We start from the raw sequence: 60,948 nt of genomic DNA on the forward strand, positions 1-60,948 counted from the left end.
GGCTTCTGAAATAAAATTTGCCTATAAGAGGTCTTTTACAACTTTTTCTGCAGCCTCTAACTTTTCAGGAGACTACTTTCTACGTCGCTGGGCTACAACGCTAACTCTGGGATCTACTGTCAGCTAGTGACAAGCCACGCTAGGGTCAATTCCGGGCATGTCGGCCGCACTCCAAGTGAATAGGTATGCATTCTCCCTTAGGCAAGCGACCAGCTGTGCTCTGACAGTTCGGGAAGATCCTTGTCGATCTTAAAGTTTTTCGATGGGTCATCTTCGAAAGGGAACAACTTGAATTCACCGTCAGGAACATGTCTAAGAAGTTTCGCGTTGAGCGGATCCTTCTTTTCCCGTTTTTGTTCCTTAAGGTCTTCCTTTGTGAACCCACCAAGTTGGCGTCCAGAGTGCTCGCAGCGGCTTTCTCTTTGTCTTCAACAAGTTTGCTGGATTGGGAAACCGAGCTATAGGTTTTGTTAGCCTGGAGGAAACATCTTCTTGCAGCTTCGATGTGTCCGTTGAGAGATGCAATGATGCCATCTTTTGCATGGTATTTCAACTTCAGATGAGCGGTTGAACATGCAGCCCCTAGTTGTGCAAGTCCGGTTCGCCCTATAATGCAATTGTAAAGAGAAGGGTAGTCGATTACTAGAAATGAGATCTTTATTGTTCTCTTGGCCTCCTTTTCCCCGAAGGTGAACTTGTTGAGCGGATCCTTCTTTTCCCGTTTTTGTTCCTTAAGGTCTTCCTTTGTGAACCCACCAAGTTGGCGTCCAGAGTGCTCGCAGCGGCTTTCTCTTTGTCTTCAACAAGTTTGCTGGATTGGGAAACCGAGCTATAGGTTTTGTTAGCCTGGAGGAAACATCTTCTTGCAGCTTCGATGTGTCCGTTGAGAGATGCAATGATGCCATCTTTTGCATGGTATTTCAACTTCAGATGAGCGGTTGAACATGCAGCCCCTAGTTGTGCAAGTCCGGTTCTCCCTATAATGCAATTGTAAAGAGAAGGGTAGTCGATTACTAGAAATGAGATCTTTATTGTTCTCTTGGCCTCCTTTTCCCCGAAGGTGAACAATAGCTCTATGTATCCCCATGTCTAGGTAGATAAGCCGTTGAAGCCGTAGAGTTCATTTCCAGCGTAGGGAGAAATAATGTTTTTCTCCGTCAGTTGAAGAGTTTTGAATAGGCTGGTGTACATGATGTCACACGAGGCCCCTGTGTCAATTAGGACTCGTCGGACGTTTCCATTGGCCATCGATGCTCGTACGAGCAAAGGAATGGCTGAATTTGAAGCTCTACAAGGAAGTTCTGAATCATAGAACGCCAAAGGTGGCCTTCCTCCGTGGTTGGAGGGGGCTAGCAAGTTGACACTCATGAGTTCTTCAAAATTTCTCTTCATGCTCCCCATGGAGACGTTTAGCGTTCCTCCCGTGATAACGTTGGCGGAGGGAAACTGTTCCCACGTGCATGAGTAAGGGGTGGTTTCCAAGTTGTCCGGGAAATCACCGAGATGTTTCACGGACATGGAAACTGCCTTACCAGGCTCGGAGCCGTCTACGACGAGCTCGACGGTCTTTCTTTCTGCTTTTGGGTTTTTTACGAACTGTTTGAGTCGTCCTCTTTGGATGAGGAGCTCAATAGCATCTTTCAGATGGATGTAGTCGTCAGTGGTGTGTCCATGGCATTTGTGGAATCGATAGTATTTTCTTTTGTCGACTCCCTTCCTCTCTTGAGATGGGGCCTTTGGTGGCTTGATGTCAGCTTCTGTCAGATCGGCTACCACAATCTCAGCGAGGATTTTCTTTCTTGACATGGCTAAGGGAGTGTACTCGGTGAAGTAATCGTTGGGTCTTTTGCCTTCCCGAGTAGCCTTGCCTTCCTTTTTCTTCTCGTGGAAGGGCATTTTGGAGGACTCAGCAGCAGACTCCTCCTTCCTGGATTTGTTGACGTTGTCCGCATACAGCTCTTCTTCATAAGCGATGTAGATCTTGGCGATCACTAGGAACTTGTTAAGAGTCCTTGGGCGATCTAAGAAGACAACCTTCTTGACGTTTGTGCCTTCGCACAGACCTTTGGCGATGAGGTACTGTTTCATTCTTTCATCAGCACCCTGTACTTGGACAACTTATTTGTTGAACCTCTCGATGTAGTCTCGGAGGGGTTCACTTCTTCCTTGAACAATGGCTTCAAGGGATGCTACCATCTTTGGCTACGTCCTTATAGTAGTGAAATGGGTCGTGAATTCGTAGCAGAGGTCGCTCCATGAATCGATGGAGTTTCTCTTTAAGTTCTTGAACCAGGTGATAGCTCCTCGCCTCAGAGTAGTGACGAAAAGCTTGCATTTGACGGTGCAAGTGCACCGATCTGTAAGTGTGAACTGCCTCGATGTGCTCGTCCATGCCAGTTGTCCCGTCGTATGATTCCATATGTGGAGGCTTCTCCAGCCCGAGGGGGAAAGGAGCTTCTCGGATGCCCCATGTGAAAGGACCGTATGCATTTCGGTCATTTCGGGCATCGCAAGTGTCCTTGGAGCCAGAGGGAGACCAAGAGCGTTCGTTGCGTCTTGGTGGAGATCTCCTCGGGGGAGACCGTCTTGGAGGGGACCGCCTTGGAGGAAGAGGTGCGTCGCGAGTAATTTTACCAAACGTGGTGTTTGGGCTTTGGATGATATTGGGCCTAAGTAAATGGGCCAAAGATCCTTTTGGCTGGTCCAAAACAATAAGGGAGAGATTTTTTTTTTTTAATTATCTCCTCTCTTTTTTCCCTTATAAAAAAACTTCGAAATCATCATCACCACACCTTCAATTCCTTATTAAATCCAGAAATTCGAAAAATTTGAAGGAGGTACAACAACAATGGCAACAACAATAGCATAAATTCGAATTTGAATCTTAGTTTCAAAGAGGAGGAACAACCTCTTCCTTTTCATTCATAGCACAATAAAACAACAACAACCATACCAATAAATCTTTAAACTTCTTCCCTTTTTTGTACAACTTCTGCCCTTCTCATTCTTTTACTAACTGTTGTTGAGTTTTAGATCTATGATGGCTCAGAAATTTTCTCGTGATCTATGCTTGCTCGCTGAACCCATTTCTTCTTCAAATTGCACAGAAATAAAAAGTGGAATTTATGTTAATATTTGGTGTTGAATCTTAAAATTGGTGTTGCTGGAAATGGAGAATGGAACGGAAGAAGCAAATTAGATATTTATTAAAATTGAAATCATAGAAATTATTCAATTTAATTTATGGAAGTTTTTTAGAAAGATGAATGATGAAGAAGTTCCAAGTTGAAGTTGTGGTTGATTGTTGTTTTTGGATTTTTTTTTATATGGGAAAAAAGAGAGGATATAAAAAAAAAAGGGTTTTAATTTATTTTTTGGTTATTTTTTCTTTTTCTGGGTTTTCCAGAGAGAGAGAGAGAGAGAGATGAGCAGAGCTGTCAAAACGGGCTACCCGGTCCGTTCCGGGCCAGCCCGAACGGGCAGCGGGCTTTTTTGGGCCGGGCTAAAAAGCCCGGTTTAAATACGGGCTGGAATATTAGAGCCCGAGCACGGCCCTATATGGGCTCCCGGGCTATCGGACCAGTCCACACGTATTTTTTTATTTTTTTATTCTTTAAGGACTTGCATAAGCCAAAAAAAATAAATTAAGAAAGCAGTCACTGGAAAATTGAAATAACCAGTTGCTGCACAAATAATAACCATATAATCACTTGCTACTGTCATGGTAGGCCGCTGCTATATGGCCTGGTGATTGTATCACTACTACAAAATATACATATAACATCAAGGGGGTTTTAGTTTTCACATCAGCAGGAAAAAATCTGAAGGGAAAGATACACACTTAGAGCTTTTATATCAGTTGACATCAGCGGGAAAAAGCCTGATGTGGAAATATAGCTATCTCATCAGTTCGTACATGATGTGAAATGGTGTGCACATTCCACATCATATCACCTTACATCGGTTGCCACCTGATGTGAAAAGTAGTTTTCAACTGATGTGAAAACTTATTTCTGTAGTAGTGTATAGTTCCTGGACGGTGTGATGTTGGTTTAGGGAGCATGTGTTTTTTGCTACTGCCATAGGCTTCTTTGTTATATGTATACTTATCTTGTTTAATGTCTTTTGGTGAATTGATGCCAACATTAATTTGGTGGATGTGCACTAAGCTTCTTATGTTAGATTGCTATTGCTATATCAGAGGCATGTGCAGTAAGCTTCTTATGTTAGATTGCTACTGCTATATCAGAGGCTTTTGTGTTGCTCAGCTTGAGTGGATTGAGGCCATTAATAATATTAGTTGTTAAAAAAAATTGTAAAAATGATAGAACTTTAAAAGTCATGCCTTCAAAACCACACCAAACTTAACCCACTTGTATTTTTTTTCCGGGCTGCCGGGCTAGCATGGACGGGTAATGGGCTTTTATGGGCCGGGCTAAAAAGCCCTGGAAAAATTTGGGCTGCAATTATTAGGCCCAAGCCCTACATTTTACTCGGGCTTTCGGGCCGGCCCACACGGTCCGACCCGTTTTGACAGCTCTAGAGATGAGGCGTTGAAGATGAGGAAACAGTGTTTCTAAAAAAATTTGTCCTTTCCCTCAAATTTTTTTTTGTCCTTTCACTAAAAATAATAAATTGTCCTTTTATACTAGCCACTTAGGAACTGCCATGTGCTCAAACTAACGAGAAACCAATTTTTTTGACGGATGAGATTTTTTTGGCAAACGTAGGAAAAATTAAAGGATCAAAATGTATGTTCTATTAATTGTGGGATCAAAATGAAAACTAGGAATTATTTGGGGGACCATTGGATCAAATAAGTCTTCTTTCTTTCACCTTGGCTTTTCATGTTGAAAAAATGGTTGAGTAGAAGTGGTTTTTTGTATTGTATTGTGTTGTATTTATTTTGTGCCTCATGATACATTGCATGTTTTCTATTTGATAAAATGCTTCAACCAAACTCTTAGCTGAATGTAAAGTTAAACTAAAACACATTTGAAGTAATTTGGAAATTTTATGTTAAAAAGAACACACAACACATCAGGAACACTCCCATTGCATCAAGATGTGTTTCAGAATATCCAATTGGAATTTTGAGTTCTAGCTTCATCGTTTTATTTTGGGTTAATGGTGCTTTACCCCCTGTAATATAGGTCATCTTTTGTTTTCCCCCTGTAAAATATTTTTTTTGATTTACCCCCCTGTAAAATATTTTTTTTTTTTTTGGAATATCCCCCTAATAGGTCATAAAAAAACGACTTTATTTTTTTTCTTTAGAATTTTTTCGTTTTTTTATGACCTATTAGGGGATTCCAAAAAAAATATATTTTACAGGGGTAAATCAAAAAAATATTTTACAGGGGGAAAACAAAAAATGATCTATATTACAGGGGCTAAAGCACCATTAACCATTTTATTTTTAAGCTAAAATTAGCGATGCTTGTAGAATTATTTTGGTTTATGGTTTTGATGTGCCTAGCTGGGGTTTTCTCCCTTTTTATGAATCAACATCAAACATTGAAATTGAAATGTTAGCTTAGCCTACATAGTTAACTACATAATTTAATAATTAATGATGCTACAAATATCAATTGAAATTGAAATGTTAGTTTAGCCTACACTATCAATATTGTTAGAAACTAACTTATTAGAAAAGTAGTCGTGAGGTTCATAAGAGTGCATGGCTTACACATTTTAGTGGCGCTATAGCATAGCAGAGTGTTATCAAACTATTATTGTTCCATGATATGTTATTTAGTACAAAGTTTTGTGAAATAGTGGCGCCATAACACTTTAGCATATCGAAATTTGAGCAAACTGCTATTTCCCCCAATCCGCGATTGACAACATTGCTTTACTTCCGTTTTTTGTTTTTGTGCTGCAAACGTTGTTGCTTTTTACCAACTTATAGCTCATGATTAATAATGTTGAAATCCTATATTTTTATATGTACAATTTTTCTACATTGCTACTTGGAAGCTGCTTGTTTATCAGATGTAGTTGCACAATTTTGTTCTTAACTACTTGGCACCATAATCGCATAGAGAAATTAATGACTCTACCAATACTTGAATGTTATTCATGTGACACCTTAAGAAAGGTGGCCACTAGGAAGACTTCTTCCACCGAATCTATGACAGCCACCAAGTTTCTTCAAATGTGTTCCCAGTTCCATATATACTTTTCATATTTTTAGCATAAAATTTGTATGATTACTTTCTAATTCAAAGGATCTGAATTAGGAAATATTTTTATGTTATCAGTTTATGTAGTAAGTAAGAATATTTGTATCTTTATTTGAAAAGCTTATGTAAGTCTATGTTTCAATAATTTCTACATTCATAAGAATGTTGTTGGGGTGTGTATTTATTTTAACTTCGAGGAAGTAGTACCAAGTACAATGGCAGGTTCCACAAGTAAGAACTAAGAAGATCAGTTTTGGAAATCAAACAAGTATGAGGTGAGATTCTTATTATGACATTTATAGGTATGTAGTGAGAGGAATAAAAAATGTAGATTCAAAATTTCTAGTATACACACCACTTGAAAAAAACTCATGCAGAAATATGTGATGAAGAGGTGATGTTGTTGTGTTCTGCAGTTTTTCTCTTGTTGTCTATGTCTTGATCTTGCTAACTTCTGTAGAAGAGCAACATTTTTTTTTATGCTACTTTTTCTTGGTTCTGACTATTTAAATTTAATACCTTCTCTTGCTGTTTGATTTCTACAGAAAATAGTTTATTTTGATTCTCTAGATAAACTGTAGAATGATTGGGTAGCTAAGATCCATTTTATTTTAAATCGTGTCGATTTAGTTAAAGGTTGTTTGTTGTGATTGTATTTAGAGAATTAGGTAGAACAGAGAGAAATATAATTAGAGAAAATCATATTTTAAAGTGATGACAATCATATTTGTAACTTGTGAGTGAACTGATTTGTTCTATTAATTCTAAGTGATGACAGTCATAATTTTTAACTTGCAGGAACAACAAATGGTAACGCCTTTGACCATCATAAATCAAACAAGTAATTTCTTATTGACGTTTTTCTTTTGTCTTCAGCTTCAATAATATTTTTCAGTAACATTTCTCGTAACATCTGTTTTTGTTGCTGCTGTGTTGCTATTGGTGTTTCACTTAGTGTTGCTCAATCATGTTTGCAGTGTTTAAGGACAATTACAAGGTTCTGTCATGGTGTTTCAACTAGCAAGCTTGACAAACAATTGAAAAGTGAACAACCAACAAATTTTCTTAGTGTTTCTCAATAATTGCGGTGGATAATTGCACTAGTAATGTTAACAGAATATGTGATAAATGAACAATGTTATGTGAAGGCTTAAACTTTGGTTGATATTTTCAAGTTTTATTAGGCAAATGCGGTGGATTAACTACAAAAACTCAATAGCTAATCAACTTTTGTATACAAAATAGTAACATACTTTGCATGCTACAAGAAACATAAAGTGGTAACATTTATTTCATGCTACTAATGATAATCGCAAGTGTTATAAATAAATATAGACATGTAACAGTTAACAAATGTTATTGATAATATGCAAAAATGTTGTTGAAGTCTTTTAGTAACATAGACTTTACCTAACATTTGTTGAAATGTTGCTAAATTGAAATAGTAACATATTTCTTGCTTTGGTTACAATTTTCAAATGTTACTAAACCTCAAAGATGTTGTGTTAATGAACAAAACAACATATATTTCATGTAATTTTAACAAGTATGCAATGTAATTTTCCTTTTGAAAAAGTATAAAATTTATACAATAATAATATAAAATAGTAAATTCAAAATTACAATATAGATGTAATGTATACAATATGATTTGGCACCCTTCCCTTTCTCTGCCCTCTCATCAAATATAACAATGGGGCTCCTCACTTGAAACCTACCATCATCCCAAATCAAATAAGCTGACTCAAGATAATTTTTCATTCTTCCATTTACAGCGAGAACAAATGTTTGTTTTTCTCCTAGTGAAGTGAATGTCAGAACACTAGGATTCACTGAAATGTTGAGACCTTCATGAGATGTCACAATTGATCTGTATGTTGACATTGCCAATCCAACATTTGTAACGGTCCTTTTGAAGCTTCCACTTAAATAATGTTTGGGGTGTGGGGCTTTGAGAGCAAATGAAGGGTAATTTAAGTCCCTTGCAGTCGCATATCCGATCTCAGAGCAACTGATTGTTTCCTCTGTGATTAGTTGTAAAACTGTCTCATTGAAACCTTGACCACATAAAAGACGTATGTAGTCTCCTTCATTTGTCTCGTATATTAAGCCAGGATTCACTGCCTTTACAGGGTCAATTTGACCGGCTCCATAAGCGAATTCAGCACAATGGTTATTTTTTGGAGACATTTGTTTGGCTGCAACAAATGTGACACACAAAATTGTTTATATTAATTTAAAACATACTAAGTTAATTATATAAAGACATGATGGTTGAGTTGTGAACTACTCATTTTTATTACCTGTTGTCATTAGAGCTGAACGGAGAGCTGCAGGTGACCATGTAGGATGAAATGATTTAAGGTATGCTGCTGCACCTGACACATGTGGGCAGGACATTGATGTTCCAGACATAATGTTGAACTCCAACTTTCTATTTTCACCAAGATTTTCAGAAATAGGAGATCTTGCGGGCCAACTTGCTATAATGTCTACTCCAGGCGCAATTAAATCCGGCTACAACATTAAACAAAAAAATGTTATTAAATGTCGTTGCAATGATAAATATGTATTTAATTTGTTATTCATAACAAAGGAACCTTAAGAATCTCAAGTGTGGCATTGCTTGGACCCCTTGATGAGAAAGAAGCAACAACAGGTGCCAAAGTATCTAATAACTCATTGCTCTTGAATATAGTTGCAATTGGATTCCTGTAAATTGATTAATATAATAATTATTAGATAATTGTGGGTCTCCATATTATTGTTAATGTATGTGAAACTTTATCTCGATACCTTGTAGAACGTATGTATTTATGTATATCAACGGCATCCTTCGTTTAAAGGTAACATTCAAGCAAAGGATAAGAGTATGCGGTATCGATAGAAGTTTGGCCTTGTGTTAAGATACCAACAGCACCAACTCTTAAGGCCTCGGGGTCTCCTTCGACTCCTTCACATAGAACGATTTTACCTTTCACTAGCTTATCATCCAAAGAGTTGGTTCCACAAAGCCTATAATTATGAAAAATGTGTATTTTTAGTCTTTGCGAAGAGGGACGCAATTTCTTTTATAAAAGGTAAGGCCTACAGTTAAACACATTTTTGTACAACTAAATCCAAATGGTAGTGATTTATATCGACTCGAAACATTTTTCCTCTATTACTTTTCATAATGTTAATGGATTACATTGTTTGTTAATTTTAATGATACGATGCTTGGCTACCTGGATTGGTGACGATTGTAGCCTGCTAGTTTATTTGGTGCATCTCCACCATAGATAATTGGATATAGTTTCCCCTCGAGGTCAAATGTGTTCAAAGAGACACCCTAAACATATAAAACAAAGACATTGAGATTATTATCAAAATTATATTATTATTGTGTCTGTGTAAACATATTATCTATGATTCACGTTATCAACTTATAAAATGAATTAGCTCATGTTGAATTCAAGAAATAAGACATTGTTTGAAATTATTATTTAGAGTTAATTAACCATAAGAAGAAATTAGGAATGCTATAAAATAGGAAGAAAAAGAGTTATTTACCTCATAAGTTCTATTGTCACCTAATTTGATCTTGGTAACAAACTTCCTATCTAACGTACTAGCAGCCACAACAACGGCCCAGGGTGAAAAATTTCGTAGGGATGAAGGATGTGGGCCCGCGTTCCCTGCTGCGAATATTGTCAGCACTCCATGTTTCATAGCATGGAATGATCCAATGGACAATCCATCTCTGAAATAGATAGAATCTTCGTTTTCATTTGATGAAAGTGAGACTGATAATATATCAACCCCATCTGCAATTGCATCATCAAATGCGGCGAGAATATTTGCATCGTAGCAGTGTTTAGACCAACACACTTTATACACAGCAACGCGTGCAGATGGAACTCCTCCTCTTATTGTTCCTTGTGCAAGACCTAGCATGCTCACCATGCTAACAAGGTTCCCATCTGCAATTGATGCTGTGTGAGTTCCATGGCCATTTGAATCCCTTGGTGAATCAAGATATTCTTCACTCGAGGGTTCATCATAAAAAGATATATAATACTTAGCTCCGATTAATTTACTGCAAAATATGTTAACTTATATTAGCATTTTACTTTTTTTTATCTCTCTGTCATATTTATAATAAGGCATCTTCTTACTGCAAATTACATGGAAGTGGATTTCCTGCAATTGGCGTTACCAACAAATTTGATATCGGTCATATAGTGAAGATCAAATGGACAAATTTAAATTTTATTTTAAATCAATTTTCATAATGTTATAATACAAGGTATTACATCCAAGAACCAACATTTATTTACTGAAGCAAATACATTTTTATGCAACTGCATGTAATTTGGGTCATAAAGTCATATAATAGTATTACTTATTGCAGGGAACATCAGAAGTCTGGCACGTGCCCTTCCATTTGGATGGTGGTGGACTGAAACCTTTATCGTTGAAACTTTCGGACTCTGGCCAAATTCCAGAATCAATTACACCAACGATAACATCACTTTCATAGTTTTCTCTTTGCACATTCTGCGGAAAGCCAATAAAATCCCATGATTTGGTTGTAAGGAGTTTTCGCTTTTTATTCGGGAAAACAGACACCACCCCATCAAGTCCTACATTACACATTTTAATGGTTAACAAAATGAGGAATGTTCAAAAAGTAGACTAGTAATTTTTCAATAAAAAAGAAAATCAGTTTCATCACACACACCAGCCATTCTATCAGCTTCTTTCTTTGTTAGATTTGCGACAAATCCATTGAAACTCCTCTTGTAGTGTTGAAGTATTGGCTTTGGCATTTGATTGCTAAAAGTTGTAAATAGAAAAAATGAGCAAGGTAAATAAGTCAAGTGTTCCTTATTAAATATTTTCTTTTCAAAATGTTACTAAATTTTCACGCAACTTCATTGAGACGTTGACCCATAATAAATAAATATTTTTTGTCACTAGTTTCTAGTCCGATTTTTGAAGGAATTTTAGTTACATTTACATTCAACTTTGATTTACGACTTGCCATGATATTAACGGCACACGTCCCACATCCCTAAATTAAAGTTGAATGCGAATGTAACTAAATGTGAACTGGCATATTCGCAAGCAAACCCGATGATGTTCATTTCCAATCAAGCTTAGGAAAAAATGAGATGGGGCTGGATTGACCCGAAATACAAACAAAATAAAACTTAAGAATTAATTATCATAATATGTCTAAAGGAAACAATTTCTTGTAATTAATAAATATAGCATATACACTAAAAAAAATTCTTAATACATGACACTTTCTTAATGCAACCTGTCAACAACTTGTTGTAGCAAATTTTCGTAGTGTAGCAGCAATGAAGAAGATTCATCTTTGATGCTATTTCCAGTGTATACAATATAAGTCTGCATTAGATCATCTTCAGAAGCCGAATAACAACATGTCACTGAAAATGAAGTAATGCTGACGAGGAGAAGTAAAAGACCAATAGATGATCTATCCATTGTCAAGCTAACAATGCATGAAGAAAAAAGAGATGGTTAATATATATACCAATAGACTATTAAAATGTTATGAAAATTATAAAGAAAGAAAACAAAATGATTTACACAAAAATGTAAAATTGATCAATTATATTATTTTTTTTTTTGTTTTAAATAAGTTTTTTGTCCTATAAATATATGAAACTTTTCTTTTAATCCTCATAAAAAAAATGGCATGTGTTTACAACCCTATAAAAATGTTCAACATGAAGTTTTAGTCCTTGTAAAATTTGAATTTGGTTAATTTTCCTTAAGTTTTTAAATTTTTTCATGACTTTGTTCAGGCTTGTTTAGAACCTTGCAAAATGTTCTTTCACAATTTTTTTTTAACACTAAATGAATTAAATATAAACTTTCAAAAGTTCAAGATAAAACTATTGGAATAAAAAAAAACTATTGGAATCAGGAGCTTGAAATCATATTTTGAGTGTGTCTTTTACAGAGAAATTTTTAATAATGTTCTAAACATGTTAGAAAGAAAAAAAATCATTGAAAAATTTAAAATTTTATGGATAATTCAACAAATTTTAATTTAGAAGAGACTGAAACTTCATGCTGAAATTTTGTATTTACTCACACATGCTACTCTTTTTTAATGAGGACTAAAAATAAAATTTTAATTTTATATAGAAAAATTTAAATTGTTAATTTATTATTAAGTGTCTTTTGGCCGATGTATAGAAAAACAAATTTTATCATTATGAATTTGCTTGAGGATTGAAAATAATTGTTCCCAAAATCTTGAGTGAGTATATTTGGCTAATTCTTTTAGAAACTCAGTGAAATCAATCAGAATAATCATGGAACCGCATTTAGACAAGGAAAATAAGATTTTCATTGAACATTAAACAATATAATTTTCAATACATCACTTAATCAACAATCTCCTTTGTTCATTTTCTTTTTCATCTCCTCATATTTAGCAGATTGCTCACTCAATTGTCTCTTAAGAGTCTTCAAATGCTTCTTCATTTCTAGTTGGGCTGCCTTTAATTGTTGATTCTCTCTAACAACTTTATTTTTCTCTGCATTTCTAAGTCCCAGCTCTTTGTTTGCTGCCCTCAAACAGACCTTAGTCCTACACAAATATTTGTTTTCAATCCTTCCTCTTTTATGTGTTTGCTCCATTGAACGTGCCATCTCTCCATTCTCAAATTGTAATGCTTTATAATCCGAACGAACATCGATCAATTCATCTTCTAGTGAACTTTTTTCTGCTTCAACCTTTGCTAGCTTCAACTTAATTTCTTTGACTTCTAAATTTTCCGTTGGGTCAATAGAAGCTGCCTCTCCTAGGTTGCTTGGCATTTGAAATGGAAGTTTGATAAGAGCCACTCTATCTTGAACCCATTTCTTATATCCCCTCCCTTCCCCGCAACTTCTTGGCCCTAACTCTTTTCCTATGTAGACTACTTCGTCCCATGCTCGATGGATTCTCTTTAGCATTGCAAAATCTGTCGGTTCCGCGGTGAAAGGAGTATATGATTCCTTAGGTGGTGGTCCTATCATCGGATAAGCAAACTGACGTAACGCTAAAGATGGATTGTAGTTGACACAGCCCCTTGTTCCTACAAGCGGTACATTAGTGAACTCGCCACACCGATACAACACTTTGTCTACTTCTCCCCAGTTTGGGTACCAACGCACTTTTCCATCTTTTAGTTCGACCAAGATCTTAGCCCATTCTCTAGCATTGTAGCTCTTTAAGCCTAGCAACTTTAAGTCAACAATAGGGCAATACTTAAGATCGCTAGGCTTAAAGAGCCACATATAGAATGGGTCAATATATTTGTATTCTCTTTGAAAAATATGACCACACATCCAGACATAGAGAACAGACAGACAACATAACATTCGCTTACCCGTCTTCTTACGACAAACGTTCAAGGTATAAAACACATCCGCCAACACTGCATGCACTGGGTTTTGACGTTCGCACTTATAATTGATGAAGACTCCTATTGCAGCTAAACTAACCATATCATCAACACTAGGAAAAAGCACCACACCATAAATCATCAATGCCAACACATCCATGAATAATTCCCATTCTTTATTCTCGGCTAGGGTTTTCATCCGATTTTCTAAATACTTTATAGGGATACCAATAGTGGTGTTCTTATTTTGCTTTAAACTTTTAAGATCATTTGGTTCAACTTGCAATACACTAGCAATGGTATCAAATGAGTGAGGATGCCCTAGATAAAATGGTATGGTTTCCCTTTACTCAAAGGATATCCCATAATTTCTGCAAACTCTTCTAAAGTGGGCACTAATTGAAAATCCTTAAACGTAAAACATCTCAAAGGTGGGTCATAGAATTGAGATAGAGCTGAAATTCCTTCTACTTGAATATTCACATTTAACAAATCAATTATTTTCCCGTATTTTTTCTTGAAATCTTGACGCTGCTCACTAGTTAATTGTTGGGAAAAGATTCTCAAACAGTCCACATTTGGCTTCTTGACTATCACTTGATTGGTCTTCCTTGGTATTGCTTTTTCAAATGATGGTTCCATGTTTCACTTCTTTTACTTGTTTTTATAGGCCAAAGATACTCACTTTTCAATTTTAGAAAACTCGATCCTGTAACAAATTCAACCTACGTAAATAAAAGACAGGAACTGAGGTATGTGACTAGAAAATATGTTTATGGAAAATATTGTGAGAAAAAAAAAATTAAACATCCTAAGGAGAAAGTAGTATACATTGGTTATAATGATTTTTTTTTATAAGGTTACAATGATCTATTAAGAGTTGTTGACGATTTTTTTTTATTTTTTATTTTTTATGAAATGAATTATAGTTCCATGACCGTAAAAAAAGGGTAACTAATGATTGATGATAATCTTTTTTATCTTAAAACAAGATCAAAATGTATATGGAATGCTCCATTTTTTAAGTAAAAATAAAATAATAATAAAATATATCAAACGAGGGTTGTGGCTGATATATATATATTCTTTTTTTTTTCTTTCAAAAAAAAAAATATATTCGTTTTTTGAAGAGTATATATTCTTTGTTTCATAATAAATGTCGTATTCTTCTTCCAAAAAAAAAAACTGTCATATTTGCACACAATTTATTTCAAAATAATTGTCATTTTTAATTTTCAATTTACTTTTAATCATTTTTGCAATTTTACCCTCTAATTTTTTTTTTTTTGGTTACAAAAAAGGAATCTTTGTACCCTCTAATCTATATCATTCACAAATTATTATCCTCCTGTTATTGATAATGAAACTTCGCCAATACAACTAATACTTAATAAGGATAAATAAATAGAATCATCTTTCTCTCTCACTATCATTTCTTTTTTAATTTGTATAAAATAGTCAAACACAAAAGTTATTGTGGAAGGAGTAATAAATGTTTCATAAAAAAATTACAATAATTATTTTTGCATGAAAATAAATCTATTTATATATAAAAAAAAATTGTTTGGCCTAAATGAATTTTTGATACCCCTATTTTAAAATAAAATATGAACTTACGATTTAAAAAAATAATAAAGTTTTAACCCCCCTATTTTAAATATCAACTTTTTGGTCCCTGATTTTAATATTTCTTGAGCTTTGGTCTCCATCCCATCTTAAAGTCAATGTTACTGATGTGTCATAGTCTTTAATGACGTAGAGTTACCTATGTGGCATATAAAATATACATGTCATTAACCTTAATTTACTTCATTTATTAATTTATATTTTAAAAATTTAAAATATTTTTGAGCAAATAAATAAATATTAATAAAAACATAAAATCAAATATTATCATCATTACCATCTTATAGATTCATAGAAGAAATGTTTAAAGACTTGGATAATATTTTGACTGATCACCAAAAATGATAATAAAATAGGGTAGAGGACTAAAGCTAATAAAAAATTTAAAATTAAGGGACCAAAATGTTGGTTTTTTAAATAGGAGGATCAAAGCTTCAGTTTTTTGAAAATAGGTAGATCAAAAATTCTTTTAAACCTTTTTTTTTAGAGGAAATAATATTTTTTTGGTGATGAATTAGTTATTTTATACAATATATTAAATTAATCATAGATACACATAAGACATTATGCATATGCAATAGGAGGGGAAGGGAAGGGCTGGAGCCCAGGGCTTCCCCCATTTAAATGTTCATTAGCTTCCTTTGTGTCCTATATAGGATCGCCGATGCTAAAAAGCATTTTTTTTATAGAGGAAATAATATATTTTTTGTCTCTATAAATATATTAAATTATTGTTTGTCACCCTAATTTTTTTTTTACCATTTTTATTCCCTTCAAAACTTTCCATCATCACTTTGGTCTTTACTTTTAAATCAATTCATGTGTAGCCTTCATATCATTTTAAGGAAATTTCACAGGAATGTTTAGAATATTATAAGAATCTCTTCCAAGAAAAATTAGAATTTTTTAACCAAACATGAACTAAATATGAATTTTTATGTTTTTCATGATTAAAAATCATTTTTAATTCATGTTTTGTTAAAAAATTATAAATTTTTGTGGGAGAGATTGATGTAATATTCCACCAAAATTTTATTCAAAAATATGAAGGCTGGACATCAATTGAATTAAAAGTAGAGATAAAAAAATATGATGGCAAACTTTTGGGGGATGAAAAGATGAAGAAATTTTTTAAGGGACTAAGACAACAAATTTGTATATTTATGGAGACCATAAATATATTTAACCCTTTCATATAAATATAGTGGCATTTCTACAGTGAATACTCACATAGGTGGTTGTTCTAACTATGAAGGTCTTTGGTCACTAGAGCCAAGTATCCATTCTAAATGTTACCACAGACAGGATGTACATCCGAAATGTGGACATTCACAAAAGGATCACACTCTAGGCGAAGTGTTCATGACAATCATACAGGATGTACATCCAAAACGAATATCACTACTAACTTCTACTTATCTTAGGTTTTCACTCAAGCTCGGGTATAGAGCCCCACTCAAAGTGTGTGCTCGTAGTGTAGCTAGTGCATGGAGAGAGCATACAACCCTAAAATCCTAATATATATATATATATATATATATATATATATATATATATTAATAACAAGATGCAAATTAACCAGGAAATTCCAATACAATAGTATCACATGTTTTCTATCCTAGGGTTCAAGTACAAAATAAAACAGTTATATACAATAAATTAACATGAATAAAATTAAAGTAATAAACAGAAGATGTAAATTCACCAAAGCATGTATCAATTGTGATATAAAACATGTATCAATTATGGACAGGGTCCAATTTGAAATTGATGACTAATATTTATAAAGAAATACCAAAGCTACTAAATAAAGCTACTCATTTTTAATTTAATATACAATACAAGCTAGTTTTACATAGACACAATCACAAACAAAATTATTTGGACATACACACATCAACAAAAGAAAATAAAAAATAAATAAATTAGTTAAATCATTCAGCATCATTAAACTATTTTCTAGTAAAAAATACATTTGTGTGAGTGTGTCCAAATCTTTTTAATCTGAGTTTGTCTCTAATCAAGTAGTTCTCTATACAATAAATACCATTTTTCTGTTCTTAATGGATTAAAGAGAGAGGGAGAGAGAACCTGGGAGGGAGGAGAGCACAAGTTACACAGGGAGGCTGCTAGTGCTTCTATCTATGGGAATAATCTTTCGCTGTTAATCAAAGAAACACCAAAATGAAGATAACTAAGTGGGAATGATTGTATTAAATGAAGACCTATCAAAGTATACTTAAAAGTAGCAGATTATATATCAAGCCTAGTCCAAGACAATATTATCAATGTATACCAATTGAGAATTGATACCATTAATGAATCACAACAATATAAACCAAGATATGTATGTTTCGCTAGATTATTTCCTTCAGGTGAAGAAGAAAACAAAAAGGAGCATTATTAGCTTCTTTCGAAAAAAGGAGCATTATTAGCTATATTCAAAATTAAAATCTACTTCTGAATTCAAGATTATTCTGCTGGTGAATGGTGATAATCAGCTTATTTATGTGAAAAATAAAGTAAAGTAAGGAATTATCAATTTGAGGGGGCAATTTGAAATTTAGACAAATATTGAGATAAACTTGCAAATTTGAAAAAAATTATAAGAAAATTCTCATTCAATAATATCACATGTTTTCTATCCTATGATTCAAATCAAGTATAAAATAAAACAATTATATACTATACTATAAGTTAACATGAAAAAAATAATAAACAGAACCGGTAGATTTCCCTAAGATAATTACCTTATATCCAATTTCCTCAACAAAATTTTTTTTATCTTATATTCAATTATAAGTTCAAAAATTAATTTAAAGAGTGCAAAGACTATTAAAACAAACTCTCTACCACACTTCAGCTTAAAATAAAAACTCATGTTCTGCAAGAAATAACAAAAATAGCACCACCATTACCCTTTGTGAAAAAACGAGTTGTCCATATCACCAAGGGTAATGAAAGAAGGAGAAAAAAAATTAAGGTAATTGCACAAATAGGTCCCTCAACATTGTTAATTTCATCGGATCGTAACTTTTGATGGACATTTTTTTCGCTTCAAAAGTGGATCGGGACCCCGGTGCTCTTTTTTGTGATTTTTTTTTTTTTAACAATTCAATGGGGTCGTAGAATAATAACAAAAACTAAATCGTATCATTATGTTTGGGATCAATGGTTAAAATGCAACAATAAAGAGTGAAAAAATAAAAATAAAACAGTAGATGAAAACGAGTGCATCTCCCCTTTACTGTATTTAGTGATCTACTTTGACAAAATTATGAATTTTTTCTTCACTCTCCTTTGCTTGATTTTTCACTCTGATCTACCCTATTTTTAGTCCCTCTTTCCGTCTCAAAAACCATCCCTCTCTGTTTGATCTTTGTGTCTTAGATAGAGAGGCTTTCTTTTGCTCTATTTGTGTATGTATACTTTATTATTTGTGTGTTTACTATATATTTTGTTTCGGAGAAATTCCTACCATACAAGGAAGGAAACAAGATTTTAGACAAAAATTCAGTACTAACCAAATTTTCTACTACTTTTTATTTTGAATAAAAAATTTCTACTACTTGAAAGTTAGCACTTGATTACCATCACAATTATAAGTTTATATCATCATTTAAAGCTTGTAGATTTGAAATAAAAAAATTAATTTCCTTACTTTTTAAAAAAAAAAATACAGTTGATTTTAAATTAAGTTCTGAATATTAGGAAGTTGAATAATCTTTCTTACTATAAATGCTTCATCGTTATTTTAATAATAAATTTATACCATCAAAGATACACACACATAATATATAGTACATATATAAAATAATCCCTAAAAAAATCATACAAAAAGAAGACAATGTTTTTTGGTTGAAGATAAACCTTATAAAAATGAAAAAAAGACAAACCTATTAAATAGTACAACAAAAATTGGTTCGATCTGAAGCCTTAGATTAAACACGAAGTGATGAAAGAAGGAAGTGATATGGTTATGACGATGTTGCTTGTTTAGTGTAGGTGGATTTTTCTTCCTTTTTTTCTCATTTTTCTTCCTTTGTTGAGTTTTATGGTTACTGGAGTCTTCTTGGTTAGGGTATTTGGATATCTAGGTATTTGGTGTATTTTGATGTGTTTCTTCCTATGAGAGAGTGAGACAAGTATATATTTAGAGTATGTGTGATTCGTTATGCTAGAAAGAAAGAAAAGGAGAATGTAACGTGCATGGTGAATTGATGACAAGGTACTTTATTTATTTTCTTCCAAAGCATGAAAAAGAAAATAAATACAGATTGCTATTAATATGTTAGGAATATTTCCTTAATTAAAATTAGGACATAAAGCAATGCTTCCTTCAAACAATAAAAAATAAAAAGTCTTAAAGCAATGCAATGTACTATGAATGTGAAAAGAAAAAAAGAAACTGAAAACGTACTCAAGTGCTTATGAAAGATATAGATAGTTGAAATTTTTTGACACAACATTACTCTCATGTTTCTATCATCATGCATGAGAAAATGTTCCAGAAACTGAAAACGTACTCAAATGTTTTTAGCAACTTGAGTCAGAAAATGTTCCATCCTGGTGTGCAAATGCTTTATAGAAGTATATACTCTATTTTATAGAAAATGTTCTCGAAAGCACTTTTAAATCATTGTTAGAATTTATTGTAAACATTGTAACTAAATACGTATATAGAAATTATGTAGAAGTATATAGTGATGTTTTTTTTTTTAATTTATTCTTAGTTTACTTTACGCATGAAATGCATGTTGTCTGGATTTTGAAGGTAGAAGTAGGCTTCATTTTGTTATCGTATGAGAGTAGATTTTCAATGGTACGTAGTTGTTTTGGACCGGGTGTCAGCCCATATTGCCGGTCCAACATATTAAGGCCAATAGCCCATAATATTTGCTAGCATTCTGCTCTTCTCCCAGCAAGTTTCGCTCCCATCCAGTCAAACTGATCAAAATACTCATGAGTTAGTTAACTAACGCAAGTATAAATTTATTTGTTAGTTAAGTAACGCCACGTCAATTAAGTAACGCAATTATAAAACACTGCGTGAGTTAACTTACGCAGCCATTAACACATGTGTGAGTTAACTCACGTCCAGTCTGTGCAGCAAGTCAGAACTGACAGAACGTCTATTTTCCCTAAATTTTTCATTCCTTATTCATTCAGTCAATTGCATACATTTTTCATCATTCATTCAAGCATTCAATTAATCAAGCATTAACTCATAATTAAATTAAGAAAAATAACAGAATAAAATAACGAAAAATATCATAAAAACACCAAAAAAAATGCAAATATAATAGGATTACAACCAAATCCAACAAAATGTCATAAAAAAACTACAAAAGTCATAATGCTCCATCTTGTAGACTCCTACTCCTCCTCCGCAGAGCCGGCATCTGCTCCAGCATGCTCCACTCAGACTGTAGCATCTGACAGAATGGGCACCTCGTCGTTATAAAACTCAGCCATGTAGTGTTCACAATTCTGCAATACTATCAAAATTAATAATGAATAAATAAAAGGAAAATAAAAATAGTGAGCAACATGAAAAGACTCTAAAGACCATGTGTAAGTTAAAGGACACGTGAAATTGGGTTAGATATGATACAAAGAAAAAAATTCAACTCTACTTATAGTCCAAATAATATTAGAGAAATGGTACTTTAACGATTAAATTTACACAACTTTTGCGACAACTTTTAAGTGGTTAACACAAATCAAACAGGTGGTTAACTGCGTACATCTAATAGATTTACATGTGTTGAAATTCATTAACACTAACGTAACTTCATTAACAACGAGTATGGGACGTAGTTAACCATATTTTCATGTGTTCAACAACATGTTGAATTAAATACCTTAAAATTGGGTGGTTAATTAGTTTTACCATCTGGTAACCACATATATGAACAACGTTAACCACTTGAAAAGTTGGCACAAAAATCATCTAAATTTGATTGTTCAAATAACACAAGTAATGATTTTAAAGCTCAAGCAGTGGAACTGCTTTAGAGTGATTGAATGTTTCATGTCCATTAAACAAAGAGATAAGTATAACATATAGTAGTGGCTCAATGTGATAAAAAAGAGCATAAAGATTCTATATGTGATGTGCTTATTCTTCTGTTGAGTTTCTAATTATTTTTGGAGGGTCCCTTTCTCCACTATGTATTATCTCTTTACCTTAACTCTACACAATGTTCCACCCTTCATAAAAAACCAAAAACACAAGATGTCTAATTGCTTTGTTTTTTTTCTTCTTCCAAATACCACATGAGGAATGAAAATATGAAAAGAAAAACTGTATAATATAACTACAGTTAAGCATAAACCACCATAAGCTTATCCTTTCCACCAATTGAACAACACTATTCATGAAGATTTATCTCAACATTTTGCATCACTGCTTGAAGAATCTTGGCATAATATAGTAAGACTAACTAAACCAAGCAAAAGGGTATTAACAACTAATGCCATGCTTGAATAAACAACTTAAGTAACCATTTATCATATAAGGGCTTACGTATAAGCTATTTATATGCAGATCATATAAGACACAAACTGTTTTCATAAGCTATCCTAGCTAGCTCAGGATAGCTTAATTATGAAAATATGTTGAAAACGGTTTATGGACATGTCAATATGCTCTTCCAAATAGTCCCATGTGTCAGATAAGCTCAAATAAGTCAATTCAAATATACGCTAAATTAAGCCAAGTTAACACAAATAAACAACTAAGAGAGTAAAGACCTGTTTGGAGCTGACAATATACTATCAAAGTTGGAAACTCAAAACCTCCTAATAACGGGTAACTGATGACACTGCTACAACCTTTCAACTATTTGAAGCCTGGTAATCATGGAAGAAAAGTATGAGGGTTTCTCACAGATATATACAAAGAATGAAGGATTCATAAGGATGAGTGGGGTCAGAGTTGAAAAATTCCTGAATGTGACTAAGGCTCTTTTTGAATTAGTGGTTTGAGATGGAATGGGATGGAATGGAATGACATTCCATTGTTTGGATTTTTTTTAAAATGGATGGAATGGGATGGAACATGATAGGATCGATACCATTCCATTCCATCCTCTCTTCTTATCTTTCTTCCCCTCCAATTTGGGAGGTATGGGATCAGTGGCGGAGCCACCTTATACTCAGGGGGTTCATACGCACCTGCTCAATGTTTTGTTTTTACATTAATTTTCTATCTTTTATCTATCATGAACCCCCTAAAATACAAACCATGCACCTCATTTGCATCGACTCTCTTCCTTTTATACCAACACATGCCTTTCTTTTTGCAACACATCTCAATATGATTACCTCTAGTTAGGGTTGACAATGAACCGAACCAACTCAATTCGACAATTGATTCGTCGAACTTGGTTTATGAACCAAATGAGCCGAACTTGAACCGAAAATTAAGTTTGTAAACTAATTGAGCTGAACTTGAACTAGATGTAGTTCGACTCGTTTAGTTCACGAGATGACTCGATTATATATATATATATATATATATATATATATATATATATATATATATATATTCACAATATATATTTACCATTAGGGCTTACTCCAACAAAGCCCTCCCCTCCCAATGTTCTTTATTTCTTTCACTTTCCTTTTTTTTTAAGCCCTCCCCTACAAACTCACAAACAAAGTCATAGTGATTACCTTCCTCGACACTTGATCCTGCACAAGACAACTAGCATAAGAAAACTTGACATTACAATTTACAATTGTTATCCACTAAATGACCGATTGAAATAAGCTATAATCAAGTGCATGGATACAAATGCATTTCGAAACTCAAAGTTTATGACACCAACATTAGTGATACAAAGAGTATTACCGTCAACAATTTGAATTTTCTGAGTACCATGATAAAGGGTGTATACTTTGCAAGTATTTAGAGGAACCTTTATTTTTAAAGGCACCGATGAACAAAATATCAAGTGTACTAGATTGTCATTAAGTACAACGATAATGGTCAGGATATGTAACAAATCGGGGTTGGGTGGGGTGGGGGTGCACTTGACAATGGTTTGATTATCTGTACTTAAGAAAATAGGTAAAGAAACTATTAGGTCATGTATGGTTTCCTTCTATAAATTACTTTGTAACTAAATATTATGAATGCAATTGTCTAGATAACCTAGTTTACGACATTTGATCAAAATAGTTAGGTCAAAGTCTTGGTCACTAACACTCTCTGCTAGTTACGATACCCTAATGTCTTAGGTGACTCCATAACCATTGGAGATTTAAGAACGACAAATTATTGTCACAAAACATTAATAGAATATGTCTAAAACTATTAAAGAATTAATGAACAATTATACTAACTCAACTACCAAAGTTATGGTTAGTAGCCAGTGAAATTGGATCATTTCGTAAACGCACAAAAAGCATTAAACACAAATATAATTAAATAAAACCAATGCAATCAACTGTATTCAAATATCTTTAAAAGTTACATAATCAATCAATTACAAAGAAGTTTCATCCTTTATGACATAAAAAGGGGCTAAAACCCTATACGGTTCATTAGGCACCATACAGAAGAAACTATGTTTGAGAAACATTTGATGACTTACCATGAATGACCAAGATTGAAGGATTTGAAGACTTACCAAGAATGGACAAGACATCCATTTGATAAACAAGATATGATATGAAACTAGATATAGGATAAGATATGGACGGTATAAACATATATCATATCATGTGTCTGATGCACGCATGATAACAAACATGATAATGATGTGATAGAATAAATATCATAATTAAATGACAAAATTACTCTTATGATCGGTTACATTTTTTAACAAATTTTCATAACAACAACATCACAGAAAAAAAAGAAAAAGTGAAATCGATAAACAAAAAAAGAGAAATCTATATAAAGATAGAAATCAATCAAAAAGAAGAAGAATTGAAATTGATAAGAAAACGAAAAAGGAATGTCAAGATATGATAAGAAAAGAAAAAAAAATTATCCTATCTCATTAGTGCATCAAACATATGATTTAAATAAGATAACATATATTAATCATATCTTGTCTCTCTATCTTGACCATCAAACGGAAGTACCATGTTGAAAAGTGAAAAGTGAATCTGCTGAACTGGTAATGGCATGGAATGCATGCACACGGCATTTTGTAGTATTTACAAATTTCTTACTGATATTATGAGAAATATGTCAAAATTGTTTCATGAAAAACACCGGACATGTCGCATACCACCTTTGCCTTTACATTAGACAACATAGGCAACCGTCACCAGTTCTAGAACCAAATAATCATGGGATATGGTTCCCTTGATAAGTAGACGCTACTCTTCTCTAAAAAGATTGCCAAAATGCATGTGTTCAAAAGAGGAAGATGACTTTGCTTCATCAATGTTCCTCTAACAACATCAAACAACATGAAACTTTGGACAAAGTTTCTTCAAAAATTGATCCCATTTACCGTTGTTATATATTGTTTGAAGGTTTTTGAGGGAGGTTTTGGGAATATCATATAAGATGGTTGGGTGTTATGTCCACACATTCAAGAAACCAGAATAATACTCCTAAATAGACATATTACCTTGTTTTCAATTTATTTTTTTTCAAGAGGCTAAAATGAATTTTCTTATTTCCAATTTTCTATTTAGCTGTAGAACATAGGCAGAACAAAAAAAAAGGGATTTTTTTTTTGTGAGTATTGTTCCTGAGCTTGCGATACTATGGTAGAAGCATTGGTTTTCTATTTTTTTTTATCTGTATATGAAGTATCAAACACCATTAAAACTCACACACAACTGTGAGGCCTTGGGTTCAAACTCTAATGAAGGTGTTTAGCCTAACATTATCGGCTAAAGATGTCAAAATGTACATGTAAGTGGGGATCCTAGTATAGACGGCCCCATTTGGGCCCCCAAATGTGGGGAATTTTTTCCTATGGGAATGAGGACAGGAGAAAGTCCCCCCGAGGGGAATTTGGGGATGAGGAGGGGATCTTACTTTCCGCCCCGCGGGGACACCGTCCACGAGGACTTCAATATGTGTACTTTCAAGTACTCTATATGTTGTTTTTTTGTTATTTCACACAACATGTGTATAAATTATTTTTATATAAGATATGTTTATATGAGATTTTTATTGTTTATGATTAAACTTTTTACTTCTAATTTTATGGTGTGAACCGAGTATCTTCGGCACACAACTGCATAAACTAATAACTTGAACCGTGTATGACCTCTGAGGTTGGCAAAGCTCTCTCAAGAGATTTAACATTGCTGCATTTTCACAACTAGATTCGAACACGGGATCTCTGATTAAGTTGAAAGAAAACTCTATCATCTCATTAAAGTGATCTTGGGTTTTTTTACTTCTAATTTGGTTGAAAACAATAAAAATTTAATATTTTTTTAAATGCTAATGGGTCCCCACCAGGAAGGGGATGTGGAGAGAATACTCTCCGAGGTGGGAAATGTGGATAGGGAGCATTTTAGATGACGGTAATTGGGAGTGGGGAAGTACTCCCCCGCTATCGCTCTACTCCGTTAACATTTCTAATATCGGCATTGTCACATCTAGACCTTAGAATAGCTTTTTATATTTCTTCATTGTATTTCCACTATAATAAATTACGACAGAGTATTTACAACCATTTCTAATATTGACATTGTTATTTAATATAGATTTTATGATTCCTATTTTATTCCCTATATTAATATGTTGTGAATACTTGCAGATAATGATATTGATTTCCTTGGGGTCTTCAGAAGCACATTATACTAAGAATCTTGTACCTCTAGTGATCTTTGTACAGTATATTCCAAAATTATTCAGATTTTTGCCTCGGCTAATTGGCCGATCTCCAACCCAAATCATATTTGCGTCGGCCTGAGCAAATTTAATTATAGGTCTTCTCATTTTTATGTTCTCTGCCCATGTTGTTGGTTCATGCTAGGATGTGGTTGGTAGTGGATGGTTATTTTAATCCTTCATATAGAGGTTGAAAAGAGATGTTGAAGAGTGTCGACGCATCACTAGAGTCATTAGAGAAGCTTGATCAAGCATCGTTGATTTGTTGCTTGATTTGGTTAATTTCATATGAAATAATGATTTTGGAACCTTTCCTTTATAAGGAATTAACCGTTCTTTTTCAAAGGAGACACAGTTTTAAGCTTCGTACAATGCAAATGGGAATGTTGGAGGTAGTGGTTGTACAATTTGTCCTTCATTGTCATTCAAAGAAAATGACATTCATTAACTCTCTGACACTTCAGAACTACCATTGCTTGCTCTTTAGAACTACCATATAGCTTGACATCCATTACTTCTGCACCTTTGGTTTTCAGCTATCCAAAGTCTGGCTTCCAGAGTCTGAGGTCCAGTTGATGGGTGATCTTCAGAATCTGATTAGTCCAGCTTCTGGGTTGTCATCAGAGTCTGGCTTTTTCAAATTCTAATTTGAACTTAGCTTCTCTTGAAAATACTTTGCTCTACATTTGTTCTTTCCGAAACAATACTTGAATAAGACAATGTACAATTTTTTGTCTATGGTCTTGCACACTTAAATATTAACATATCCAATTGATCTTTTAATACATTGCTATCATCAAAATTTAAGAGACATTGTTTACACTCATTTTATTCCAACATGTGATAGATGCAAAGCGTAGTTGAAATATTAGAAGTATAATGGATCAATAAAATACATTAAATGATTTGTTAAAGAAACTTAATCCCAACAATATATTAAGATTTCCACATTTTTAATGCGTATTCATTGAGTCACATGTAACATGAATGCATTTTCCCATAAACATGAAACAAATACATAAGAACATGGAGCGGAGAAATACTTGCTAAGGGACAAACCTATATTTAAAAAGTTTAGGCACACTCTAATAAATGATTTTTTCTAAAGATAAAATGGTTTAATAACGTGACTAATTTATATATCATTTAAATTTTCTCATTATTGTGCCCAAATAATTTTGTTTGTATTTGTGTTTATGTATGACTATCTCCTTTTTTTTTTTTTTAAAAAGCTAAACTAACCCTGTAAATTGGCACCAGAGATAATCGAACCTGAAACCTTAAGAAGGAGCATACTCCCAAGTTCCAAGCTAATACCACTAGGCCAATCCAAGTGAGTTTGTATGACTATCTCCTTAGAGTGAAATGCCAATTTCGTTGAATCATGCGCCAACAATCATTTGAGGAAAATTACAGCCAATAATATAGTACGACTGTAGAATACAAGTAACCACAATCATTATGATCTCATCAAGCCCCGAGAATGCACTGAATGTATACAGAGGGGAACATGTTTCTTGCTTGAGAATAACAAAGCTCAAGAATGGAAGTTTTGATTCATTTACTAAGCTACGTGGTAAAGGGTTCTCTCAAGTGGAATTCTCTTCATTTTTTTCTGCATTGTTACATTTACACTATTAAATATGAGAGTGAAAAGGAGATATTAAATTCTAAAGAAAAAGAGGGTGTTGAGTGTATTAAGATGCAATAATTGAGAAAAATGAAGAGAATTTCACTTGAGAGAATCCATTCCTAAGCCACATGCCTCATCAATGCATTTGCATAAGAATACGAAACGAATGAGTTAAGATCTTCTCCATTTATGACCTTCTTGATTTCTACAATTTAGAAAAATAAAGGCACAACATTTTGAAAAAAGTAAAAATAATTATTAATGGTTCATCATAGCAAAAATATCCAGCATGGTTTATATTTGTGGGCAACAGTCTGAGAATATGATGAAAGATCAGCAGCTGTAGACTTCATGCCTGTTCTAACAAGACAACATAAATAGAAACTCAAGGTACAACAAGTCTTAGCAAAGAAGCCTACTGAATCTCGTGTCTGGGGTTACAATCTGATTAATAAATTTCCTCTATTGAAATGTTAGAGAGGTTATTTCTTCTCATATTTACCGTGAAGGAAACTGTTGTGCAGATAAGTTAGCTAATATGGGTTACTCCATGGTTGGTGCAGTTTGATTGGCACTCTACCAAGTGATTTAAGGCTTGATTTCTTTCGGGATAGATGTGGATTTCCTAATTACAGATGTCTTTGATCTGTTCTTTGGAATGTTTTTGTTGTTTCCTCTGTTACTTTTTCTGTTTTTCTTTTCTTTTCTGCTTATTTTGAGGGTTTTGGTCTAGTCTCCCTCCTTTTGTAAATATTTTCCCCCCTTTTTTAATAAAATCTTTTGAGTTTGGTGGCATAGAATGGAGGTCTTTTGGGGTGCCAATCTAGATGGGATGTCGATGATGTCTCTTGATGCCTGTCATCTCTCCTTGCTCATCAAAAAAAAAATTCAAACCTTTTGAATAATTGTCTTTGTTTTCTTTAAAAAAAATTGTGTTAAAATGCATTTAACATAACAAAAAATATACATTTTATTTTTTTAACACATTTAAAATTTTTTACAAATTTAAATAAGAAAATTCAATATAAATTGTTGCATTTGTAATAAATTAATACACAAAACCTGAGAGAATATTTCTACTTTTGATTCCTTAACATGTGCTCTAAAAACACAAGTTAAAATAACCCTTAAAAAAATTGTTGCATTAATTCCACGCATCATTTGGATCAAAAGAAAGTGGATGGATCAAAAAATTGTGAAAGAGGAAAAAAGTTTGACTTTAGCGCTTAATGCCCCAAAACATTTCTCCGAAATTGGGGGGAAAGTAGGAAACAGAATGACTTCCAATCTTTTCTTTCTAATTATTATTCTCTATGAATAATCTCTCAATTTGTAAACAAAAAACATCTTTTCATCTCAATTATGCAACTATTAACACAAATAAAATCAATTGCCAAAAGCATAAGTGTCGTGCCATTGATCATAACTCATAAGATATGAGTAGGTGCCAATTGCAATTGCCAAACAATTGCATAAGCCTATACTCTGGAACATAAATTCTAGTTTAGAGCTAATTGATTCACATTTCAATGATTCATACTTGTGTTCTTTTTGCATAATGTAAAATGAAATGTTTAATAGTCTTTCCATTCATTTCCCTTAATCTTATCATTTTTTGTGGTTTTTTTTTATATAAGGGAACCACTCTCTTGATTTGCCCAAGACATCCAAATTCAAAAGGCCTCCCCTGTCACAAAGGAGAGAGAAGCATCCAGTCTTAGCGAGAACAAACTCACCCGTATCACTGTGAAGACATGTGCCAATACCCACCGTTGATGCTTTTTTATTCCTAACTAATTTGGTTAATAACTACGATAAATTCTTCTATGAGCACAACCCTAAATGAATAATATTTGAGCACATTCACATTAAATAAAAAAAATTAAATAAGAATAAAAACTAAAAGATGTTGATTGATGTGATTATATTATTTTTGTTTTAATTTTTTTTATTTGATATAAGTGTGCCTAAATTTTTTCATTTGGAGTTGTGCTCATGGAAGAATTTCCTTGGAATTTCCTTGATAGCTACTAACTTGACTTCAGCTTGCCTTTTTTGTGAAGCGCACTTGCTTACCTAGAAATTTACGTGCCAACAACTTCTGTTTTATTACAAATTGACTAATCAAAGTCTTCACCTTCATAAACACTCCCACACACTCAGATACTCATACTACAAATTCTCTTTTTACATTTTCTGACTCACAGCTTTTGGGGTTTTCTTCACCTTGAGTTCCTCATTAATCAGGTCTTATTCTTTTCTCTCTTGTGTTTTATTTGATTTGTTCTTAGTCTTTGTACCCAATTGCAATTCCTAAAAAACTTAAAATGTTTTGTCTTGTTGTGTTTTTGCGAAAAAATTCCAACACAGTGGAAAATATTATTAGTAAGAAAATAATAAAATTAACTTTTTTTCCCATTTAGTTTTCTTAATGTAAGAGTTCAATAAAATTTAACTCACCATTGCATTTAGGTTAGTGATATCAGATGTTTGGAAAAAATCATGATTGAATTGAAAAGAGATCACCCATTGTTAAATTGCAGTGGCTATTTCAAACATATAAAACAATCGGTGAAAAATAAATTGGGAAAAATAAATGAAAAATTGTTTAAATTTTTTATTTTTTTGGGAAGGAATAAAGGTGAAGTTAGTTAATAGTTGCCTATATTTTGGACTAACCAACATATATGCAAATTTTTATTTAAGCATCAATAAAAGATGAGTAAACGATACTATTTTAAATTGACATCAATCAAAATAATTCATTTGTCAATTTTAAAAGTTGTGGTTGGGTTTAGCTAAAGCTGTCAATTTGATGGGGTTTGGAATTTTCAGCCCCAACCCACATGTAAGGGGGTTTAAAAAGAACAAGAGAAAATTGTCCTTCTATTACATAAGCCACAATAATATTAAGCCCACTAAATATACATCAGCCCACAAAGGTCACAAGCTCCATTTTTTTCAGATTTTTTTTTGTTGTAAAAGCTTGTGCGGTCAACACCCGAGTCAACGCAGGAGCTCTGACGATCGACGGTGGCTCCGGCGACCGAAGTGGTGTACCAGAATTTTTCCGGCAAAAACTGGTGGTGGCCGGAGCTCCGATTGTGGTTGGTGCGGTGGTTGCTGGAGCTCCGGCGGATGGCTGTGTTTTTTTTAATTAATAAAAAATTTAAAATCTTTATTATATATTATTATCATAGTTATTTTTTTTTTCAAAGATTAAGATTATAATTAGTGGGCCTTGAAGCCCTTGTCACTAAGCCCACAAAAAATTAATTTTAGTGGGCTGGGGCCAAAAAAATTAATTTTAAGAGGCGGCCAACAAAAAAGGGGGGTTAAATGGAGGCTTTTTAAGTGGAGCTTTGTGTTTTGGGACTTTATTGACCCCTATAGGTCTGGTTAACACAACTCCATAGAACCAACTTGTGAGGTGAGGATTGCCCTATTTATAAACACATGTCCATGCCATATTTTGTCTAATGTGAGACTCTTTAACACACCTCTTCACACCCAACACTATTGTGCCTGGTGCATGGATATAAATGGTAGGTGGCTTGATAGCGGAAACCTGATGATAAGTGACCTAATGGATCTTGGAGAAGACTCTGATACCATTTTAAAAATCGTAGATGGATCTAACACAACCTCACAAAACTAAGTTGTGAGGTGAGGATTTTCCCTCATTTATAAACACATGTTTAGACCATATTTACGTATAAAATTAAAGACAACAAAAAAAATTATGTCCATTCAGATGGGTAATCTCTATACACCTTTTGTTAATGGATAATGTAATTGTCATTTTTTATTTTTGTTTGATATTATAATGAAGTATTATGAATGTATTAAATGTTAGCTTTGACATTTAACCACAAGTATTGATGCTTTGTTGAGGTAGGTTCAAATTCAATGGCATGAGAAAGGGCATACATGTGTTTCTTAAATTTAACTAACTAGCTACCTTTTCTTTTAGAATTATAGAAGTTGGATACTTGGGTGGTACTTGGATTTCAAAAATTGCATAGTTAGCTTAATGAATGTTTAAGATAAGGGTATATTCAGTACTTCTTTTTTAATAAAAGTTCCACCTGTGTATCTTTTTTATGCATTAAAAACTTTATTGTGTCTAGTTTAAAAAAAAAAAAAAAAACTTTCTTTTGTAAGTCAAATACATCATTCTAGATTTGGCTGCCAGCCATATAAGAACAAAGGTCTTTCCTAAAATGCAGGGCCTGACTTTGGGGGTGCAAATAGCTCACTGGAGCTGGGCTTCCTCAAGGAATGGGTCTAAAACAAAAATTTACAGCCCACTAGTAACAGTAAGTACTACTCCACTTAAAAAAATTTCTTATGAGAACTCTGATATCATCCGTGTTTCTTTCCTTATTCTCTTTCTCTCTTATGATACTCATACGACGTGTTACATAACCACCACTCCTCCATCATACTTCCCTTTTCTTCTTTCCCGATTCGATTTTCGACCAAGCTATCACAGATTCTCAACACAGATTCAATAGATAACACAAATTCTTTGGCTCTCTTCAATAGATAACACAAATTCTTCAATAACAGTCACGAATTTCAGGTTCCAGATTTTTTTCAATCTTCCTCTATGCCTCCTAAATTGTCGCCTAAAATTAGAAAGTTTGAGTCTGGTGCTGAGAAGCGTAGGAAAAAGAAAAAAGAATCTGAGTTAATTGAATCCCAAACAGAAGCTATTGATAAATTTATTGTAAAAGAAACACATATTCCTCATGTATACGGTAGTGATTTTCACCTTTGAGTGTACCGCACGTTGTATATCTTTTAAAAAATTATATAAAACATTGTTCTCTTAAAAAAATACGTTTTTATTTTATTACGAGCTTATTTTCGCTTACAGAGCCGAGCTTCCGGATTCGTAGGAACGGTCCAGGTGAAATGCATTGAGTTCTATATGGCTTTGTCTAGCATACAATCTTTGAATTTTCATTCTTTTGTCTTAACTCATGATACTAAGAAAATTTTGGGGTTTGGTCGGGAATTAACTAAAATTAGACCTGTCCTCATTTGTGGTTGTTCGGATTGAATCTCTGAATTAGTAAGTCATTGGATTGAATATCAATTTATTTATTTTCTTAAAGAAGTAAAGTTCAACAATGATTGTTCCAGCTAGAGTGTTCTTTCGAATGATTCATGTAAAGCTCATTAACTACACTTGAGCTGACTCCTTAATGATTTATATTTTACTTTTGAAAGTTGTGATCTAAATTGGTTTTTTCTTTATAAATTTTCTGAGATGGTACATAGACAAATATATTGATGTTTTTACCCTGTTTTTCAGAGTCATCAAGAAAACATGAATGATTTTGAAAAAGATGAAATTACGATTCTTTCAGAAAAACGTCCACAACCATCCGAGCAGCATCAGGACTCCAACTTCCAAAGGAACATATCGAGGACACAAAGCGCTTCAGTTTTTATTCCTATGGCTTCCCTTGATCCATATGAGAGACAACCGAATCTTGTCAGACACACCGCGAGGAATTCTCCGATTAGCCAAATGAGTGGTCCACTATATGCTACTCCTGCAACTGGAAATATAGTAGTGGCGGGAAACAAGGTTGCTAGAGAACAAGACAGATCAATATTTTCATATTTATACATTGGTTTACGTTTATATTGATTTTAATGCCAATCATTATGTTGATCGAATACACTTTTTGCGTGCATGTTTGTTCATGTTTATACAGTTTCACAATTTTCTCTATGGCGACGCCAATTGTTTCGGAAGAAAACTTTTATCTTTTTGCTCTTCATGTATTCCTAGAGTTATGAACCCTCACTGTAAAGTCGTACAACAATGGAACACAATTTTTGCTATATCTTGCTCAGTCGCAATTTTTTTTGATCCGTTATTTTTCTTCTTATACTATGTGAACAAGGTATGATTCTTTTCTTTTCATTTTATTTAATTGCTAAATCTTCCTATGTCATTTATTCTGCTTAAAGAAAACTTCAAATTTTTCTCATTCATTTTCTACAGGATGATAAATGTATTGTTATCAATTGGACAATGGCAACATTACTTTCTTTACTTCGAAGCATAATGGATGTCCTGTATTTTTTGAACATTCTTCTCCAAGTAATTTCTCAGTAATCCTTTCGGATATAAGTTGTGCTAATCCATCTATTATAGTCTAATGATAGGCCATTTAAATATAAATTTTTAGTCTCTCTTTACCTATAGGAAGAAAAATGTGAAAGTGCCCGGAATCTTAAACCCGGTGGTTAATTAAGTTTGATTATAGTTTATTGTGTTTTCATAATTTAAAGATTAAATAACTCTACTAAGTTGTTTGTTTGCAGTTCAGGTTGGCTTACATTAATCCTGAGTATAAGGGCATTGGTGCTGCAGATTTAGTTGACCATCCCACGAGAATTGCTCATAACTACTTGAAGGGTTACTTTTTTATCGACTTATTTGTTGCATCACCTCTTCCTCAGGTATATTTATTCCCATCTCTCCAAGTTGTTGTTAAAAGCCAAATGTTTTAAAAAGCCTAAAGCTGTTAGATGGATAACCATAAATACATTTTGTTAAAGTTGTGGGATTTTAGATAAGAAGGAGAGACAAAACAATAAGAACACTTTGATTATTATTATTAGAGCAAATTACCCTCACTTTGATGATTATTATTATTATTATAATTATTATTATTATTATTATTATTAGAGAAGGGAACTACTTTTTTTTTTTTTTTGACAAAACAAGGAGGGAACTAACATGCCCGTCTTTCCGCTTTTATAAAACAAGGATAAAAAAATAATTTCCTTAAAAAACGATAAAAAATAAATATAAAATATTATGTTGCCTAATTTGCGTAGTCTACTTTAGTAAAGCTAAAAATATACAACTAAGGAGCTGTCCCCTTTTCCTATTTTATTTATCATATAATATGAAACAAATGAATTCCTGACTAACATCCCCCTCAAATTGATGTGGTTGCTCCAATTGATGCGACTGGTTAAGAAACATCAATTTGTTTACAAGAAACTAAGGGCACAACCGAGACGGATCTTTGATAAGATTATCTGTAGATGAAGTGACAAACACCATTAAAACTCACACACAACAGCGAAGACTTGGGTTCGAACTCGAATGAAAGTGTTCAGCCTAACATTATCGGCAAAAGATGTCAAAATGTACTTGTAAGTGGGGATCCTAGTGGGGACTGCCATGTTTGAACCCCTGAAGGCGGTGAATTTTAGCATATGGGGATGGAGATGAGGGACAATGTCCCCATAAGAGTTTGGGGATAAGGAGGGAATCTTACTTCCCGCTCCGCGGGGACACTGTCCACAAGCACTTTATTATATGTACTTTCAAGTATTTTATGTTATTAATTTTTTTTTTTTTGTGATTTCAACAATATGCATATAAATTTTGTTTGTATGAAATGGTTGTTGTTACAAAGCTCACATAATGTCGTAGTTTTTTTTTATTTTTCTTGGGATTTAACTTTTTTTTTTACTTCTAATTTTGGGAGTGAATGGAGTATTTTTTACGCACAACTGCAGAGACTAATCGTTCAAGCTGAGTATGACTTTTAAGGGTGGCAAAACACTCTCTCAAGAGATTTAACATTGGTGTATTTTCAGGGCTGAATTCGAACCCAATTAAGTTGGAAGAGATCCATATAATCTCATTCAAGTGATCTTGGTTTTTTTTTACTTCTAATTTGATTTTTTTTTAAATGTTAATGGGGTCCCCACGAGGAAGGGGATGTGGAGAAAATACTCTTTTGAGGTTGGGAATGTGGACGGGGATGAGAGGCATTTTAGATGACGGGGGTTGGGAGCGGGGAAGTACTCCCCTTCTATCGCTCTGTCCCGTTAGCATTTCTAGTATCGTCGATGTCACTTGATTTAAACCTTACAATAGTTTTCTGTATTTCTTCATTGTATTTCCACTATAATAAATAACGACAACGATAGAGCATTTACAACCATTTCTATTATCGACTTGTCAGTTGATCTAGATTTAAGATTTGTATTTTCCCAATTCCTATATTATTCAGTGTATTAATATGTTGTGAAATATTTTTCCTATTTTATTCAGTATATTAATATTCGTGAAATGCTTGCAGATAATGATATTGCTTTCCTTGGGGTCTTTAGTAGCACATAATACTAAGAATCTTCTACCTCTAGTGATCTCTTTACAGTACATTCCAAAATTATATAGATATTGTTCGCTCTTAATAGGCCAATCTCCAACTCCATTCATATTTGCGTCAGGCGGGGCATATTTAACTATAGGTCTTCTCACCTTTATGTTCTTTGGCCATGTTGTTGGTTCATGCTGGTACCTTTTTGGTCTACAGGTAAGCAAAAACATTGGTTCTCCCTATGTATATAAGTTGTTTTCAGCTTATTTCTATAAACTCTTCATTATAGGTTATTAAAACAGTCTATAGGCTCTTCGGAAACAGTTTAACTTTATTTTAAAAATAACTTATACATAAGCACTAAATTAATCAGTTACCCAAATGTTGCAAGAATTATAGTCAAAATTAAGAATGAATTGATCAGAGTAATTATATTTTTGTGCATGCTTTAAAAATGAAAGGTTCTTCTAATAATTTAATTCAGTAAATGAATGTTAAGTAGCTTTCAGTTTACCAATTTCCTTCCTTTTATCCCTTGCTGTTCTTCCAGAGGGTTAACCAATGTTTGCGAGATGCCTGCCATCATTCTAATCTACTTGGATGCATGGACTTGATTGATTGTGATTCTAAAGTGGGGAATATATCAGCCACATTATGGAGTGAAGACAAGAGTGCTGATGCTTGTTTGAATGCCACATCTGGTGCTTTTTCTTATGGAATTTATGGCAATGCCATACCACTTACTATAGAAACTAAGGTGATCAACAAATATGTGTATGCACTCTTTTGGGGATTCCAGGTATACATTTTCTTCTTTTGGTTGTAATAAATGTTCTAAAAAAGTTACCGCAAAAACAGCCCCGACAAAAAGATATAGGTAGTCTATGCCTAGTATCGTTCTTTGTCGTTTTAATACGGTGATTAAAATCATCGTTACAAAACTGACTTGTAAGGTAAAGAGTGTCTTTCTTTATAAAATTTAGTCGGACTTTATCCTTTATTAATGCGGGACTTGATTTTTATTTTTCAACAAATAGTGGTTACAGCTGCCACAAACGTAAAAAACAAATTTATTGCCTCATTTGGCTTCTTTTTTTATGCTTTTGTCTATGCTAAAAACATTAAAACTTGACTTTTTAATGGTTAATTAGATTTTTTGAACGAACCAATTCATTGCAAAATTATGAAAAGAATTACGTTATAAAATTACGTAGAAACAATTAGAAATTAAATTATATATTTTGAAAAATAAAAAATAAAAAATAGGGAGACTTGTGTTATTTTGAAACAATAAAATTTAAAAGCTACAATTTGATGATCAATAACCAAAATATTTGACTTTCATCTAAAAAGAATCTCACATTCATGTATTACTAACTAATTATATCTATGTGAGCTTCTAATACAGCAAATCATTACTCTGGCTGGTAATCAAACTCCAAGCTATTTTGTGTGGGAAGTCCTCTTTACAGTTTCCATCATGGCATTGGGACTCATACTTCTAGCCCTTCTCATCGGAAACATACAGGGATTTTTTCAGACTCTTGGCAAGAGGTAGATGTTTCTCTTATTTTCTGTGCATTTTAATTCTTGGTAAGAGATATATACTTATGTAAAAAATGTAGAAGGATGATTGTCTAGCCATCCTATAGGTGGAATGTATCAAACTATACGGTGTAACACACCTCTTCTCTAAATATTGTATCATATTAATTCTTTGTAAGAAATTTTTGTCCTTGTTGACCAGTTTAAATTTATTTAAAATTACCATTTTTGACTAATAATGGAACTTGTTAGTAAATTTCTGACGTCCTCCATCCTGCTTACAGAAGCCTGGAATGGTTAAGTAGAGGCTCTGATGTTGAGCAATGGATGAGCCGTCGTCACTTACCGGAAAATCTCAAAAGGTAAATGTTCTAACTCTTTTAACGAGTCGCATCAACATTTCTAAAATGCATCTATCAAAATCTGGATTACACATAATGTGTAAAAATGATGGATACTATCTTGTTTGTCATGCAGGAGAGTACGGCAGGCTGAACGGTATAGTTGGGCTGCAACAAGGGGTGTTTCTGAGAAAATGATTTTGGAGAATTTGCCAGAAGATCTCCAAATAGACATACGACGTCATATCTTCAAATTCGTTAAAAAAGTATGCATTGGAACATTTGAAAAAAGTTCATGATTACTCTTTAAATTAAGTTTAGGTTTATTGATGTGTTTAGCCCTTGCAATTAGGCGGCATTTAAAAATTCGTCCCTCTAATTGCTAATCCAGACATTTTAACCCTGCAATTGTTAATCGTTTAAAATTTGGTCCTTGGACCAAATTAATCACTGCCACGTCACTAATTTGATGACGTGGCAATCACTGTCACACATGAAATTCCAATTTTGCCCTTAAGAAGATGACAAAATATTGAAGAAAGAATTGGAAACCCAGGGGTAAATTTGGAATTTCATGTGGCGTGGCAGTGATTAAGTGGGGAGAGGGACGAAATTTTAAATGATTAACAATTGCAAGGCTAAATTGCCAGAATTAGCAATTACAGAGACAAATTTTTAAATGCCGCCTAATTGCAAGGGCTAAACAGATCAATAAGCCTTAAGTTTATTTATGATTCTCTTTTACCCTATGCGTCTACATTTAACTTGCTAGAATCCAATATAAGTTGGATGAGAGAACAATTTTGAAAAACAAAAATTTATGCATATGCATCTGAAATAAAACAATGACACACCAAATGTTGTTTGTAATGATGATCTAAGATTTCTACAGGTTCCAATTTTTTCCCTAATGGATGAGAATGAGCCTATCTTAGATGCCATCCTTGAGCGACTAATACATACGATGTACAACAGAGGAAGTAGGATTTTGAGTCAGGGTTGTCTCATACAGAAGGTGGTGTTTATCGTGCGTGGAAAATTGGAGAGCATCGGAGAAGATGGAATTCCGGTTACGTTAACTGAAGGGGATGCTTGTGGTGAAGAGCTTCTACGATGGTATCTTGAACGATCTTCTAAAAGCAAAGGTATAGCTATATTTGATATAATGATAACATGCCTCAAAAGAAGTAGTAATAATCATATGGCATGGCCTTCTTAGAAAATGAGAAACAACATGTTTTAGAAAATATAAAAATTAGTTAGGATTTCAATTAGATTGTTAATCTTCTGCTAAGCTGTATACAAAGAGCAAATTATAATAATTTTTATTTCATCTTTTACCAATCAATAGGAATTTTAAGAAATTTTATCTCTATCAAGCTATCAAGTATATTTTATCTATGAGATAAATCTTCATCCCTTTCATCGTGTGATTTGTAACACGTTTCTCTCGTAGAAGGTAAAAAAGTAAAGCTTCAAGGATGGGGCTTAACTAGTACCAGATCAGTAAAATGCTTAACCAATGTGGAGGCATTTTCACTCCGCGTTAAAGACATTGAAGAACTCGCAACTCTTTTTGCAGGATTCTTGCGGAGCCCTCACACTCAAGGAGTCATAAGGTCATTAATTTATTCCTTCCATTTCATTGTTCTCTTTCTGGTGATATTCAGCATGTCTTCACCCTTTTATGATTAAAAGCACTATCTTTGATGAAAAATATTGTTTCATTTTTTCTATAACTTCTCTACCTTGCATATGTATCTCCATGCTTCATTTTCAATAAAGACCATTCATAATTGTCATACCTTAATTTTTGACCTAACATCTTACTTTCACATGTCCTCTGACCCGAAATATTATCTGTCTTTTCAGCGAAAATTTCGACAGAGGTATTTTAAAATACCTCATTTTGGTTCCGATTCGGGCCCTCTTCTCACTTTTATTTATTTATTAGTCTTTTTATTTTTTTTAACTTTAGTTTTTATTTTTGTCTTTCATTTTTATTCAGTCTTTATTTTTATTTTATATTTTTATTTTTTAGTTTAAATACTTCTTTAGGTTTTTTATTAAACTTTTTTAATGAGTCCAAAAATTGTCAAAAATATAGTGTCAAGGTTCAAAAAAATTCATCTCAAGTGTGCCACCAATCATGCCGAATTACATTGTCAACTTTCTCTTCCAAAAAATCATTCAAATCACATTCAATCTCATCGATTCTATTAAACAAACTTTCCCTTTTATATGAAACTCATATTTGGCTCCTCACCTATAAATAGAGCTGACATTCCACACAATTTCACATACAAAAAATTCTCTTGAGCTGTCAAAGAACTTTTCTCTCTTCTCCCTCATTTATAACATGTGTTGACGAGCTATTCTTTTCCCCCTCTAATTATTTTTGTCCCTTCGGAAAAAGTCCCTTCGAAATTTTGTTCCTTCGGTTGTCCCTTCCTTTTTTTTTTCTTGCATTTTATTTCTTTTTAGCATTTTTGAATTTCATTTTATTTCTATTTAGCATTTTAAAAGACTTTTTTATAATGAAAAAATCTTGTCGTATTCAATCAAGACTCTTTCCAATTTAAAAAAAGTCTTGTCTTATTCAATCAAGATTTTTTGTCATTTAAAAAAAGTCTTCTGGTATTCAATCAAGACTCTTAATCACTTAAAAAAAGTCTAGTGATATTCAAAATCATTCAAATTTGGAAGGATTGTTTAATAAATCAGATTTTGATGGATTTTGTGAAATTTTCTAGTGAAATTTTAGCATGAAAAAGTCTTTCATGAAAACATGAAGCTTCTTAGGATTGTTTTTTTCTTTTAAGATTTTACTATCTCTCCTCCCTTCTCTCTTACTCTCTCTCTCTGCCTCTCTCTCTCTCTCTCCCTCTCTCTCTCTCTCTCTCTCTCTCTCTAGCTCTCCCATAAAAAATAAAATAAATAAAAGAGTCTTTATTGATATTTTGTGAAAGACAGTGTGTCTAATGATATTTTTTTCAATTATTTCTTAAAATTCATAAAATTTGCTGAAATCTCTTGAAATCCATAGATTCATTTCAAATCCTTTAAAATCAATAAAACAATGTAAATAAAAAATCTTTATTTTCTTTTAATCACTACTTTTGATTCATTCTTTAAAAAAAAAAAAAAAAAGCAACTAAGTTATAGCATTAAAATGAATAAAATCAAGAGGTTCCGATAGAATACTATGGATATTTAGGGTGCTGACACCTTCCAAAAATATAACTAATCCTGGGACCCTAAATCTTTAAAATGTGGTAATTTGACCTTTTTTTTCACTTTTGAAAAATTAAAAGTTCAGTCGTGAATAAAAACAGTGAGTCAAAAGCTAATTAAATAGCTATGATCTTCGAAAAATAACGCGACAATAATTATATGACTTGGGTTAGGTCTAACTTAACCCTTACGAAACTAGCTTGTAAGGTTAAGACCATCCACCACTTATAAACTAAGTTTTCAATCCTTGTCTATGTGGGACTTGGATTTTTCCCAATACATCCGGCACTATTGTGCTTGGTGCGTGAATATGAATGATTGGTGGTCCAAATTAGTTGCCTTTATACTATTTTAGAATTTAACTTGAACCTAACGCAATTCTTATAAATCCGCTTGTGAGGTGAGGACTACCTACTACTTATATACACATTGTCAAACCTTATCTCTTCTAATGTGAGGCTTTTCATGAATGATAAAATCCTAGAATTCAAATTCGTCATTTTTCTACCAAAAAATTGGGAAGTAAAAGGACAGAGATGGCCTTCACATATACATACACGACACGTATTACAAGGGTGTGAGTTTTATGAATAATATACATAATCAAAACCATGGCTCTGACATATTGATTTGACTGTTGTGTTATTGTAGGAATGAATCGCCTTATGGGAAATCATATAGAGCAAACAAAATTCAGATTGCATGGATAAACAGGAAGAAGCATCTAAGACGAGCTAATGCCACACAATGATTATCAAACATTGAACTCATAGACTGTACTCTAATGTTTGATTCACTACACTTTGCCATGAACTCTATTGTTTGTAATCTCCAGTCCTTGGAATCGAATAGTGATATACGGGAGTTATGAAGTACACTACTAGAAATTCCATATTTGTCTACGGATTTCTCCTAGGATTTAGGTGTTTAGGTTATACCATCGTGAGTAATTGTTTCCTGTGAACTTTGAAATCCTCTCATAATTCTCGGAACTATCCGCAGGAAAAGTGAAAACATCTGCAAGAAACTTTTGCTTGTTGATTGTAATTTTTAAGGGTTTTTCCTACTCAGTTTCCTGCAGATTATTCTGCAAGTACATTTCTTGTGAACATGCCTGCAGGTACTTCCTCTGCAAATGGTGCAGGAAAATCTGTATGAAATTGTATCCTGGATGATGAGAATGTGCGTAGGACTAAGGACGTCGAACGGTACTCTGAACAGCGATGATAATGTGTTCATTCCTTTCTCAATTGATTATGGTTCATGCAAATTGGAAGAGAAAGTTAGAGAAAATGTGATTTATACGGCAAGCGTGTACTCCCTCCGTTCCAAAGTATAAGCATAATTTGGCCAACAAAAATTAATGTATTTGGTACAAATTTTGAGCCAAATACATTAACTTTTGTTGACTAATTTTCCCTTATATTTTGGGATGGAAGGAGTATGTTATAGAGCGCTTAATTAAGTAGTTTATCCAAACAGGTAAATGCAATACCTAATTTCTTAAGTTTTTCTCAATTAAAGGAATTTATGTCATTTAAAACAAAGAATGTAGAGATTTCTTCAAAAAAAAAAAAAAAACAAAGAATGTAGAGAGATAAAAAAATGCAACCTAAAACCAATTAAAGGAGGCACTATCATTGTATTATAAACCAATTGTATACTTACAGAGTAGTGATATTTAAATAACTATTTGAGACAACTTTTGTGATATCTTTCTTTTTCTCTAGAAAAAAGAAGAGAGAGAATAAAAACATAATGTAAGTATGAAAGAGTTTATCAAAAAGTTGTTACAATGTGGTTATATAAATATCATTTCTCCCTCCGTACTCCTAAAAAATAGCATAAACTCTTGGTCTGCCAACATGAAAGATACTACAACAAAGAACAAAGCAAATAACTGACACAGAGAAACAAGCCATAGGTTAACCTGTTTGATAAGATCACTGACATGCTCACTAACACAACAATACTGCAATAGTACAATTATAAGTTACTGTGGAACAATAAAAAATGGTAAGCAGCAAATGAACAAAGTGTGAAAAAAAAGCCTTTCACACTACGTGGAATATCTAATTGTAAACCATTTAAATTTAAGTCCTTAATAGTTTGGATTATAGTGTTTTCCTACCTCTAACAACTGAATTCCCCTCTTCAATTTAAACCTCGGAGGACCTGTTTAGATTAGCTCATTTGAGCTTACCTACTGGCATAAGCACTTGTAAGACTGTTTAAGAGAGTTTATGTAAACAGCTTATAACACGTACATAAGTGCTTTTTAGCTTATTTACATAATCACTCTAGGATAAATACAAGGCTAGGCTAGCTGGTAGTTAAAGGCTATAAGCAAGAATATGGGGTTGACTATAAAGAGGTATATGCTCCGGTGGCTATACTTGACACAATTATATTGGTTATTTCAGCCGCAACTCAAAATTTGTAGTCTATTTATCAATTTAATGTTAAGTTAGCTTTTTTACATGGTGACTTTCAAGATGTCTATGTTGAGCAACCATTGGAATATGAGAAGCAAGGGTGAGAAGATAGTTTACAAGTTAAAGAAGACATTATGTACGAGCTTGGTATAGTCGTATAGACTCTATACTATAGAGTCTTATTTCATCAGAGTGGGCTTTCGTCCATATGAGCACACAATTTTCATTAAGCTTGCCGATGGTGAGAAAATGATTGTAGTATGCTTATATGTTGATGACTTGAAAGGGAGAGCAAAAGAATTTTGAGGTACTTGAAAGGAACTATTGATTTTGGATGTTGTATAAAAAGGGAGAGCAAAAGGGTTTGTTTGGCTTCAGCTACAGTGACTATGCTGAAGATGAAGATGTTAGGAAAAGTACGTCTGAATATGTCCTCATGATGGGCTCAGGTGCAGTTTCATGGTCATCCAAAAAACAATCAATAGTTTTTGCAGCTACATCATGTACTTGCTAAGTCATTTGGTTGAGAAGGTTAATTAGAGAGCTTGGTTATGATAAAGAGCCCACACCAGTGTTTTGCGATAATGCCTCTGCAATTAAGTTGTCAAAGAATTATGTTTTACAGGGGAGGAGCAAACATATAGATGTTAGATTTCACTTCGTGCGTGATCTGTGCAAGGATGGTGTTATAGATGTTATCTATTGCAAGAATGAGGAACAAACTGCAGATATAATAACGAAACCTGTCAAGACTGCAATGTTTGAGAAGCTTCGAAGCATGTTGAGAGTTTGTTCAAGAAAGGAGGTTATTCATGATGGTTGAAATTTGGTTGATGAAATTCCCTCTGCTCATAAACTGATGTTTGCTGCAAGACCTTCAGTTTAAGGGAGGACATGTTGAATTTTAATTAGTAATTTTCTATTTAGAATAAATGTTAGTCATTAGGGAGCAGTTACTTTGAGTAGTTTCATTTGTTATTTGTTTCAGTTATTAAGTTCCACGTTTTAGGATGTGGTTGGGAGTGGATCGTTATTTTAATTCCTATGCAAAAGGCTACACACGTGTAGTTTTTTTGCCCAATCAATTCAAATTTTCCTTCTCATAGTTGTGAGTGTTTCTTGCATTTTTCGATTGAAGTTTATTGTCTTAACATCTTTTTTCTTTTATTTCTTATTTTTTTCTAATCATTATGATGAGTGAACAATTCTCCCTTTGTCTTTAAAAATATTTTGGGCATCGACGATGCACTGAAAGGTGAAGATTGGTGCGGACAATATTAGATTGAACAAAAGTTTTGATACATGATAATAGTCTAAAAACTCTTAAGGTGATATACGAAATAGCAACCAGCATAAGAATAGGGACCATGTTAGTTTAAAATATACTTTTGAAACCTCGAAGGAGAACATTAGTCACATTAGTTAACATCACATTTAAACTTTGATTCTCCCTAACAATTGGAAGATATGAGATTAAACCACTCCTCAAACCTTTAAGCCTTCAAACATTCCAAGGTGTTTTCTCTAACTGCATATTTTGTAAACCACCCGTTAAACCTCCTCAACCTTCAAACATTCAATTTTTTCTAGCCTACTAACTTAAAAATATATATTTGGTACTCAACAAGTCTATGTGGGTTGATATACTCTTTATTAGAGTAACTCATGTACTTGCAAACTTTCATTATTCTAGCATTAATTAATGCCATGCATGGTCTATCCCTACCCTCATGGACTACCAATCTTCTTCTCAACTATTTTATATGGGAACTTGATTCTTTAGAGAGTAGTTCTTGCTTCTTTAGATTTGTAACAAAAAAAAGTCTTTTAAAATATTATATAAAAAAAATCTTTAAACATAATAATCTCATAAAGTTGTTGTCATGTGACATGAAAAGGTCACGGGTTCAAGTCCTGGAAAGAGCCTCTTGTGTAAAACAGGGTCAGGCTGCGTACAATACACCAAATGCTGGGACCCCTTCCCTAACCTCCATATGCGGAAGCTCTAGTGCACCGGATTACCCTTTTATAATAATCTCATAAAGTCAAGTAAATCCTCTAGTTCTAGAAAGTTGCATGTTATCATCCAGTTCAGATCTGCTCCAGTTCCAACTTGCTCCAGTTTTCATGTTCTTTTGACGGATGAGCGACACGTGGCAAAACAATTAATCAAAGGTGCAGAGAACATGTTCCTCATTAACACCAAAGCAGTTCATATAAGCAACTTTTGACGGGTTACATTCTATCGCCGCTGTGTATTTGTTCCTTCTCCTCTTCTTTCTCCAAGGACAAGGTTATTTTTTCAATTCAACTAATTTTTGTTCTACAATTTTTCCAATTTCTTTTGAAATCGTAGGTTGATAAAAGATTGTATTTTTTTCTTGGATTTTCAAACTTCACTTGCCACTGCAGCATGAATGGTTTTTATTGCCAACATAAGGTAATTAAGGAAGATTGTGATTTTCTTCCAATTGATAGCTCCATTCTGTGGTAAATTCCAATCCATCAATATCATTAACAAATTCCAAAAAAGAAACCCCATTTAGTGGCAAAATCGAATTTCACTAGAGAATCAAAATTCATAACAAACATTCCATTGTATTCAACCTGTGCTTGGAGAGTTGACAGAGGTGAGATGAATTATTTAGCCGGAGAAGAAAGAGGGCATCGTTCAAAAAGAAGAAGAGTCCTGAATTTTTTGGTTTTGTTCCTTTCAATATGAACCGTTGATTAATTGTTTTGTCACGTGTCGCTCATCCGTCAAAAGAACAGGAAAACTGGAGCAAGTTAGAACTGGAGCAGATCTGAACTCGTTATCATCCAGTACAACTTACAATTTTTATCATATTTAGATTTTTTTCCATTCAATTTTTATTTTGTCTAACTGAATACAATTTCCATTTTTTAAAAACAATGTTTAATTGTTTTCATTCAAACGCTAAAGAAGTAACCCAACATCACTTGAATGCTATGAATGATGTATCCTAGGCATGTGGATACTTTTGGGGAGCATGCAATTTATTGTAAGGAGCTTTCTGACTTTAAGTACAAACATGACTTTATTAGGGATGTCCTTCTTGATATATTCTTGACCCACTAGAAAATCGACACTTATAATTGCAAATGTTATGGGTGTACAGATGAGTAAGAGAAAAACATGCACAGGTGAACTTGACTGGAGTTTCACCACTCGTGGGATTAGGGGTCGGGGCTTTTACGGTAGGACATGCAACCCTAAAAGCTACGTCAAGCAAAGCGGTCAAACATGAGAAAGCTTGTTCTAACAATCAAGAATATGGTTTTATACCATTTGCTTTTGACACTTTTGGCTTAACACCAAAAGTTGTTGACCTTCTGTATATAGTTCAAAGGGTCATACACAACAATGTCATGACTCCTAGGTCCATGAACGTTGTCTTTACCAGAATTGATTTTGCAATCCAAAAAGGCCTAACGACGCAGCTTATTGTCCGTTTGCCTTCTATTCATGTGTAATAATCACTAATTATGACAAAAATATCTTTCAACGTAATCGTAGGTCTCTTGAGGAAGGATTTTGACACCATATTAGAGTATTTTTTGATAAATTAATCTCTTTAGTTGCAAGTAGATAATACTCAATTAAAGAAACATCTAAATATAAGCAAATTCACAAACCTTATTTTTCTAGACAATATTCATGAACCTTAAAACACTTATGTAAATATAAATTTCTTGCCCAACGTGTTTTTATTTTTTGGAGGTGTTACCCAAGATTAAGATGAGATGATTCTAATATGGATATATTTGAAATTAATTCCAGAGTGTGGGTTCGAATCAAGTATTATAAATACATCAACATTCAAACTCCCATTCATCTTGTCAAAAAAATTAAAACTCTTTAAAAAAATTCGACATTAAAACTCTTAATTTTATCTTCTTTTTTTTTTAACTGAAAAAGACATTCATTCATTCAAATTGGACAAATACATAGATCATTAGAAAATTAAGATTGCAACAAGCTGTAAAAAAGTGAATTTGCAAACAATCCTACGACAGTTTGGTTAATAATATACAACGACTACATTATAGTGGTTACACATATGACAAAATACAGGTAACCAGGATATTCATACTTCCGAATCTGCAACATGGAGACGTCCAAATTTTCATCAGATGTGTAATAAGTTAAAATGAATATGTCAATAAGAACCAACGAACATTGTACTAACAAGAAAACACCAATAGACCCACTTAATACGACGACCAAACACCACCTTCCTTACAATGAGGGAATGTAAGGCGGCTAAACTAGTATTTATATAAACTTCTTTGAGAGAAAAAAATAAAAAATAAAACCCTTTTGTTTTGCACTCTTAAGTTTCTGCATTGTTATCCATGGAAATAATTTTCTGTAGGCTATAACATATATTCTCGTCAAAGAAACTTAGTAAATTACAAAAAGTCTGGTAGTGCCAACAATTTTCTGTGGGGCCATAACAAACTGCAGTTGTTCAAAGTTTCACCTTCCAAAAGACACACATGCATGCATGCATGCATATGTATTTGTCTTTATTTTAAAATGCCAACGACTTCAGCTTTTTTACAAATTGACTTGTCAAAGTCTTCTCCTACACAAACACAAACTGACTCATATTCTCTTTATAATAATAGTAGTATGAGTCCACTTCTGTCTACAAAATAATTACCAATCTCCTAAAAAAAGCATTATTTAAGTTGAATTGGTGCAAAATAGCTTTTAGGGTTTTCACTTTGAGTTCCTCTTTAATTAGGTTTTATTCTCTACTCTCTTTCTTGGTTTGCTTTCTCTCGTGTGTTTTATTTATTATTATTGCTGATATGTATAATTTTGCTTATATTTCTTTAGCAAACATTTTGAGACGATGGTGCCATGGTTTCCGGTTACAATCTTAATTTAAAAACGATTTTATTATATAAATATATTTTAAAACCTTATAAAGAAAAATGACTTCTTGGTGGTAAAGAGACCTTAGTTTAGTTAAACCTAGTCTAGCTACACTTGAGCCCGACCACTTGGTTATGTACTGTTTTATGATTTATATTTTCCTTTTGAAAGTTTTGAGCAAATTGGTTTGTCTTTGTAAATTTTATGAGAAGGTACGTAGACAAATATATTGATGTTTTTTATGTTTTCAGAATCATCAAGGAAACATGAATCATTTTGAAAATGATGATATTCCGATTTTGTCAGAAACACATCCACAACGATCCGATTATTCTAGTTTCCAAAGGAGCACATCGAGGACACAAAGCACTTCAATTTATATTCATATGGATTCCCTTGATCCATATGAAAAACAGTCGAATCATGTCACAAATAAAAATGAACACTTGTTGGGGTCTTCAACTATATTTGATTCCAAGGTGAACACTTTATTCTTAATATATACTTAATTTCTATGTTTAGAAATTGACTTCACGATGATGATTTTCTCTTTAAAAAAAAAAAAGGCTTAATAGCAGTTTTAGTCCATAGGTTTCCCAAAGTAGCGATTTTGGTAGTTTTACAGTTGTTGCAGTTTTGGCCCCCTAAGGCCCGTGTTATTTTTTTATTTTTATTTTTTTGCCTTGTGGGGCCAAAACTGCTACAGTTGCAAAACTTAAGGGGCGGTTTTGTAGTTTTTTCTCTTAGGGACAAAATCGCAACTTCGTGAAAGTTAGGGGGTGAAAACTGCTATTAAGGCTAAAAAAAACTATAATTTATGGATATTTGGAGGAATTTATCTCTTCATAAATATAAGATTATCTACAAAATTCTAGATGTATTTATTACTATTTATTCAACTATACTCATTTTAATACTATCAATTACTATCTTGTAATTTGAAAAATCAACATTAAATATATGGGAAAAGCTAACTTGTATCCTCAAGGCGGCACAAGTTAATGAATCAAATATAGTAACTTTTGTTGAAATGTGTGCATTTAATTTAATTTTTGAATTTGTAATAAATAAAATTCAAAAAATTTTAGGAAATATTTCTACTTTTATTTAAGGGCACAAGTTATCATGACCCTAAATATATTTGTATAAAAATAACAATTTCGTAATAACTTGTCAAAAAAAAAAAAACAATTTCGTAATAATAACACATTTTTCAAACAAATTTATTACACCAACAACTTTTCATAATACTCATGATGTCTACACAGTAGTCTTATAAAAATGGATGAAAGTAGTATAGCTTAACTTTTATATTGCTTTCAGAGCCACACATTATGATGAATGCACTTTTTTGTCATTACAAATCATACATTTTTCATGTTTTGAATGATTATAACAGTTCCGAAATTCTCTGTATGGAGACGCCAAAGGTTTTGGAAGAAAACTTTTTTCTTCCTGCTCTTCATGTATTCCTAAAGTTATGAACCCCGACTGTAAAGTTGTACACTTATGGAACAAGTTTTTGGCCATAATTTGCTTTGTTGCAATTTTTGTGGATCCCTTATTTTTATTCTCATTCTATGTGAACAAGGTATGCTTCTTTTCCTTTTATTTACTTTGTAAAATCTTCAAATTAATATAATTTTATTTACTTTTTTTGGTTAAAAATACATCAGTTTTTCTCATTCATTTTCTGCAGGATGATAAATGTCTTGTTACCAATTGGAAAACGGCAATAAAACTTCTTATTTATAAAAGCCTAATTGATTTCCTGTATCTCTTGAACATTCTTATCCAAGTAATTTCTCAGTAATCACTTTTTCTGATTTAATTTGTGCTAATCCATCTATTCTAGCAGCATATATTTGGTATCATAGTGGATATGCTGGAACAACGGTGATTCATCGTGATTTTTCAAAAACTACATAGAATCACGGCGATCCACCGTGGCTTTCTAAAAGCTACACTTCCTAACTTTTGAAAAATCACGATGGATCATTGTGATACTGACATATTCACCGTGACATCAAACATACAGTGATGATATGGGAGGTTGACATATCTACCGTGACACCAAGTTGTTTGTTTGTAGTTTAGGGTGGCTTATATTTCTCCTAGGTCCAGGGGGGTTGGTGCTGGAGATTTAATTGACCATCCCAAAATGATTGCTCTTAACTACCTCAAGAATGACTTTCTCATTGACTTCTTTATTGCATTACCTCTTCCTCAGGTACATTTCTTCCTATCGCTCCACGTTGTTGTTAAAACCCAAATGTTTTCAAAAGCCTAAGCTGCTAGATGTATGACCATGAATATACTTTTTGTTGAAGTTGTGAGATTTTAGATAAAAGGTAGAGGAAAAATAGTAAGAACTTTGAATAGTCATATGAAATATAATATCCTAAGAGATACTCAAACACTATAAGCTGCTACTAACAAAAATATAAATGGAAACCAAAGGATAAACTGACACTCAAACACTATTTGAAGCTTCATTTTATAAAAAAAGCAAAATTTCGTACTCAATATAACTTTTAAAAGAGTGACTTTTTCTTTATTTTTTTGGAAACTTATTCAAAAATAGTACTCCCTTTGTAATTTACATCATCTTTTTGTTGTATTAGAAGTTATTTTAAAATTATTTGTTACAAGTTAAAAAGAAATTTTCGCTTTCAATAACTTTGATGTTTTGAATAATAAAATTTATATATCTTTTAAAAAAAATCTCTTATAACCGATATCCAAAGGGTACCCATAAAAAATACCCACCGTATGGTAAAAACCCTCACAACAAGTATGGGCAAAGTATTGTTCCTACTATAGTGGTGTTATTCCAATTTTATAGAGATTTAACTAATTTTTTAATTAATAAATTAAATTCCTATTGTAATGATGTTGTTTCAATTTTAATGAGATTTAATTAAATCAATATTTAAATAATAAAGTAAAACGGGTAAAATTGTAAATATCATAGTTTAAATAAATGATGCAATTGAAGGTGAAAAATTCAAGCAAAAATTATATATTTCCTTTGTATATATAGATATAGATATTAATACTTTGTGAAATTTTGACAGATAATGATATGGATTGTCAAACCAAATTCCTCAGCATCTTCAGAGCATATTATGCTAAGAATTTTCTAAGTATAATAATCTTAGGACAGTATATTGCAAAATTATTCAGATTTTTGCCTAGGATAATTGGCCAGTCTCCAACCCAAATGGTATCATCAGAGTCAACCTTTGGCAATTTTATTGCATATCTTCTCAGTTTTATGTTCTTTAGCCATGTTGTTGGGTCAGGATGGTATCTCTTTGCTCTACAGGTTAGTAAAAATTACTTTTTACGAGCTTTATGATGCCCTAGGTACCGAATTATCCGCATGTGTTGTACCACGAACCGGTATCCGTACTACATATATTGAATTCAATTGCGAATTATGTGACTATGAATGAAAGGTTTATCTACTAATTTTATTCATTAAAAGAATGTTAGGTAACTTTCATTTTACCAATTTCTTTCCTTTATTCCCTTTCTCTTTTTTCTTTGTAGAGGGTTCACCGTTGTTTGCAAGATGCCTGCCATCATTCTAATCTACATGGATGCATGGAGTTGATTAATTGTGATTCTAAAACTAGGATGAATATATCAGCCATAGTATGGAGAATTGATAAGGGTGCTGAAACTTGTATGAATGCCACATCTGGTGCTTTTTCTTATGGAATCTATGCCAATGCTATACCACTTACTAAAGAAACTAGGTGGATCAAAAAATACGTGTATTCACTCTTTTGGGGATTCCAGGTATGCATTTTGTTCGTGTATTGTCTTTCTTCTGTTGTAATCAAGATTCTAAAAAACTGTTTATTACGGTCAAAACGACTGCGACAAAAAGGTATAGTGAACAAATATCATGGAAACGGCTATTAGGTTTTTTTATGGAGTTATGCTAACCAGTGCCCTAAGGACACTTGATAAGGTACCAAATGCAGTAAGTTTGCATTGGATTCAACAATATTTTAACTTTTAAAAAGTCAAACTCATCATTTTTCACCATTTCCCAATACAATATTTCTAATTTTACCCTCTTAACCAATGCCCTAAAGGCACTCTTTAGTTTTTTCCTTTTTTATATTGGACCTAAGTTATCCTTACAAAACCGACTTATATAGTGAAGGGTTCTCTCTTTACAACCTCTGGTCACACCTTAATTTTATTTTTTTTTGTAGAAGTCACACCTTAATCTTTTTTCAATGTGGAATTTGATTTTTCCATTAACAGTAATTCCTTTCATACCTACTTAATTAATCCGTTTCTTCTATAAAATCAAATTAACCATTAATAAATTCAAGTCGCGGCCATCTACCAAAAAAAAAAATGAAACCATGTTTCGACCGTAACAAATTTTTGTCACAGCATTTCGTCGCAGTCAGGTCTATGATTTTTGTTTACTTTTGTCAAAACGAAGAAAGACCCAACATACACCACCAATACATATATATAGGTTTTGTCCCAGCCATTTCCATCTAGGTTTTGTTTACATTCACCAATCTAGTTTTACGAGTGAGATAGGATACGTCTATATATATATATATATATATATATATATATATATATATATATAGATCTATGATCTTATACAAGTGTAACTAGAGTAAACTATTCATCTACAAGCTTAACTAAACAACTGCATAACAAACTAACTGCCAACTAGTTAATTAGTTGCATATTTAAACTGTAACTTGTAATACAAGTAACTGTCCAAAGCTCGCTTATTTTTACCATTAACAAACATTGCGGTGGGTTGACATAAATCATGGTGAATCAATGTGATTTTGCAAAAAACACAGCTTGTAGCTATTGAAAAATCATTGTGGCTCACTGTGAGTTTGAAAAATCCACCGTAATACCAGATAAGCACTTAAAGGAACATGAATAGTTTGATATTACTTACCAATTATACCTATGTGAGCTTTATTACAGCAAATCATTACTCTGGCTGGTAATCAAACTCCAAGCTATTATTTGTGGGAAGTCCTCTTTACAATGTCCATCATGGCATTGGGACTCTTGCTTCTCATCGGAAACATACAGAGCTTTCTTCGAACTCTTAGCAAGAGGTAGAATGTTTCTTTTATTTTCTGCACAAGTTAATTCTCGGTAACAATGGTTCTCATTTTTCATGTGCGTTTGGTTTTGCGGTGGAAAAATTAATTTTAAATGAATTCACTTTTGGCTCTATTTAGTATCTACCATGAATTCAAATTTAAAATTCTAACATGTTCCATCCTGCTTATAGGAGCCTAGAAATGATGCATAGAGGTTGTGATGTTGAGCAATGGATGAACCATCATCGGTTACCAGAAGATCTCAGAATGTATGAAATGTTTTAACTCTTTTAACGAATCCTTTCGACATTGTCAAAATGCATATTTCAATAAATGGAGTATGCATAATGTACAAATGATGGATACGATCTTGTATGTCATGCAGGAGAGTACTACAGGCTGAATGGAATAGTCGGCATAATGCTCCTGAAAGAACGGTTCTCGAGAATTTGCCAGAAAACCTCCAGATAGACATACGACGTTATATCTTCAATTTTGTTAAAAAAGTATGCATTTGAATATTTTAAAGAAGTTCATGATTACTCTTTAAAAGCATTTTAATTATGATTCTCTTTTTTTTATGTGTCTACATGTAACTCACTAGAATCCAATAGAAGTTGAATGAGAAAATAATGTTGAATACAAAACTTTATGCATATTCATCTTGAAACGAAAACAATGACACATCAAGAGATATTTATATGAAACAAGTCCAAATGCTCTTTGTAACAATGATCTAATATTTTGTATAGATTCGAATTTTTTCCCTGCTGGATGAGGATGAGCCTGTCTTAGATGCTATTCGTGAGCGACTAGTACAAACGACATACATTGAAGGAAGTAAAATTTTGAGTCAGGGTGGTCACGTAAAAAAGATGGGTTTTATTGTTCGTGGAAAATTGGAGAGCATCGGAAAAGATGGAATTCCGGTTTTGTTATCCGAAGGGGATGCTTTTGGTGAGGAGCTTCTAATATGGTATCTTGAACGGTCTTCTGAAAGCAAAGGTACAACTATAATGATAACTTGCCTCGAAAAAGTAGCAATAATCATCTGACCTAGCCTGGTAGAAACTGAGAAACATGTTTCATCAATATGGTTTATTAGAAATTGTAGAAATTAGTTAGACTTCAGTTAGTTAATTAACATTATAGTTAGGTTGTTGATCTTTTCCTCATCTCTATAGAAAGAGCAAATTGCAATTATTTTCATTTTATCTTTTTGTCAATCAATATTAATTTTAAGAAGTTTTTCTCTCCATCAAGCTCTCAAGCATATATCTACCAAAAAAAAAAGCTCTTAAACTTTTTTTACTTGAGATAAATCTTTATATGTCATCTTGTGATTTGTAACTCGGTTTCTTTTTTAGAAGGTAAAGAAGTAAAGATTCAAGGACATGGCTTAACTAGTGACAGAACAGTAAAATGCTTAACCGATGTGGAGGCATTTTTACTCGACGCTAAAGCTATTGAAGAAGTCACAACTCATTTTGCAAGACTCTTACAAAATCCTCACGTTCAACAAGTCATAAGGTCATTCTTTCCTACCATTACCTTGTTGTGTTTCTGTCGATAGAAAAAATGTTGTTTCATTTTTTCTATAACTTCTCTATATTGCATATATATATATCCATGCTTCATAGTTATCTGTCTTATAATTTGGAATAGGTCTAACTCAACCCTTTCAAAACTCGTTGGTTAGGACCACCCACCACTTATAAACACAAATTTCAAATCTTATCTCTTATCTACATGGGACGGGACTTATTTTTTTTCTTTTTCCAATATGCCCCTCACTTATGTGTTTGGTTCATGAACATAAATGACAGATCACCAAGATCAGTAGGCTCTTATATCATCTTAGAATCTGGTTTACGCCTTAACCCTTATAATATGCCCCTCACTTATGTGTTGAGAGGTAAAGAGTGAGGACTACCTATACCACTTATATATACATTGTCCTCAACTAATATGGAACTCTTAACAATTTTTGTATCTGATACAAAACCATCATTTTTCTATATAAAAAAAGGATAGATTGGCTTCACACACACACATTATATACATGCCTAATATCTATTATCAAAACCATGTCTCTGACATCATGATTTGTTGTTGTGTTATGTTAGGTATCAATCACCTTATTGGAGATCACTTGCAGCAAAGGTAATTCAGGATGCATGGAGAAACATGAAGAAGTGTCTAATTCAAGCTAATGCCACACAAAATGATTATCAAACATTGAGGTCATTCATTCCTCCCATTTCTTTGTTGTCATTTCTGTTGATATTCAGCATGTCTTCACCCTATGATTAACTGCATTATATTTCTTGAAGAATGTTGTTTAATTTTTTCTATAAATTTCTACATCGCATTCCATGCGTTATTTCCAATAAAAATCATTCATAATTATTTGCTTTAAAATTTGGATTAGGTCTAACTCAACCCTTGCAAAATTGTCTTTCAATGTTAGGACCACCCATCACTTATAAACACATTTTTCACAACTTATCTATGTTCTATGTGGGACTTTGATCTTCTCAATAAATGCAACTCTATTGTGCTTGGTGCATGAATATAAATGATAGGTGGTCCAAATTAGTTGATTTTATAATATTTTGAAATTTGGCTTGAACCTAACTCATTTCTTACAGTACCACTTGTATACACATTATCAAACCTTATCTCATCTAATATGAGACTCTTATCAATTTGCATGCATGATAAAATCGTAGAAGTCAATTCCGTAATTTTTCTATCAAAAAATTAGGGAATAAAAGGACATAGATGGCTTTCACACATACATCACATATTACAAGGGTGTGTGACATTTATGCATATATAATATACATTATCAAAACCATGGCTCTGACATATTGATTTGACGATATTGTGTTATGTTAGGTATGAATCGCCTTATGGGAAATCACATAGACCAAACAGAATTCAGGTTGCATGGAGAAGTAGGAAGAAGCGTCTAAGACGAGCTAATACCACAAAATGATCATCAAACATTGAACTCGTAGACTGTACTCTAGTCCTATGAATAAAGTACTAGAAATTTCTGATTTTTCTACGGATTTTTCCAAGGAAATAGGTGTTTAGGTAATACCTTCATGAGATATTGTTTCCAAACTTTGAAATCCTCAAGTAATTTATATATATATTGCATAATGAAGAAATAAAGGAAACTAAAAGTTAGTTGTATAGATAGCTTGCTTCACAAGTTATCTAGGTAGTTTGTTTGAACTAACTGTATTAGGATTTAGATTGCATACAATTGATGTACCATAGTTATTCTATTCATCTACGATCTCTATATAAGTTGTAATGCTTCTTTGATTCAATTAATGAGAATTTGCTTCATTCATTTCTTCCATCAAGTAATGTTTGATTTATTACACTTGCCATAATGAATCATAACAAAGTTAGTTACGATTCAGTTACACATGCTTTCGCCATTGATGCTTCTTTTCAATCTTCATGATTCTTCCTTTTTGTTGCTCGTTGAAGATTCTTCGTCTTCATTCTTTTCCCTCCCTGTCTCCTTGATTCTTTCCTTCTTCTTTCTTTAAATTGTGCTTCGTTCTTTTCACAATTTGTTTGTTTTTCTTCTCTCGCAATTTTCCCTGCATTTTCTTGCAGTTTATTGCATTTTCTTTTGGCTTGCATCGTGTTCATCACGATTCTCTCTATTTCTTCTCTAATTTCTCAGTTTTTACTCAATTTTCATCGCTCCTCGTCACGCACATCTCCTTCCAATTCTGACACTGATTTTGTGTATTACATTCATCCAAGTGAAGGTCTTATTTCTTTGGCTATTACTCCAATGCCCAATGGGTCCAATTATGTTGCTGGAGTCGCTCCATGCAACGTGCCTTAGGGGCGAAGAGCAAGCTTGCTTTCATTGATGGTTCCATGCCTATCCCTGATCTTGTTGATCTTAATTAATTAACCGTAGTGCTTTAGAATACTTCAATCATCTTCTATATTCATGGATTCCTAACTCTGTTTTTGAATCCATTTCTTAGACTAAAGTCTGTCATGATACATCTAGTTCTGCAAAGTTTGACCGTATTCGCGTCTTCTCTTTGAGATCTGCTATCAACAATCTCAAGCAAGGTATTAAATCAGCGTTGGAATACTTCATTAAAGTTAGATCTCTTTGGGATGAATTGAATTTCGATAGACCTATTCCAAATTGTACTTGCATTCATCCTTGTACATTTGATTCCATTCATGTTGCTAAGAATTACAGAACATTAGCAAGAACTTTGTGGTAATGTGGCTAAATAAGTAGCAACTGATATAACGATCGATTTTTAATATTTTATACTTTAATGATTGAATTTTCGGTCACTATTTATGTCGTTAAACAAATTAGAGACCGGTTATTACCTTACGGACTGAATTTTCAGTCACTATTTCTGTCGCTAAAGTAATTAGCGACCTGATTGTGTTAAAAAAAAAATTAGCGACCTGATTTTTATGCCTTAGAATCAAAATCAACCTCTTCATCTTGATTTGAATGCTCCTCTACAACTTAAAACTCTTCTATCTTGTAGACCGCTCAAACCTTGACTACAACAGAAGGAATTTCCAGTGCTATTGTTGTCCATGTTGAACCAAGCTTCTACCGTGGTAGGCCAGCTTTTACCATCATTGACAAGTCATTTTTCGGCTATCTCCCCAAACTTGGACAAAGATTTGGGGTAATTGTTTCCTATAAGACGTGGACCAATGATAAGAAATTTTATGTTTAGATAGCTTCACAATATAAGTGATTTGTACGAAAAATGTTGTTTGGATATTTTAAGTCAAATTGCTTTTGGGTTTATAAATGACAAGAATTGCTTCCCCACTCTTTTCATGTCTAATTGATAACTTTCTAATTTAATTTTTTAAGCTAATGGTAAATTCAAGTTTTTGGTAAACAGATAACTTCAATAGATAGTAAATTTCATATGATAAAGTGAATAACTAACACATGCACAATCTAGTAAACACATAATTCTCTTTTTGATTAAAGTACACACATATTCAAGATTCATGATGACACAATACACATACATATATACAATGCAAGCTACACTGCAGTTATTTATTTATTTATTATATTATAGTCTTTATTCATATTTCGTCCATGCATGCGTCTTTAGATCCATTTAACATTCTCCATAACACCAACAACGTAAATCTTGCCAGCACTTGCCATAATATTTGTGCTCTTTGTTCTTGCAGGACTTGTCACAACGATTATTCATAAAGGGAGGGATGCATAGTCCGTTGAATGTACCAGACAAAGACATACATACTCCATCAGACAAAACCTCGGAAGCCCTTGTTTCAATCACCACATTTTTCTCTGCATACAAGTATCAAATAGAATATTAATTGGATTGCATATTTAACTTTTCGATAAATATACGAGAATGACTAGATTTTATTTTAAGTCAAATAAAATGTTATATCTCAGTCCCCGTGAGTTTAGCTCAGTTGGTAGGGACATTGCATAATTTATACAAGGGCAGTGCAGGGGTTCGAACCCTGACACCCCACTTCTCCACATTTATAATGTGTGAGCTCCAGCCACTAGGCTACCTGACCAAAAAAAAAATGTTATATCTCAAAGTATGGCCACCATCCGTTGTGGGATCGCCGAAGTTCAGCCGCCTCCCTTTGTGCGGTGAAGGACTCCACCGCCGACCGAGCACTACCAACCACCATATAGAATGGGGGGTGTAAAATGGGTGAATGGCAAATAGAGGGATTCATTTACAAGAACTGTATCTTAAAGTTGGTGAATTTACATAACATTATGCATCCAATTTGTTTTTTGCAAACATAAACATTAAAAAAATGTGTCTAAAGAATGATGCCTTATACTTGTAACAAAGAAAACGAGGAAGAGGAAACACAATTCTGCTAGTGATTTCTTCTCCATGGTTTAGTGATGAACTATAAATTTATATGACTCCCTTCACTTGGTTAAATGTGTGTGTGATGACCTTAAGACACATATATATAGCCCAAGGGGATTGGCTAGTAAGAGCTATCACAATATTCCCTCGAAAAAAAAAAGAAGCTATCACAATACTTTAAACGCTGGTCAAAATAAAAAATTAAATATTTTAATGCTGGTCAAAATTAGTTATGATGTGTCAAATTGGTTATGATGCGTGGCAAAATAGTCAAGTAGAAAATTAAATATTTTAATGCTGGTCAAAATTGGTTATGACGTGTGGCAAAAGTAATACTCTCTCTATATATAATGGTTGTATTAATTTGTTTGCTTTTACAATTAATATAAAGTATATATGTATATGTGTGGTGTTTGATTTGAGCTAATAAATAAGTAGTTAGAGGAACTCAAACTAGAACGAATGAGTAAATATTAATCTAACAATAAATTATTACAATTTGTCAATAAAAAATTATTTTAATCTCTCCAACCTAATAATATTGGCACTAGGAATATATTATATTGACGTTAAAAGAAGGTACTTATGTTTTCTATTGTCAAATTTACTGGTGACAGCATGGAAATAGTTTTTCGGTAAGATCTCATGTTGACTTCGTTCCTAATATGAATGGCTTGTAGACCATGTTTTGTCGTAGACAGTAGTGATTTGTGTGGTTGAAAAGGACAAGTTGTTTTTGTGTTTGAGTTTTGGAGGTAGCTTGCCACCTGAACTATCTCATTCTTTCGTCTTTTCACCCACTCACTTAATTTCTTGTAGGCATATAGAATTAATTAACCTTCCTCCTAGTCACAGTGTCAACTATTTTTATTGATTTTCATGCAAGAGAACCTACATTCCATGTTTCAAAACATATCCTACTCTCATATACTAACTTCTTTATCCACACCCGTTCAAAGAGATGCGGAAACCCTTGTTTATCTAGATGCAGGTGGCGATGTAAAGAGCCTTGCTTATTTGACGATGTATTTTATTTATACAACTTGTTGCTTCTATGAAACAATCTAACATTAACACACTATTACACATTTGGTTTGTGCATGTCATAGATTTGATAAAATTTTACGCTGACTGTCGAGGCCTAGCACAACCATATATCCTTTTCATTTAGTCTTGGGACCGACTATGTATAGCAAGGCTAGCATAGGCAAGATTATACATATACAATTTAGATTCAGTTCTACACATAAAGTAATAAATTAAATTTAGATAAAGAATTTAGTTTTTTTTTTTCAAGAAAATTTAAGTATTTTAATCTTAGTAATGTTGATAACCAAAATTCATAGAAAAACATAAAATTATATAATTCATGATAATTTTTTTTTAAAGAAATAATTCATGATAATTATATTATTCATCATGATAATACATGTACCATGTCACTTGTCGAGACACGCGGCGATTCTCAGATTGACCAAGTGCACGCACCATGGAAGAGTTATAGGAGCAGATGCAATAGATTGAAGCCCATGAATCTTTTTTCACATTTTAAAATATCTCCTCATTTTGATCTTCCAAATCTCCCAACATATCACAATAAAAAGAGACACTGTCTTTTTAATAGCTTAAT

The 60,948-nt window shown here is 33.0% G+C and overlaps 6 protein-coding genes across 7 annotated transcripts; 4 read left to right on the plus strand and 2 right to left on the minus strand.

Annotated features, from left to right (window-relative positions):
• Positions 1-7,298: 7,298 nt before the first annotated feature.
• Positions 7,299-12,532, minus strand: LOC25496696 (subtilisin-like protease SBT4.3). Its single transcript, XM_024786555.2, has 9 exons — positions 12,528-12,532; positions 11,491-11,688; positions 10,909-11,003; positions 10,570-10,810; positions 9,738-10,263; positions 9,413-9,516; positions 8,786-8,897; positions 8,489-8,702; positions 7,299-8,383 (listed from the first exon to the last, which is right to left on the minus strand). The coding sequence occupies exons 1-9, from the start codon at positions 12,530-12,532 to the stop codon at positions 7,770-7,772; spliced, it is 2,109 nt and encodes a 702-aa protein (XP_024642323.2). The 3' UTR covers positions 7,299-7,769.
• LOC120580883 (uncharacterized) lies at positions 12,532-19,344 on the minus strand. Of its 2 annotated transcripts, none has more exons than XM_039835092.1 (3): positions 19,120-19,344; positions 17,315-17,384; positions 12,532-14,306 (listed from the first exon to the last, which is right to left on the minus strand). In XM_039835092.1, exon 3 carries the CDS (start codon positions 13,794-13,796, stop codon positions 12,597-12,599), a length of 1,200 nt encoding a protein of 399 aa, XP_039691026.1. In that variant the 5' UTR covers positions 13,797-14,306; positions 17,315-17,384; positions 19,120-19,344; the 3' UTR covers positions 12,532-12,596. The 2 variants fall into 2 exon arrangements, with proteins under 2 accessions (XP_039691026.1, XP_039691027.1); XM_039835093.1 differs by having other exon boundaries at positions 12,532-14,322.
• A 10,493-nt stretch (positions 19,345-29,837) lies between these two features.
• On the plus strand, positions 29,838-42,097 carry LOC25496698 (probable cyclic nucleotide-gated ion channel 20, chloroplastic). Its single transcript, XM_013597341.3, has 13 exons — positions 29,838-29,925; positions 33,002-33,280; positions 33,411-33,602; positions 33,704-33,802; positions 34,027-34,164; positions 35,808-36,044; positions 36,379-36,627; positions 37,237-37,382; positions 37,658-37,735; positions 37,851-37,980; positions 38,607-38,859; positions 39,171-39,333; positions 41,600-42,097. The coding sequence occupies exons 2-13, from the start codon at positions 33,017-33,019 to the stop codon at positions 41,697-41,699; spliced, it is 2,049 nt and encodes a 682-aa protein (XP_013452795.2). The 5' UTR covers positions 29,838-29,925; positions 33,002-33,016; the 3' UTR covers positions 41,700-42,097.
• Positions 42,098-48,016: 5,919 nt separating this feature from the next.
• LOC120576104 (putative cyclic nucleotide-gated ion channel 19) lies at positions 48,017-50,579 on the plus strand. The gene is made up of 5 exons (XM_039827094.1): positions 48,017-48,155; positions 48,541-48,768; positions 49,689-49,880; positions 49,989-50,087; positions 50,382-50,579. Exons 2-5 carry the CDS (start codon positions 48,556-48,558, stop codon positions 50,577-50,579), a joined length of 702 nt encoding a protein of 233 aa, XP_039683028.1. The 5' UTR covers positions 48,017-48,155; positions 48,541-48,555.
• A 784-nt stretch (positions 50,580-51,363) lies between these two features.
• Positions 51,364-54,399, plus strand: LOC120575796 (probable cyclic nucleotide-gated ion channel 20, chloroplastic). Its single transcript, XM_039835088.1, has 6 exons — positions 51,364-51,617; positions 51,845-52,096; positions 53,276-53,412; positions 53,592-53,669; positions 53,799-53,906; positions 54,153-54,399. The coding sequence occupies exons 1-5, from the start codon at positions 51,375-51,377 to the stop codon at positions 53,869-53,871; spliced, it is 783 nt and encodes a 260-aa protein (XP_039691022.1). The 5' UTR covers positions 51,364-51,374; the 3' UTR covers positions 53,872-53,906; positions 54,153-54,399.
• On the plus strand, positions 54,276-56,767 carry LOC25496700 (probable cyclic nucleotide-gated ion channel 20, chloroplastic). Its single transcript, XM_024786556.2, has 4 exons — positions 54,276-54,405; positions 54,768-54,930; positions 55,527-55,643; positions 56,302-56,767. Exons 1-4 carry the CDS (start codon positions 54,276-54,278, stop codon positions 56,399-56,401), a joined length of 510 nt encoding a protein of 169 aa, XP_024642324.2. The 3' UTR covers positions 56,402-56,767.
• Positions 56,768-60,948: the final 4,181 nt, after the last annotated feature.

Source organism: Medicago truncatula, chromosome 6 (genome assembly GCF_003473485.1).
Source record: "Medicago truncatula cultivar Jemalong A17 chromosome 6, MtrunA17r5.0-ANR, whole genome shotgun sequence".
Taxonomy (NCBI): domain Eukaryota; kingdom Viridiplantae; phylum Streptophyta; class Magnoliopsida; order Fabales; family Fabaceae; genus Medicago; species Medicago truncatula.

Excerpts from the sequence above, each read along its gene's own strand:
- LOC25496698 (XM_013597341.3), top strand. The coding sequence starts at position 33,017 with ATGAATGATTTTGAAAAAGATGAAATTACGATTCTTTCAGAAAAACGT. Across the intron at positions 36,628-37,236 it reads CACTCTTTTGGGGATTCCAG|CAAATCATTACTCTGGCTGG; the intron begins GTATACATTTTC and ends CTTCTAATACAG. Across the intron at positions 37,383-37,657 it reads TTTCAGACTCTTGGCAAGAG|AAGCCTGGAATGGTTAAGTA; the intron begins GTAGATGTTTCT and ends TCCTGCTTACAG.
- LOC120580883 (XM_039835092.1), bottom strand. The coding sequence starts at position 13,796 with ATGAAAACCCTAGCCGAGAATAAAGAATGGGAATTATTCATGGATGTG.
- LOC25496696 (XM_024786555.2), bottom strand. Across the intron at positions 11,004-11,490 it reads CTACAACAAGTTGTTGACAG|CAATCAAATGCCAAAGCCAA; the intron begins GTTGCATTAAGA and ends TACAACTTTTAG. Across the intron at positions 8,898-9,412 it reads TACAATCGTCACCAATCCAG|GAATCCAATTGCAACTATAT; the intron begins GTAGCCAAGCAT and ends ATCAATTTACAG.
- LOC120576104 (XM_039827094.1), top strand. The coding sequence starts at position 48,556 with ATGAATCATTTTGAAAATGATGATATTCCGATTTTGTCAGAAACACAT. Across the intron at positions 48,769-49,688 it reads CAACTATATTTGATTCCAAG|TTCCGAAATTCTCTGTATGG; the intron begins GTGAACACTTTA and ends TGATTATAACAG. Across the intron at positions 49,881-49,988 it reads TCTCATTCTATGTGAACAAG|GATGATAAATGTCTTGTTAC; the intron begins GTATGCTTCTTT and ends CATTTTCTGCAG.
- LOC25496700 (XM_024786556.2), top strand. The coding sequence starts at position 54,276 with ATGGGTTTTATTGTTCGTGGAAAATTGGAGAGCATCGGAAAAGATGGA. Across the intron at positions 54,406-54,767 it reads ACGGTCTTCTGAAAGCAAAG|AAGGTAAAGAAGTAAAGATT; the intron begins GTACAACTATAA and ends TTTCTTTTTTAG. Across the intron at positions 54,931-55,526 it reads CACGTTCAACAAGTCATAAG|GTATCAATCACCTTATTGGA; the intron begins GTCATTCTTTCC and ends GTGTTATGTTAG.
- LOC120575796 (XM_039835088.1), top strand. The coding sequence starts at position 51,375 with ATGGATTGTCAAACCAAATTCCTCAGCATCTTCAGAGCATATTATGCT. Across the intron at positions 51,618-51,844 it reads GGTATCTCTTTGCTCTACAG|AGGGTTCACCGTTGTTTGCA; the intron begins GTTAGTAAAAAT and ends TTTTCTTTGTAG. Across the intron at positions 53,670-53,798 it reads TTACCAGAAGATCTCAGAAT|GCTGAATGGAATAGTCGGCA; the intron begins GTATGAAATGTT and ends AGAGTACTACAG.